Below are 72,089 nucleotides of genomic sequence, written 5' to 3' on the forward strand. Positions count from 1 at the left end.
TTTAGACCACATGCTTTGCCAAATCGAAATCAAAGTGCAGAGTAACCCCACTGACTTCAGTGAAATAACTTGTGATTCTGTCCCATATATTTGTTTCAGTACGTGTTTCATTGGCTATAATAAGCAGAAACTATTTATGACACAAATTTCCTGGACTTCAACAGGCACAATTAGCACTCTGAAGGGCAGAAGAAAATGCATAGGAAAAGCTTAAAAGTAAAGAAATGGAGATGGAGAAATCATTAACATCTCATTTCCTCTATACATGTGCTCGCACACACACATACACACAAATGACTCTCCTTCGGGAATGTACACATCCTGAAAATCTAAATTACACGCTGAGAATAGGTTTGTGTTGCAATGTACTGCAAGAAATTTTCAAGTTTGTAGTTGGCAAGAAATTAGCATTTACTATATAGAGAGACAACATGATGGAGTATATTTTGCTCTTTATGCTAAACTTCCATTGATTGCCATGGGAATATTCTATGTGTGGAAAGGCGGTAGGAGCTGTGCCTTTAACAGTAAACAACAGTGATAGTCAGAGATGTTTCTGTCTGCACTGAAATGAAGTGCTAATAAAAAAAATCTGTGTTCTTATTGTTTAAAACCCACAGTCGATAGATTTTTATTTTCCCTACTGACTTGAAGAGTAAACTTCTATAAACAAAATGTGACGTGCCTATCTTATTAAATGTAATTTAAATGAGCGCTTGGTAAAAAACCCAAGGAAGCCTTCAATGGAAAGACTCGAGGATGGGGCTTGGAAAGTCTCAGGTGACACTACTTTTTCTATGTAATTTCAGGTGTGCTCCTTGAGTTTTCTTGCAGAAATTTTGGGGAGCCAGGTTCACGTGAGGTGCTTGGGACAGTGAGGGGACAAGTTGTGAGGGGGGCTCAGCACGGTGCCCACTGAGCTCTGTGGGTGTGGGTCCCCACGCTTTGGTGACCCATACCCAAACCAGGTTTGACCTTCAAAAACGTGAGAGTGGTGCCTCCTCCCTCCCCTGAACTCCCCTGCATGCCAACCAGTGTCTCTTTTCCTTCCAACCAGCTGGGAATTTTAATGGCCATGAGGGGGACTGATGCTTAGGCTTCATGGGGGATGCAGTCCATGGTGTGTCCTCCACCCAGCTGAGTGGACTTTCCTTGGCAGCCAGGTTTATCCCTGTGGTTACTGGCAGATTTGGGTAGAATTATAAGCCCACACAGAGCACAAGACCACAGCCTGCAGCAGCAAACCCCAAGGAGAGGTGCCAGTGTGACTTGGTGGCCCTTGGGATTGCACTCCACGGTCCAGGCTGGCCTGAGCACCCACAAAAGTGCAGCTGCAGCTACCTCTGTAAATACCTCCCAATAAAAACAAAAATCCAGAGTGAATAACTGCAGGCTGTGTGCTTTGTACCTATTACTGCTTGCTGCACTGAGAAAAAATCCCCGGGAAGTCTTCCCTGTTTTATTCAGGTGAGCAGGTTTCTATTGGAGTTAATGGCATGGCTGTCGTGTACACCGAGCTGGATCTGCACAGGGTTTTGCCCCAAGTAATTTTACAGGCAAGTGCATCCCATGATGGGTTGATCAGATGTCCTGCACAACTGTACAGCTTTGTCCCATGACTCCTGTGTGAAGCCTGGCTGTTCCTAACTAATTCTTCAAGTGCTGTGTGCTCAGGAGGAATTAGCTGGTTTTAAAAATAGATTACTTCCCGTCACATCCCAGTATTTTTACTGAGTGTTTTTCGCACTAATTTTCTGTGTCTCACTGATACTGACATTTCTGAAGTTTTTTTTTCTCATAAACAGCATACTATTAGGGGGAAAAAAACAACCCTGGAAAAAAATCTGTAAGGATAGTGCCAAGGAGCTGTGAAGTACTGGAAGAATTAATGTTTTCTGGTATTGATGCAGGTTCAATATGGATCTAATTTTTCTGAAGTTTGTGTGAATCTGGAACACTTGGTGAAAGAAATCATTGTAATGGTTATTAAAAATCTTCCAGGTTGGTACTGCAAGGAGCAGTTCAGCATCTCTTATCAGGGACAAGTCCGGGGCAGAACAGCATTGCCCAGTGAAGACTGACTCTATACAGAGGATACAGAGCCAGCCCAAATTCTAAACTTCTGCCATAACCTCACCTTAATGAACCCACTCACAGCAGTATTGGGGTGTGAACCATACACTGAAAGATAAAGGATATATTTTTGCCTGTTAGTGTCAGATTGTAATGGGATATTTGGAATGACTATGACAGCCCCATCCTCTCTCCCCTACAAAGAACACTCGGGCAAGGGTTATTCCTCTGGCCTCTCCTTAGAGAAGGAGGAGACTTTCAGCTTCATGATTAAATCTATCTAAACTGCTTAAAAAAAGAGTCTGCACTTTCATGCTAGATCAATTTGTGTTAGGTTTTTGCCAAGCAATTTTTTTTTTCAGGCATGTTTTTTTGCTTTATTCTGTACATGAATAGCATCCAGGTAAAATATTTTTAATTCATTTCAGGCTGGATTATTGGAAAAAAAGAGATTTTTTTCTCCCCTTGTTGTTACTTGATTTAATTAGTGCTCTGTTTTCAAAGTGGCAAGCCAAGCTTTGCCAAGTCTGGATCTCTGACTCATGCTTAACAGGGTTTTATAGCCCCACCTGCATCTAGAGGAAGAAAGCCCCAAAGCTTTATTTTTAACTCCATGTACATACCTAGTCCATTCCATTAAAGCACACGAATGTCAGCACCCTCTGCCTGCCCAGTGCTGGTCTGGGGGGAGGAGTTGGAGCCCACCAAAAGCCACATTCTAAGGGATCTGTGGGACAGCCCTGCTGCAGGCAGGGATGGGGCAGGCAGGGACCATCACTGATGTGCTGTGCTTGCTGTGGACACTGTGTAAGTGAGCCTGAGGGGGAGAGAGCTTCTATTTTTGTCTGATTAGTTTTGTATTTTCTCCTTCTCTTACAGGAACTTGCCCCCCTCCAGAAGCAGAGGACCATGTAGGAGGAGCTGGGGCTTCCTGCAGTGGTGACCCAAAATCTCATTTACTTACCCAATATCCATGTGAGAGCTGTGACTGAGAAAAGGTGCACCTGCAATTCTCATTTTTCCCCCTCCTCTTTTCCCTTTCCCAACCCAAATGCTCATTTTCACTCCTGAACCATGTCCAGATGCTGATTGAGGCTGTTGAGGTGTGGATGAAGTCCTTTTCCCACCTCACTGCCCCTGAGGCAGGTCTCCCTCCTTCACCAGGAATCTGGGTGACTAAACCTTTAATCCCGTTGGAAAAATGTTGTGTTTAACATTGCTGAGGCTTTTTGCAGGATGGGGCCTATTTTGATGATTTTCTTCAGTTTGAAAAGGTTTGTGGTGAAAAAAGCTGTTTAAAAATGTGGAACCTGTCCATGTTTTGACTGTTAAATTTTTCATTTTGCTTTGAAATGATCTTTACTTTCTTCTTTGGGTTAAAACCAGTAAAAATGTTTAAGGGAAAAAAAAAAATGAAGAAAAGGTTTCAAAATGACCAAAATTAGTGATTTGTTTAACTCTTTTTTTCCCCCAGTGGTCAGCTCAGAAATAATTTTTTTTAACAATCCCTTCTTTCTTCATCCTGAACAGGGACAAAAGAAAAACCACTGTGAGGTCAAAGCCTGTGACAAGGTGGCAGAGCCCCAGTTTCCCAGGCTGTGCCCAGAGCCACCCTCCTGTGAAGGTGTTGGGGTCTGCTCCTCCAGAGGACCCCAGACCCCTGTGCAGGAGGGCAGGGGATGGGGAAGGATGCTCCAGGAGGTGGCTGATTCCTTCCTCTTGCCTCTCTCAGGGCCAGGATACCCTGGCACAAGGTTTTCTGCTCCCCCTCTGCTCTGCCTCATCCCTTTGGCCTGCAAGGGCCCCAATCCTGCTCTTCCCAACGCCGCTGGCAACCTCCCCACTGGCTTTGGCAGGAACAGGCCTTTTGCTGTTGATTTTTTTCCCCTGTCAATCAGTTAGTTTGACATCTAAATGTCAAATGACACCACATGGCATTTTTTTTTCTTATTTCTTTTCTCTTTTTTTTTTTTTTTTTTTTTTTTTTTTTTTTTTTTTTGTGCTTGTAATTTAATTGCAAGTGCAAAATGGTGGGATCAGTGCGAAGGGTTTTGAGAGAATGTATCATTAGCAAATTCAATTAGCTGGCACTTGTGCCTGCTGGCATGGAGGGCTCTGAGAGTGCCAGGGAGGCTGGTGCTGCACAGAGGGGGCCAGGGCAGCTCTCCCAGCCTTCCTGGCTCACCTTTTCTCCCTATCCCCCAGGGGCAGGAGAGCCTCCTCTCCTAAACAGCTCAGGAGAAGAGGCTGTACAGTCAAATCCTCCCTCTGCAATGATAATAACACAAGAGCCTGTCCTGCTTCCAGGAATTGTCTTACTGCACCAGCATTTCTTCAATTGTAGCATCTTTCCTGGAAATAGTGTTACATGACATGCCCTCACTGCCTGTCTCAGTGTGAATGAGAATACAGCAAAGCTCATGTTTTCCATTGTTGAGATACGAGCATAAATCTTTCACTAATGCACTGCTGTCTTTTATTATAACAGTCACTGCAGCAGAGAAAGGTATGTCAAATCTCTCCTTGTTGGTACAGTCAGTTGTTGGCATTGCCCTGACACGTTGTTTCTTTCCTTAAAATGGCTTTGTAAAGGGACTGAAATGAGTTGCTCATCCTCTGGCAGCACCTTTGCGTGTTTTGACAAATCTGAGCCTTCAATGTTGTAGGTATGAGGGTTCAAAACAGTGGGGAAACAGAGCTGGAATTATAGGATTTGACAAAAGTCAGGGCCAAGTCAGAAGTGATTGCTCTGGATCTCCTTATCAGGGCTGATACCTGCCTGAGGTGAGGGATGAGGGCAGGATGAGGAAGGGACAAGCCTTTGGTTGTGGGATGGCTGGGACCATCCATCCCATGCCTTCAGGATGCTTGTCCATCCTCTGTGTCGCTATAGGACACGTGAAAGAGCAACACGAGCCACTGCTATTTGCAAGGTAAAGCAGAAGGTTTATTTTCTGACTCCAACTTTTATACTTTCCCAAAGGTGACATTGGATTGGAGAATGAATGGGCCACCTCTCCAAAGACATTGGACAAACCACTACTACATCAAGTTTCTCCACCCCCATGAAGGAATGCAAAACAATATGTTGTTTACAGAAATTGTGTGGGAAAGTTTTCTAACAGAATGTAAACTCAGAAGGCTTTAGAAAACTTAAGAATCAGGGTGACACCTCTGCATCACCTGCTGATGTGGAGAACCACGTCCTGCCTGGCAGCCAGCAGCAGGAACCCTCACTGCAGCCTGAGGATGCTGGTTTGCAGGAGCTGAGGGAAGAACAGCTAGCTCAAAATCAGCACGTTTTTTCCCTTTTCTCTGCAAAGGGAGATCTGGGCTGACCTGTGAGGGTCTGAGGTCCCCCCCAAAAGGCTGCAAAGCATTTGGCATCGATGTGAGGAAGCAGAAAGTGTTTGGCAAAGCTCCTTGGCATTTTTTAGGTTTTTTTTCCTCGACGCAGCACAAGATATTTTACAGCTTTTGTGAGTCTGTAGAGAGGCTGGTTTCTGGCATGGGGCATGCTGGAGGCTGCAGGCTGTGCTGGAGCCTCAAGAGTGCAGCTGGTCTTTAAATCCAGCTTTATAGGAAGGAGATTTTCTGGTCCCACTGGAAGGAGGTACGGTCTTGTGACAGTGGAAATAGAGCAGGTTTAGTCTGGTCAAATGGGGAGTATTTCCAAGGAAACATAAGTTTTTTTACAGTGTCCCAAAGCTGAAGCAAGTCCAAAGTTTTCAGTCCAATTGTCTTGCTTTCCCAGGCTAATTTTATAAGGAGGCCCTAAAATGTGAATGAGGAGTGATCTTGTTCGGCCTGAAAAATAAAATTAGCGCCAGTATGAAGAGGGCTGAATCCCAGACAACCTCAAATGTCTTTTTTACTTTTTTTTTTTTTTTTGATGGAAGGATGCAAAGGCTCAACTTAAAATGTAACTGTAGTGCTTTTGGAATAACTGCTTCAGATTTGCCTATGGTTGCAAACTGGTTTTTAGTGCAGTGAAGGAGAATAGTGATGCTCTTTCTCTTGTAGGACTTTCTATTCTATCCCAGGACAATTTTCCTCAAATCTGCTATTTGTCTCAGGTAGGAAACTTCATCCCTCCCAAGTCAGCCTGCCTTTCCTTTTCTTTCCATTTTGTGCTTGGCACTGTTAGAGTTCTCAGGAAAATTTCAACAAAAATCTGTATCCCCCTAGCCAGGAACAAGCCTGGATTGTACCACCTCCCTCCTCATGACTGCTGGTCATGTTTCTTCTCTTCCTTGCCAGCAACTTTGGAGTTCATCTTGAGTCTCTGCTCTTCTTGTTTGTGCCTTAAATGCATTTTGATCCCCTCTCTCTCTTTCCCACTGCAGCCCCACACGCCAGCTCACCCTCTGGCTGAGCCATTCCAGATATGTCACCCCTGGGATTCCAGAGGGGCTGTTAAAGAGCAGCGATGACAAACCCTGGCTAACCTGGGTTGTGATGCCTCGTGGCAGTGGTTGCCAGCAGCAGCTGCTGTAGGTAAACCAAAACCTTGATATTTATACCATTTAGGTTGCCTCACTCCCCCAAGTGCAGCTCCACAGAGTTGCTCTCCTAGGTGTGACTGTTTAGGGTGCAGTCCTCCCTGTAAGTTAGACATTCTCCCATAAAACAAATTTCAGCAACTTCATTCAACTTCTATATATAAAGTTTCTCTCAAACCTTTTTCAAACTAAGTCCTATCTCCTCCCTAGGAAGCATCTGCTCCCCATTGCCAAATTCTTCCACGTTCCTGTCCCTTTGGTCGTGTTTTCTTTAAATCCTTTAAAAAATGTGCATTTTGGCTGTGCGGTCATGCCAAGGAGTGTGAGAGTTTGCACATTTCAAGCAGGGATTGGCCCATCTCGAATTGGTGCATCCAGAGAACCTGTCACAAGTTCCTTGAAGCACTTCTGCCTTCTGTTGCGCTGGCACGGAGCTGACGGGCGCTCATTTTGCATGTCTCGGCTCCGCGCTTGGCTGGGGAGGATATTTGCAAGGCTGGATATTTCTGGTTCTACTCCACGGAAACCTTAAATGGAGTATTTGCTGTGCCCTGCCTCATGAAAAGGAGCCTCATAAAAAAAAAAAACCAACTTTGAAGGCTCCTGTTCAAAACCCTGATGTCAGACCCGCCTGGGTGGTGGTTTGTCTCTCTCCTGGTTGCTAAAGGAGTTTCTGAATTTTTTGGCTGTCGCCACACTCCTTTAGCTCCCCTGCAGCTCTGCTGGCTTTGACTTACCAATGGCTTTCATAAGGCTTTTAATGCCATTTCCACTTGTACTGCTCCAGCCACTTTCTCCACATGGGTTCAAAGATCTGGAAGTGGCTCACAAGGTGGTTTGGGCTATTTTCCACTGTGGAGGGCTGTACTGGTGCTGTTCCCTATGCTTTGAACCACCCCACAGGGCTGACAGCTGAAAGTGTTTATGGTCTGAAACCCCAGAGCAGGTCCTTTTCCATGAAACTATGTCTTTGGAACCTTAAGAGCTGCGTTTCTGCTCGTCCCCTTGGGACTTTTTCATCAGGCAGTGGCAGAAGGAGCCTGTGCTGAGCGATTAGCAAAACCAGCAGCTGTAGATCCCCATCATGCAGCAGGAGCCACATCCCTTGAGGTTACCAAATAGCAGTGACAGCATAGGGATGCAGGTCCATCTCCCTGTCTCTTCTGTCAGTGGTGACTTAATAACCTGGCACCTGGAATCCTCTCATTTACATGAGTAAGAGGGAAGAATGATTGATTTAAAGCCTCCTTTCTCCAAGTAGATGCCAATTTTGTCTTGCCAGATAATATTACTGGTGCCTTCTGACCTTAAGAGAGAGTAATCTAAGTTAAATATCAGGCATTTGGATCTTGGCAAAGTTCAGATTGCCAAAATGAAGAAATACAAATAGCTGGGAAGGCGACGCTGCGCCTTCCCTGGATGGCTGAACAAGTGCCATTAGCGCTTGAGTGTATTCCCAACTAGATATAAAAGGAATCGGGAGTGTTAAGGAAAAACAGAGTAAAGTGAATGCCTCTTACAGCTGTCGCAATGGGAAAGTTGCAACATTTGCTTGTAGGAAAAGATGCAGAAGCACACAGAGTACCTGTTAGCGCGAGCGGAGCCAGACTTGGGCAGGCTTTCAAGTGTTACAGACACAATCCTGAAGGCTATATGCAGAGCAGCATGACTTTTCCATGATGCTGGTTAAGAATACGTGCCATTGCAAAAGGATTTTTTTTTTTTTTTTAAGGCTGCCTAAGTTTTCTTGGGCCTTTATAGAGCAGATGTAGCTTAGGAGTGTTGAGTGCGAGGGGGACTGAACCGAGGGAACGGCATCCTTGGCTGTGCTATAAACACGGCTTGTCCCTTGGCTCCCCTCGCTGCAGATCAGGTTTCTAGCTGAGAAATAAAGTTCTCTGAGGGAAAAAAATCCATCCTTGGTCCCTTTGTTCTGCTTTCCCATGGCAGACTGTGCAGTCTTGTAGTGTTCCCTCTTTTGTCTGTGAAGTTATGAGCTCTCTGGCTCAGACGTAGCTACTCCTATAAACAGGGGTTGTGACAGAGCCATTATGGGCAAAACCAGAGCGAGTTATTCCACCAGGAATTCTGGAGTTTGGGGAAAAATATTTGTTCAGATAGATTTTAGAAAATTAAAGACCTTATGCAGGAGGATTGTCAAAGAGAACTTTTTCTGGGATAAAAAGGAAGGTTTTTCTTCTAGTTATTATTTAATATTTTCATGAAATTAAACAGAGTCTCCATTAAACCTGAGTTTCCAGGACTTTCCAGGCTGCCAGGCAAGGGCCTGGGTCATTCCTCTTTCTGTGGGGTGGCAAAGCCCTGTGGGACTCCCCAGGGAAATGAGCATTTCCCAACACGCATGGTGCTGCAAGGTCTGCTTGAGCAAATGATCTCTCTGTCATGAACAACCCTTTCACTGGAAAATTTATCCTCAGCCTCAGCTGGGATGATTATACAGCTTCTAAGGGTATTAACAAATAGTGTTGGCTCTGGTTTTGTCTTAAGAAGGTTTCTATCACAATTAATCTTTGCCTACTCTTCATCCTTTCTTGTTTCTTGGAACATAGAGACCTTGCTATAAATATCTGTGAGTTTAAATATGGATTTCTATGTGCACATATAGACCCAAGTGCACAAATGGACATTTTATCATATCATACCATGCTGCATCATATCATTTAATACAATATTGTGTGTCTGCAGTGAGAAGACACATTTTTCTGTCCTGGTTAGTCAAAGTGAAGCATCAAAGGTTAATTTCTTTCTGTCTGAAATTTGCACGCAGCAAGTTAGACATGACTTTACTGTGCCACGATAAACTTTGCATAGTATACCTTGTATAAAGGTAAAATACATTTTCCATGACTTAAACCTTTGTGGATCGGTGCTAGGCTAAGGGCAATTAGATTTAACATCCCTGGAAACTCCAAAGGCATTTTAAAGGACTCGCTCTTTTGTTCCAACTCTAGCACTCAAAAAGACTGAGACATTTTTGGAATAGGTTTTGATGGACTTATATGAAAATTTATATGACTAAGAATTGGATTTGTTCCTCTGGAATATTATGGATTATTTTTATGTGGGAATTACATAAGTGTGCAGAGCTGCATGCAGTTGGCTTAATGTAGCTAAAAATATATATTCTGATTTCCATTTGGAAAGGTAGCTGGATTTTTCCAGCTTCCCCACTCAGTGATGACTTTATGGTGTGTACGGGTTATAGATTACAGGAAAAATTGAAATGCATAGTAAAATCAAGGGGTTTAAAATGGATTAACATTTGATTATATCTTTGAGAAGATGAATACTGATGTGTGTCCTTCTCCACTCTTGATTTTGAACTGTGGTGAAATCCCTTACAAATAAAACATATCAGAGAGACCACCTGGATGTAAACAAGGACAGGAGTGGGCAGCACATGAGAAAGCAGAAATCTTTGAGGCCTGGGGCAAAGGCTCATCCTGCTTTCATCCCATGGCTCATTTGCCTCTGGTGTGGCAGAAATCACAAGGATTACCCTGACAAGAGAAAACTTCACAGAGCAATTGGACATCACAAGTGAGGAGCAACTGCTCTCAGTTACATTACTCAAAGATACTCCATTTCTCCCTGCCTCTCTCTTTCTCTCTCTCCATATAGGAGAATTTATTTGACACAGTAGTATCCAAAAAACGCTTCTTGAAGAAAGAATTTTTTCCATCTGTATTTTTGATGAAAAGCCTCATGAAGTGGAGGCTGAACTCTCCTGTTCTAACAGAGAACACATTAGAAAACCTGATCCTTTTATTTTAAACTATTGGCTGCCCCACTAACACCAAAATTTGGTACATTTGGTACAATTCCACTTCCTAAAATCTTTTGGGGTATTGTAACCTGGTGTTGCTTCACCTTCCACATGAAGCAACACCAGGTTACAATATCCCAAAAGATTTTAGGAAGTGGAATTGTGGTCCTGTGGGCAGCACTGCTGTTCTATTAGAAGGGTTTGTGTGATGTCTGTATCAAGTGATACAGTACAGTGACTCTCTAAAGGGAAAAATGATGTAAATATACTGCAAGAGAAATGAACAAAGGGTGTTCTTCTAAATTATCTGCACATCTGTGACTCACCTAGAACAAATACAGTATAAAATTGCAGAGCTGACAGGATGCTTCCATCAGGTTTTTAAATGTTGTGTGAGATGGAACATGTTTTATGGCATAAAACCCAAACTCTGCTTTTATTTTGCTTCTTCTGTATGTTTTCTAAAATGGACATGTCACTTTGGCTGTATAATCATATCATATTTAGATTTGATTTAAATCCTGTCTTTTCTCAGCTGTGCTCGCTAATGGAATCATTCATGCTTTTTATACAGTTGATCTAATAATATTTTCCTCAGTGCTCTCTGGCATTATTTTTTACTTTGTTGGAAGCATGGCAAAGCTGGCAATATAAATTGAGTCTGCATTTTAATGACATTGGTGGTGATTTTTTCATGCATTTGGATAAGGTGGGGTTTTTTTTCCTCTCTTTGTACCATGGTCATTTCAATATACTGTGGTGTGGCCATGTGAATGACTGATTGATCTGCAGGATTCTTTAATAAGGAAGAGGAATTTTCCAGTATTACTTTGCTGCTTAAACTGCTCTGTTCATGCAGGCCATCAATAGAATGCCCATGAGATATCTTCTCTCTTTATTTTCTAAGCAATGTACTCCAATGACCTACGAACTTCTCTGTTTTATGTCTCTGGTCCCTCTTCAATACAAATAAAATGGTGTCTCCTACTGGAAAACACTAGGAGATGACTTTCAGCATTTTCTCATAGGAAGGTTTCTCAAATTTCAAATGAGGATTGGTGAACAAACACTTCTCATTTAGTGACAATATATTTTTTTCTGGATACACTTAGAAAGAGAACAAATTATGGACTGCAGCAATGACTGTCTCCACTACATTTTATACTTGCACAACCCCCATGATGACTTTAGTGATGGTGGGGGAAGAGGCACAAGTGTGGCCCTTCAGAGTGGGTTTTCTTCTTATTTTGCAGAGGGTCCAAGATGTCATGTGCTACCTCAGGAGAGTGAAGCCCTTTACAGAGGCAGCAGATGCAGTTCAGCATTGCTCATTCTGTTGTGCTTCAACTCTGACCACGGAAGCGCCAGCTCCTGGGACAGAAAGTGCTCTGTTTACACTCAGACCTTGGCATTTTTCCTAAGGGTACCAATTATAATGGTGTTTTTTGTGATATGGGCACACATCCATTATGAATTGGCTTGCACCCACCAACTCATTTTCTACAGGCCATGGAACATCCATCAGATGGCAACTATTCCCATTCGTGTGCAATGTTAAGGAAATCTAGATCATTACCAGCAGAATAATGAATTCCCTAGAATTGTTCCATTGTGCAATTATATGAAGTATGCTAAGAAAAAGGGCAGTTTCTCAATAAAGTACTCCTTTTTATTTTCCTAAACCACAGGAATGATAGATTATTAATCATGATTAATGCTCAGTTACAGTGAATTATAGTGGAGCAGTGCCTGGAAATCCCAGTCTGCTTGGTAAACTCATTTTCTTGCATAATAGGAAACTTACCTTGCATTTAAGAGAACGCAAACAGATGAATGCAATGGAACTAACCATTTCATACAATTAAAAGAAAAATGTACTAGGTACATACATTCTTAGTCTGACAGTCTTGAACTTTTTTGATACTGTACAAGCATAGTAGAAGAATACAATTGCAAACATCTTAATTGTTCCTGTATTTTGCTTTCTTCCTGAGAACCAGAGTCTTCTAGAGCTCAGCTGTGTCACTCATCCTGAATCCCTAAGCAGCACTGGATTTAAGGCAGAGCTGTACATTTTCTGGACATTTGGAAGATGTTGGTTGTTCTAGCTGATGATTGCTCAAGAGAATACAAATGCTCAAAGTGCTTTAGGAAGCAGAGGAAAGTCGAATGAGGTAAAGTAATATATTTCATCCCTATATTTGGGGTTGTATATGGGATAATTTTTGCCAGCCCCACATCTAAGGGACTCATTGTACATGGAGAGTAAGGCACCAGGATGACATTATGGAAGGGCTCATGGTCAGTCAGAGAACTTAATATTCTTTGAGATAACTGAATATTAAACTTTTGGAAGCCATCAGAGGCTTTTCCAATATTTAGCAAACATCAATTCCCCTAAAGTTTACATCCTAATCTGTATTGTATTCTGAGAACAGAGTGAAAAGAGGTGAAAAGACATTTTTGTCTCAAGGATGAGACTGCTGGGTCATTTCCAAGAGGAGATCCTTAGAGAGGATCCCATGGTCCTTTCCTGTGGAAGGTAGCAAAGCAGCTCTCCGTTATTCTGCCTGTCTCTCTCTTCCCCCAAGCAATCTGTCAGTGCATTTCTGGTGCCGGGGAGAGGCGTCGTGTCGGAGCGCTGTTCCCGTTTGCAAAACGGGAACTTCTATTTGTTGTTCTCAGGAGCTGGTTTCACGCACTGACATCTCCCCAGGAGCACAGCTGAGTCCAACATGTTCCCAGCAGCCATCCACCCAAACGCCTCCCACTCGAGCACCCAGACCTTCCTTCCCAGTAAATAAAAAATACAGAGACAGCCTCGAATTGTTCCAAATGCTTTGGTTTCACTGGGATGTCTACCCATGTTCAGATCTAATAAATGGGTATTTTTCTGCACTAGGAAGTCAGTTTAGTGTGGGAATAGGATGGCTTTTCAAAGAGTTTCTGGAATAGTTAATGGAAAAGTCTGACTTTCTCTGTTGTCAATGTGTTTAAATGTTCCTACGTGTCGTGAAAGTACAATGTTGCAATTAACAACTTTGTGACAGAAAACAAAGTTATCATAGGCTGCTGATTCTACTGTGTTGTATGAAATAACATGTTTTTCAAGGTTTCACTGCTCAAGAAATGTCTCAAAAATCTACTTCCTAAAGCAGGAAACTGAGCAGTGGGCCCTTGTACACTTCAGGCAAGGAGCTATTGCTGCATTATTTAAAACACCACCCACAGCAGCTCTCAATACATCCCAGTGCGATTCCATTCATATTGCTGGGACATCCTGTCCAATCATGGCTATAGTAATTCTGTCTTTGACCTTACCTGTGCCCTGTATTAGACATGACCTCAGTATGCCAACCTATGGATTACAACACACATAAAAAAAAAATATTCTGAATAATGATTCCTAGGAAAAGAGTTGGAAAAAATTCCACATTTGTGCCAAAATCCCCCAGTCCAGTTCCACAGCTGAATGAGTTCACTTGCCATGAGTTATACTGGTGTGGTCATTGTGTTTTTCCTTGCAGACTCAGAATTGGTACAAGACATCCTGGCTTGAAAGGCAAAGTCTCCATCTCTGATTCCCTCACTGACAATGTTTTGGGGTATGCACCCTCTGGTTTCCCCTCTTGGGCTCTGTCCAGCCATTACACATGAAATCTCCCATTCTGGAGGTTGGCATCAAAAGCAAGGACTGCCAATGTACATTTTTATTGGTGCTTCTCTAGGAAATGGTATGTGGAACAAGCATCCCTCTTTTCTGACTCCTAAATGCCTCGGGTCAGAGTTTTTATTCATAAACACTCACATGCCACTTTGTAAAAAGGATTTAAAGGATACCAAGGTGGTATAGAGTATAGAATGATCCAAGCCTCTGTGGCCTGGTATGTAGCAGTGAGAGTTTAGCTTAGCTTTGGAAGATTTAAGATCAAAATTCTGTGGAAGAATGCAAATCGAAGCACTAAAACTCAGCACTGCCCATCCTGGAGTGGGTGACCCAAACCAGTACCTCCTGGAAGACAGTGGGTTGTGCTGTGGGGTTTGGGAATGATGTGGTGATGAAGGACTAATGATTTAGCTCCTTTAGGTGACTACAGCTCACGATGTGACAGTGTAAGATAAGCAAATCTCTTCCATTCCCCACCAACATCCTGGAAGGAGCAGAGAAATGAGGTGTTCTGGGCTGCTCGCTGCATTGCTGAGGTTTGTTGTCTTCTGGTCACTAGGCTTTGTAAGATGCTTGGAAAAAGGTTATTAGTGGTTCTACTTTTGCTTTCTGATTTTTTGAAAGCATGAGTGTTCCAGAAGGGGGATAAGGAAACTACATACACATGGCTGTTTTCTCCCATTAAATGTTTGTGCACCAGGATTACGCTGATTAATAAACAAGTGGCTTCAGTGATTTTAGAAATACTTAATATTCCAGTATCTTGCCAAGGATCCTTGTTTGGGATTCCACAGGCTCTTCTGCACTGAGATCACTGAGGGTTTTGGGAGAAATTTTAGTGCTTATATAAAGAAAACACTGACTTTGTGTTAGTCTATAAATACCTAATATGAGCAAGCAATTCTGTACTTTCCTCTGTGCTTAATACCTGTGTTCTGCACCCTCAGGCAGATGAATTTACATGCTTTTCTTGTCATATGTGTAATGTGCAACATGTATTTCCTTTTTATTAATCAGACCTGCCATCAGAAAGGAGATAAAAGGAGTTTAAGCCCAACCAGGATGGATACTGTCATATTGTTATCTTTTGTGCACAGGTGGAGATGCCTGTTTGCACGAGAATCAGAGGCAATATTCTGTTTCTTGCAGAAGTCTTACAAATGAAAATCAAGCAAAGGAATTACTGGATATCTATGGGGTAATTTTCCTCTGGAAGTGTGTAGTCAATTCCCATTTAGGCTAATTACATTAAGAAGCCCTTTCCTATAACTAATGAACAATAGGCATAACCTCTTATTACATAACCATGGGCCAGCACATTAATACACTGTCAAATTGAAATACCCTGTGAAAATGCTTCCTCCACAAAAATCACTGGAGATTTTCAGTGACATTTGCTGTAATTACCAGTAGCATGGTTTCTAATTAATTAATTTTTTTTTCTACCTATACTGGGCATATAAGAGTGTTTTAAGAGATTGAATAAATAAATTTTTAATTATAAAATGATTATATATCATACATTATTTATAATAACCAACAATGTGTAATACATGTTTAGGTATGAATCCATTAGGAAGATGAACTAATATATATATCAGTGCTAAAATAATGTCCTAATTTGTTCTGTGTTTATGAATGGCAAAATCAGTGTTTAAAGCAATTAAAGGTTTATAAAAGCTTGGATTGACAGTGGGTAAAGCAGCAAGCACACTTGGCACTTAGGAATTCTGTTGTCATCTATGGCAGAGAAGACCCCTTTTTGTCCTTTATTGGTTTCAGCAGTTTGTGATATCATGCCACCAGAACAGTACAGATAGAGAGACCTCCAAGGAGGGAGCAACAAGATGCACATAGTCCTCATTGACAAAACCTCTGGCTATGATTAATATTTCAAAGAAAAAAAATCTCCTTTGTAATGTGTCAGGTAGTTTTGAGGAATTTTGTCAGTCATTTCCCTATTAGCGGTAGCAGACTTCTGAAATCTCCATGGCGAGTTCCAGGCACTCCCCGGTCTCGTGGCAGGACTCCAAGAGGCTGCAATCAATGTCACAGTCACAGTTGCAGTCGTTGTTGCTGTGGTCTTCGTCAGAGGTCTGGTAATATCTATTGGATGGACAACAGGTATCTGTCAGCCAATGTTCACAGGTATCAGGCAGCATTATAAGAAAGTCCCAAAATTGGCAGAACAAGCAGGCCAGGATAAGTGTTGCGCATTCATCTAAGAGAAAGGAAAAGCAGGGAGACGTAAGAACAAGGCCAGTGTGGCTACACAGAAGTGAGAGGGTGGGCTAAAAATACATTGATGATAACTACTTCCATAGAGACAAGTGAAAAGTTTATTTTCTATTTTAATTGCTCTGGAAAAACAACAGCTGTATGAAAAGAATTTGAATGGAAATATTATGTGGTAGTGAAATGCAGAAGAAGAAGCCCTTTAAACCAAATTTTATCTTCTCATGCCTGGACAGCAAAGAGGCAGAAGAGACACAAGAAGCTGGGAGGGGACACAGCCAGGACAGCTGATCCCAGCTAGATAGAAGGATAGTCCAGACCATATGGCATCAACATAAATTAGGCAGAAAACAAGCAGGGGTTTCTGCTCAGATAACTGATTTGGCATCATTTGGTGAGTGCTGAGCAATTGCAATGTGTATCCCTTGTTTTGTATATTCTTATTCTTATTCTTATTCTTATTCTTATTCTTATTCTTATTCTTATCCTTATTCTTATTCTTTATTATTATTATTATTATTATTATTATTATTATTATTATCATTATTATTTTGTTCCTCCCATGTAAAACAACTACAATTTTCCTATTACACTGCATTTATCTCATCCCATGAGATTTCTTCCCTTTTCCCTTCTGGTACCCCCATTCTGCAGTGGGGCAGTGGGTGACGGGTTCTGTGGGGTTGAGTAAACCACAACATCAGCACAGGTGACACTGGAGTTTATTTTCATTTTCACAAGAGTTTGCACTAAAAATATTTAAAAACTACCAAGGACAGGGAGGGAGAGCAGGTCTGGAGAAGAGCTTTCAGGAAGGGCAATGTGCCTCAGCTCAGGGTCCTGCCAACTCCCCACCAAGCAGGGCTCTTACCTTTTCATTCACCAGTGTCAGTTGTTCAAAGGAGACAAAAGTTTGGAAAATAGATTATGTAGGATGTGTATCTGGAGCCAGTGAATATTCCTGAAAACTTGCTCACCATGACTAAAACTCTGTGTTATGTTTGTGCCCTCCCAAAATCAACTAATTAACTCCTCACCCCTCAGCCTCCAGCATCTGGGGAGACTGCTTGGGTGTAGCAGGTGTGAGATTCCAACTGTGTGAATCCAGTTGGAGCACAGACCCAGACCTTTCCTTTCCCTTTTTTTTCTTTTTTCCCTTCTTGTTTTTGGAAAGGAAAAATGCCTTCAACAATATGAGTGTCTTTTCATTGGTTCCTTCAGGAAAGCATATGGTTATAACCACATTTCTTGCCCTAGGATGACTAACTGTGAACTCATTCAACTGCATTGGTTCTGTTGTGGCATTTTCTAGCTCACGTAACATGAAGTTAACTGCCAGGAAGTTTCCAGAATTATGCTTTTTTTTTTTAGAAAGCTTTCTTGATGAAAAAAACAAAATTAAAAAAAATCATTCCAGCTTCTTTATTAAAAAGGCAGTTAAAGCAGGTAGAACGAACAAACAGCATGTGACTGAACTTCTTTCTAAATGGCATATTATCACCAATGTTATCAATTTTAATACTTATTTAAATATGTCAAGATCTATTTAGGTTCAGACAAGCACAACTAACTTCTAAGTCAGTTCTGTTGAATAAGAATGACTAGATTTTGGTGATACTCAGTAAGTTCATGCTTATATTTTTTCCTAGCTAAATGAACTGAAATAATTATAAAATTGAAATAGTTAATAAGGTGACACCACTGTACTTAATTGTATGAAATTTACACTGTAGAAAATGTAATCATTTTATCCAGTAATTCTTGGTGTAATTAAGACTATTCTTTTTAGATCTCTGATGTTTATGAAATTTCTTTCCTATACATAGATGTGAGAGACAGAATTCAAAGTTATGTCTTAATTAAGGATTTGGCAATTTTTTTCCTCCCTCTCCAAAGATCCATTTTTTTAATAACAGGTTTTTTTTCCCTGAATGTGTTAGCCATAATGGTGATTATGTAATCTGGAGAGAATAGATATGATTCTTAGGGCTTCATCCAGGAAAGAGAGCACACAAAAAGCACAAGATTTTAATAATAAAGTAATGTTTCAGCACAGACTCTGTGATGTGCAGTAAAGATGCTTTTAAATTCCCATCAGAGCACACACCATGAACTGTGATAATGGATGTAACACATTTCAAAAAATCTGCATGTGTGAGGCTTTTTGGTCCTGTTTTAAGTGGGGTAATGTATATAAATAATAGATATTAGCAATTAGACATCGATTCCTATGCATTCATTTATATATTTGAAAATAAATTAGCCACAAACTGCATAAAAGAAGATGCAATCTCTTGTTTTCCCCTCTGTTTTCCCTGCTGTTTGCCAAACGGCATTACTGCGTTCATCTCAGTGAGAACAATGACCTCAGCTCTCGTTCTCTACATTACTAGATTAATTAGCACAAAAGAAGAATTTATAATCATTTTTCTAGCATGCCACATCTCTAAGTTTTCCTGCTCTTGTTTGGTGGCATCTGCTCACACAGATGATGCTCTGAACAACCCTGGTCCAAAGCTTGCTGAGGCCTTTCTGGTCATCCTTGGTGAGACCTATGAGTGTTGTGTTTGCTCTTGTCTGAGCCCTGGGGACAAAATAATCACCAGTTTCCTCATCTACTGTTCTGCCTTCAGATGTTCTCCAAGCACCAGCAAACAGGATTTGGCCTCGTGCATGTGGAATAAGCAGTAAGTTGTCAGAGTGGAGTGAGCTGAGTATGCAATGACAACCACAAATCTGTCTTCCTTTGGTTTTCTTGGCCTCTATCCAGCCCTTAACATTATTAATTAAGCACAGATTGGTTTGGGGTTTTTTTTGTTGTTGTTGTTTATTTCCTTCACGTTTAGCTTTTTTTAAGGAGAATGAAATTTGTTATTTGCATCACATGGCACACACCTGTGTGCCAGTAGTGGTTGAGATAGACCTCAAATTCAAAAATATGGAGTGTGTGAACAAGAGGACAAGTCCCCTAAATAAAAGAAATACTTCAGATCATTATCTGAAATTAAGCATATTCCAATAGATGTATCACAGACATCCCTTTTGTAAGGATCTGTGACACAATAGAGATGTTAATGATTCTTGGAGAACAGGGCACTTTATTGTGTTGATCTGTATTTAGAAATGCTTAATTTAGGAATTGTTAAATGATATGCACGACAGATCCCAGCTCCATTGGATATAACACACTAATCCATTATTGCAAAAGGCACTCAAAAGAAACTTCTGAAATACTTCACAGAGCCTTTTTTTAACATGCACTGGAATAACCAGGAATAGATGTATCTGGTACTGACACTGGTGCCTCTGTGCAAACTCTCATTACTAAAGTACAAATGCTCTGTGGCACAATAAGCTCTAAGCTCCTCTTCTATGACTTTAGTATCACTGACAATTTAAGATCATCTTCTAGAAATTCTCATCTACCACACAAATGTCTGCAGGGCAACTTAACATTGCTTTTGGCGATGTTCTTGAACCTCCTGTTCAACATTTAATTTCGAGTTGGTTATACATAGTTCTTTTGCAGTGGGCATTATTTAGAAATCAGCTCAAATGTGATCTGTTTTATAAAACATACCATCACTGTCTCTCTGATGTACTGATGCATCATCTTCAATGTAAGTGAATTCTCTGCATTTCTCCAGGGAAGCAATGGATGATCTGCTTGCATCTGACAATTTCTTCTCATTCTTGGTACCCTTTGATGAAGCGTCTGTGATGCTGAATTCTGCGACAGAACTCATAACAATACCTTTCATAGGCTTTTCATCTGTGTGTTTTTCATTTGTAAGCTGGTTATCTGGTGGGATTAGGAAAAGAAAGACTGTGATACCAAGGCAGAGATCTAAGAGAATAACATATGCAGAATTTTCAAACCTCCAGTTGTTTACTTCCAAGGCCTAACCCTTCTCACCTAATGATTTCAGTCTCTTTACAGAGGTTTATTCATAGTAAAGGTATTTGTGAACTTGCCTTCTAAGGTTTGCCCTTAAACCCAGAGGACTTAGAGGCTAAGTAATAATTCACTTCCAGTGTGTGGGATCAGGTTTGGAAATAAAACAGAACTATTGCCTCAGGTTGACATCTATTTAGTGTTTGATATCCTAACTTCAATTTGTGACATAAAAGAAGGCAAAACAATTATCTTGCTATTTTTCAGCTGCAAGTTCATTTCCCTAAATTAACAGCCAACAATGTGCACGTAGGTGGTACCTGGATGCAGATGTGCCAGCTCACTGTGGCTCATAATGTTGTAGAAAGACAGCCAGATGGTCTCTGTTTAGCATCCAGATTCCTTATTTCATAACTTCATCCCCACTTGCGTTGTTGGCCTGGAAGTTAACCAGGAGATGGGATACTTCACATGCTGTCAGCGTGCCAGAGAGGCAGCTCAAAAACCAGAGGGAGAGCTTAATTTTAAGCCCCAACTAGGGGAAAGGTTAAGAAGAGTTCTGAGTTCAATTTATTCTTGAAGAACTTCTCAGACACAGATAAACATGGGTTGATATATAGTTTCACCCACTCTCTGAAGTGATCAAGTGGCCAAGAGACACAGTCATTCTCTTCGTGGCAGGGATGATAAAACCTCATCAGTTCTTATCTACAGCTGATTAACTCCTGTGCCTCACATCAAGCACAGCCTCACTTTTTATCTCACTTAAATCTTGTGATATGCTTGCTCTTGAGCTATATACAGAAAATCAATCTTTACAAACACCTCAGTTTTGCAAATGCTACTTTCTGAGAGGAGCAGTAAGTGCTCTGAAGTGGTTCATCTGCACTTGCCTGAAGGAGTCTGAGGAGAGGGCCTGAGTATCTCTTGGTTTTTAGGTACCTTTGGCTTCTGACACAGGTTAAAGAAAAGCCAAGGAAAGGCAGAGAATGAAACCTTGGTGAGACTGCAGCTGCTCCATCAGTATCCTTGCAGCAAGAGGAGAAAAAGTGGATGGGATGGATGGATGGATGGATGGATGGATGGATGGATGGATGAATGGATGGATGGATGGATTGCAAGGTAAGTGAAAAACCAGGGCCACCATAAGGCTTGAGGAGGGGGGAAGCAAGGATTTGAGAGATAAGTAGCACCTAGTTTGAGTCCAGTGAAGGCCACTGAGGTGGTAAGGGGTCTGGAAGACCTTCTGCATGAGCAGAGGCTGTGGGAGCTGGCTTTGGTTGGCCTGGAGGAGAAGGCAAAGAACAGTGCTGGATGCTTGGCTCCCCTCCAGAGCCAGGATAATGGAGAAGCCAGACCCCAACTCCTCCCAGCACTGCACAGATGGAAAACAAGGAGATGACATGGTCAGAAGCTGCAGAAAAGGCAGCTGGAACTGCCCAGGGAATTAATTCCTCATCATGGGAATCTGCAAAGCACCAGAACAGACCACAGCAAGGCTGTGGCTGTGTGAAGAGCTCAGCTGGGCATGGACCCCAGCAACCTGCTCTTACTGTGGGTTTCTGGCAGAGGCCAAATGAGGTGATTCTAGAGTCCCTTCCAAGCTAATTTTTCTATTATTTCTATAACTCCATTTACTTAGCAAATGAATAAGCAATTAATTTAAATTTCTAGCCGTGTTTCTAGCCATTTTAGACAGTTTTACCTGGAGAGATACACAGAAGCAGAAAAGGTGGGTAGAGGTTAGTAGAGTGAGATCTTGGGATAAGATAAGCACAAAAACTAGGCTATCATTTTAATTTTAAATCACTGCTTTAAAATAGTGTGTTGGCAGAGGTATTGTCTTGATTTTGAAGTCATAATGACAACAAAGTCTACTGTGATGGAAATGTGAATTTCCCTGTCCTGGAGAGTTGGCCTTGGGCAGGGAGCGAACGATGGGATGGAGGCAGTAAGAGAGCAGTGGCACAGAGAGGAGGTTCAGAAACTTAAACTGTCAGGTTTTTTGAGTATTGTGATGAAGGAAAGCCACAGGCATGATGGGAAGACTGGGAGAGGCAGTGGCTCCACTGGGTGTGACCCAGCAGTGCAAAGCACAGCAGTTCTCCCCTGAGCTTGTACCCTTGGTCATAAGAAATCAGCATCTGAGGCTGGGCATGTCTGGTTTTGTCCATCTGTGATGATTTGTTGATGGTTTTCCCCTCAAAGTAAGCAAATTCAGCTTTCTCCCCCCCCCCCCCCCGACTCTTTGGCCAGCCTCTTCAGTCCTGAATGTGACTGTTTTCCAGTGTTTGTAAATCAGTGACATTCCACAGGTTTGCCTGCACTTTCATTCAATAACAAACCATCTTCAGGAAAAGTTCTGCTGATTAAAGCAGCAGAGCTAAGGAGGAAGTGATGTCCTGCTTATGCATTGGATTTATTGGATAACAATTGTTTTTTGAGTCCAAAAGACACAAGCCCTACCTGTTAGCCAGGTGCCAATATCACAAATGGGTCTTGCTTGTTCACACTGAGAGCTACACCCAGGCTGAACCTTTAGATACACACGGATCAGATCAAAAGGCTTAGGCAAGAATAACTATTATTTTCCACCTTCATGATCTGCCCAGAAATCTAAACTAGTTATGTTTTAACTCATGATATATTTGTTGAGTTCCCCAATTCTGCAACAATACAATGGCCCACAGAATGCATTTAAACATTCAAGAAGTGAGACTGAAAAAGAAGTCTGACAGAAGTAATCAGTAAATGCCAGACTGACATTTACTGTATCCACCGACTTCTACTATTCATACTTGGAGTCAATTTTTATTCTTGAAGTGCTGTTGAAGAGAAATCAAAACCAGAAATAGAAAGGCATAGACATAACCTGAATTTTTCAATACAGCACCATCAAACAAAAGGGTAACAAAAGCTGTCACTCAGGGACTCTTCTGTTTGTTAAAGCATACTACATCTTGGAAAATACAGTACATTTTAGTGTCAGACTCTTAGTTTGAAAAGCTCCCTTTCAGTAATGTTATACTTGTCTTGTACAGCTAGATCAAGCCTTCATGCAATCACTGTAACAAGCAACTTGCTATGACAAGCGAGATCCTTGCTTCCAGAAAACACTGCAGGAGAGGCTAAAGCAGTGTACAATTATAGGTCTCCATTTCATTTTTATGCAATTACCTTCAGTTCAGCTGTGGGTCCATCTACATTATGTCTTTTATCAATTTAATGTTTGCACAAAGTGTCTGAAGAAATAAAGATTGTGCTAGACCAGCAGAAAAAAAAAGGTGGTTAGCACTTTTTTTTTCCTATTATAGTTTGCTGCTGGATGGAACAGTAGTAGTTTGAGAGTTTGGAACAAATAGATGTAACCAAATAGGCTTTAAAAATATATTGCATACCACTCATAGTATTTATGATTATTGTTAATCGAGAATATAAAAAACCCTAAATTACAGTTAGAGATGGGAAGAGGGTCAAACTTTGCAACTTTCTTTTAAGAGCCAGTGTTCAGCTTCAAATGTCCACGTCTGTGTTTTTAATGTATAGAAATCAGCCACTGAAGTGAACTTAAAGGGAAAAATAAGTGTATCATGATGGAGAAATGTCAGATTATTCAGTGTTAGACTGTTAGGCAGAGGCTGCTAAAGGTACACCCCCACAATGTGCCATTTTTAAGTAATATGAAGTAGCAACTTTCTTCCTCACATGGGGAAGCTGAGACTTGCCTTGGCTGTTGCAGTAGAAGACTGGGATTGTTCAACCATGTTTGTATCAAAGATAGTCTCAACACTCACATGGAATTTCTTTTTTCTTTTTCTTTTTCTTTTTGGAGTTGGGCGATTCAGATGGCTGACTACAAGTGTCTAAATTCATGAAAGCACAAAGTAAATCACTTACTTTTCACTGATGCCAGCTCCAGATCCCTCTGGTTAATAGGGAGGAGCAGTGATACCAAGACTGGCATTTGCAGTATGTCCCCTGACCTCTATTTCTCTTCATTGGCTTTAGGCACAAACCAGCATCTCGCAGTCCTGGAGAAGAGGAGTCTGCAGTTTCCCTGCATGCTTCTGAAATTAGATTTAATATAGAGATATACAAGGGCTCTAAGTCTATTTTTGATAAGGGACAGAGGGTTTAAGATGTGCTCTGTTCTGCTGGACAGGGATTGCAGCAATGCAGGTAATCCAAAGCAGCTCTTGGAGCAGCTGTTTAGGAGGAGAGTCCACTGAAGGAGAAGGAGAATTGATCTCTGACCCTCCTAGGGCTCATCCACATCCTACAAGGAAAGGACAAGGGAGCCTGTGGCTCTGCTCAATGCTGGCATTTGTTCCAAATCCATCCTGGCAGTGGTTCTTTGTCTCACACCCCTGTAGCGAGGTGTCCCAAGGGTTAATGCTAAACTGTGTGGAAAACTGTGGCAGTTTAGGACCTGTAACTTTTTAATTTTCCCCTGGGGCATGGTGGTGTAGCATTCATCCCGTGCCCTGCTGTTGCTGCCTGTCTGTTTAATGTGTCACATGCTCATCACTGAAAGAGCTGTGTGCCACATCCGTTCAGTCCCCAGATGACACAGGCAGAGCTACATCAGACCTGATGCATGAAAACTTGCACGTATGAAGGCTTGATCTGACCTCACTTGGTTCTTATTGTACAACGAAACCCAAACCTCAGGGTTTGACAGCAGTTCTTCAAAAAGGCAAAAGCCAAAGGAAAACAAAACACTTTTTCTTGATCATTTAAGGGATATATTAATCTGCCAGGGAGGGAGTATCTCTGCATGCATGGGCCCAGCAGCTTACCTGGATGGTCCTCACTGCTCGGCGTCACCCCAGGGAGGGCCAGTAGAGGCAGGGAGCTGGTGCGACGGTCTTGGTGGAGAGAAGAAAACAAAATTGAAGAGGGATAAGCGTCAAATAAATGTGGTTTGGCACAGTTATTACCCTCAGCCACTTAGTAATAGGCATTGACTTCAGGAGTAGTTGGTCTGAGGTCAAACAGAAGCAAATATGCTTCCTTGCAGAGGGAGGTTACATGGCATGGTGTGCTGTTTGTGTTACTCTCTGTCTCTTTTCAGGAAAGGAAGCATAAAAAAAACCTGCTACAACAGAAAGTTTCACCCAAAAAGGGGTGAAGTGGATCACTAGCAAACACAGCAATTCAGGTAGGTACAGAAAATTTGAGAGCTGGGAGGTCTGACATGAAATGTGGGGCATCATCCATGCCCAAACACCTCAGAAACCTTAGATGATGATCCCAAATCATGAGCAAAGGAGGAGAGAGGAAATTTAAGCCCAAACTCCAGCCTTCATGGCCCGTCAGTCTTGGTGGACAAGATGCTCAAGATCCCTGTGGTGGCAAGCCCAGGTCCCCACATGGAGCAATGCTGAGCTCCTCCACCTTGGACACACCTGCCAGGCTGTTCACTCCATGTCTAAGGCTCAGAGGCTGAACTCTCCTTTCCTTCTCTCCCCAAGTGTCAGGGGGGCAAAGTAGGAAGGGGTGTGGGACTATCCGAGCCATGAGTGCAGCAGATGGAGCAAACTCCATGGGAACTGCTGTTGCCCACATGGGAGAGGCTGGAGGGAGCTGCTCCAGACCAGTATATCACAGGGGCTTTCAGAGATTTGTGCCCATTACATTCTGCTGAGCTCAGGCAGAAGGATGCAGGGGATTTGGAGACAGTTTATTTTTGTCATGAGGAAACAGGAAATAGTACACAAGGCTATAAATATATCCCAGGCTTCAGATGACATCATGAACTCGTGCAAGTGCTTCACTACTGATTTACGATGATGGACTGGTAATTCACAGGAGCTTTGGGTTTACTTTATTATGCTGTTGCAGTAACAAAGCTAAGGGTGCAATCCCGGGAGGGGGTATTTTATCAATAGTGAATTTTTGACCTCATTGCATGCATTTTAACTTCATGAATTAGTGACCCAGCTAACTGTAAAGCCTTCTATAGGCTTATTGTAAATCTATCACAGGACTGGCAAAAACTTTTGGCCCAGGTCCTAAGCTCTGACAGGCATGTGTTGATGGACTGCATAGCAAGCACTTCCACTAATATTTCTCACTAATTATGCCATATATTAAGAAAAAAATGAATGAAGCCAATGTTTATATGCCGCTTTAACTGCTTTTCATATAAGAAAGCAACACAATCCCTAATAAATTTTCACCTTCAACATTTCTATTCATTATAATTTTTACCATGATGAATGAAGTTAGAACTGGAGAGGGAGGGGGTTCATCTTGAAATCTGTTCAGTGAATGACTGAATTTACTTCCCCAACTTGTGTTGAGGAAGGAGGGAACAGATGGACACAGGAAGAAGAGGGAGGCGAGTGCGGAACGAAGGAGATGGGTGAGGAACAGATGGAGTCAGGAGAAAGTGAAGAGGAGAGTCAGCAAGGATGGTAGAAAAGTTTTCCACTTGACCTTGAGTTGAAATGAAGATCTGCATGCAGCATGGGGCAGCTAGATTTTTGGGATGCATCCTTTTTTCTCTCCATGGCACTTATGCTATAAGGTCTTGTGGGCCATCCCAGCGGCCCAGTACACCCCAGGGGACCTGCAGAGCCAGGAGCTGAATTGTCCCTTGGGGTCACCTGCTGCAGAAGGGCACCTGCACTGTGTTCAGGTCATGTAATGGTAATGGCAGGGGAGAGCTGCATGCCAACACAAGAACAAAAATGTGTTGGGACGTTGTAATTCTCCCAGGCATCCTAGCCAAGCCAGAAATTGGAGTGTATAATTTTGAAGAAGTGTACTACACCCAGTTTGTTAGGATCCAATGGCCAAAATACTCAGAGTAATTTATGATTTTACCTGCTTACAGCAAGACATTTGAGATGGCCTGATTTTCAGAATATGCTGAGCATCTGTGTTTTGATGTGTATTGAATTATATATCCCAAATCACTAGTAAGTCCCGGAAAATCTTGATTGTATTCTTAATTCTGTTAAATTGCCTGCATACACTCCACTGGTTCTGGCTTTGCTAGCTAAAGAATGGAAGAGGTGAAAGCTAAATATTGGCCATGTGTGTCATTCCCTTTGAAGAAAATGGGAGCCATGTGCACTCACCTAACAGCAATGTTTGGCCCCAACTATGATTTCACAGCTGGGCCCTAACTTCAGGAATGCCAAAGCACTAAATGACTCAATTGGAGTAATCTGATCAATGCTGTATTTTCACTGTGGATTTAAATTGCACACACAGCAAGAGCAGAGTTGGTTTTCTTCTCTCTCAAAATCACTTTTCTCTGCAGATTTGATAGCATAAATATGAAGTATTGCTCTCATCACACAAATAAGTGAAATGGCAGAAAACGTATGTCAAATAAAACGTACAACATTACGTCCTTTTTACTTTTTGGAGGCTGTTTAAGAAAATGGCTTCATTAATTTTGACTGAATAAAAGGTTCCTTTAAGGGATTTCAATGGGTGACATGAAAAATGTTAATACGAATGATCAAGACAATGGAGGTTAAAACTGTTTTGAAAATATGTTTCATTTATAGATCTCGGCTGTTGGAAGAGTTACAGAATAAATATACGGTAGTGCTGACATCCAGTGCTGTTTCATCTTAGCAAAGAGTTTTTAATAAAGAAAATTCTTTTCAAGGAATGCTTTCTGCAGCCAGTCTTCGAAAAGAGGTTTTCCCCCCTCCCAGTTTAATAAAATTAAAGTAATTTATGTCATATTGATATGTCGATATGTTTTTCAATAAACTTTTTCACAGAGATTTTTTTTTAAATTCTCTTCACTTTAAAAATTATAATTATATGTCTTCCTCCCACTTTGAAAATGGCACAAGGTGCTCATTTGCAGAGCTCTACTGTTCAAATCTTCACTGAGAATAGAAATGTCATGACTCAGTTAACAATGCTTTATTATTCACATTGATCTTTTTTTATAGTGTTCTTTATCTCAAAAACATTGTAAATCAGATATCTTCCTCCCACTCTTTTGTTCATTTGCAAATTTTTATTATTCTAGTTTAAAAAAGCAATGGAGTGTCAAGAGTCAGTGTATATTGTTTATGTTCTTTTTTTGCTTTAAAATTACTTTTAACTATAAAAAGTAAGAGGTATAGCAGGAAAAAAAAAAGAGCTGGATTTAAAGATGCTTAAAAAAGAATTGAAGGGATCAGTGTGAATTTTATGCTGTTCTTTTACACCTTAAGAGTTTTAACAACTTTGCAAGAAGGGGGACTGAGCAATTTTTAAGAAGGTTTTTATGTGTTTAGTCCAATGTCCCTGTTGCATCAGACATCATCATCTGTGTTAAAGGCTGGACATAATTCATGCCCTAAATTACCACAACAGCAAAATTCAGAGTGTGTTCACTGGCTGGTTTGCAGGGCCTGCCCAGAGCCCTTCCTGTCCATCACTCCCTGTCACAGCCTGATGAGCGCCAAGGAAAATCACTGAATTGTCACAGAACCTCCCAACTTTGGTATCAAGTGTTAACTGCAGCAGAAACACAACATCAGCTGGTCCACAGGCAAGGCAATCCCTGAAACTCATGGGGTTGGATGTGGGATACAGGTGTGCACCCTTCGGGAGAGCTTCTCCAGAGTTTTTCAGGATATGTTTGTGGATCAGCTCTCCCAAATTCCCCTTCAGCCACTGTTTTCTTTCCCTGTCATGCTTTTCTTTAGGTCCATATTTCTGTCCTGGCAGCTGTGACTTTTTGAGTGGCTTCCATGAGATAAATCTCTTACAGGAGTTGGGGATAGTCCAGGCAGCAGCAGGATCTCGTGGTGTTTCACATGCTTCTCGCTGTTAGGTAATTTTTTAATCATCTTTCCCCTGTTTTGAATTTTATGATCAGAGCATCCTGGCACCCTGTTGTTATTCCAGCAGGTCTTGAAAGAGATCATCCTCTCTGGGAGTCTCTGAGATGGAGTGGCTATACCTGAACTTGTATTTAAGCCCCAGACTGGATTGTTTTGTCTTATTGAATTATAGAGTGGTTTGGGCTGGAAGAGATAGAAAGAGCATCTAGCTCCAACTACCTACCATGAGCAGGGGCACTTTCCATTAGACCAGGTTGCTCCAAGCCCTGTGGAAAGTGGCCTTGAACACTCCAGGGATGGTGAGGACCTTGTAGGTGGCCCTATTATATGAAATACCCCTAAAAGTGTTGTAAATGAAGCGAATGTCTGCTTTCCAAATTCTTTTTTTTTCTTTATTTTTGTTTAAAACTGCACTCTGCTGACATTTACTAAAAGGGATAATTTAAAAACTCAGAAGAAGGAAGTCACAAACTGAACCTGAACTGAAAGCACAGAGCCCTGTCCTTCCCCCTCCAAGTGGAGAGCTTAGCAATGTTTGTTTTTATTAATGTCACCATATGTCTGTGCCAGTCCCTGTCCTCTTCCCCAGGCTGGGATTTGGGATACAGAGCCCCTGAGGCCACCCTCTGATGGGGCTGCCTGCACACCCCTCAATGGGTCCTGAGGCAGATCCATCCCAGTGCTCATGGACACCTTCTTGTTGTTTTGCAGGGCAAACTCAAACCTTTCAAATTCTCTTTATCCCTCATTGCAGAGAGTGAAACTGGAAAGTTTGATGTATTGTCTCATTTCAGTTGACCTTGCTGTTTTCAAAGCAGAGAAAAAACAAACCTTACAATTGTTATTGTTATTGTTGTTGTTGTTGTTGTTGTTGTTGCCTCGATGTCACTGCTGCATTAATTCACTTTCCTTCCTCTCAGGGTTAATGACTCACCCCACAGTGAGGTTAAGGTTGTCTGTCAATATGACCAAATTTCAGAAACAAAACAATAACCTGAGCTGAGTAGCCAGAAGTGGATGGGAATTTATTTTAAATAATCACTGGCACAGTAACTAAAGGTAGGTCTAACCCATGGACATCCTTTTGTAATTTCTGACTCTTTAGCTGGGGAAATTTGTAGGTAATATAAACCAGAAGATGCTGAGTTTATTACAAAAGAATTCTTTTCCATGTAAAACTCTGTGTCATTAAATTTGGAAAGCACTTAAAATTCTCAGTTTTATTTTTGGTAATCACTATGTATTGAAAAGTGAAAATATCAGAGGGATCTCTAGGCAGAATTTGTGAACTTTCCAATGAAAAGAGAGCACAGTATCTTCCTTTCATGTCCCAAGGTCTGTGACAACTCTGCTGCTTTCTGAATGACATAGAACTTGTTTGCCAAGAATTTATTCCCAAAGCGGGCATTACCCACAGTTATGGTCACAAAGATATCCTTGCACAGCATTAATGCCAGAGCTGCTCTGAGACTGTCAGCATTCTCATTTGGTGGGGGGAAACACCAACAAATCCACATATATTAACACCATCAAACCCATATATATTCTTAAAAGAAATCCAAACATTTTAAATGCTGTGAAATAGAGCTGCAAGTCACAGAAGATGCAGCATTTCTCACAGATAGTCCTGAGAACTCTACTGGTGGTAAATTGACACATAATAATATATGACTACAATTCTCCATGTCTTCTAATAAGGTATAAAAGTTTTAATTTGATTTGAACTCAATGATGAGTGGCAATCTGTGACAGTCTTATGTCTTCTATGAGACTTTTCCAGCAAACACTTCCATTTGTTTCTCTCTTGCCTGCCTGCCATGCTGGAACACAACTGGGAGCTGGACTTGCACACTGTAATAAACATTATTAATCTTATTGCCATCTGAGCACCTCCCCAGGTGTTGCAGAACAGGCTGTGCTGGACCATGCTGGAAAACAACTTATTTATCTTTGCAAGGGCTTGATCCTGTACCACCAGATGTCAAAGAAAACAATTCCAGGGAGCTCAGATTAGGCTCCAAACCAGCCTCCACTATGGTGGCCTTCTCTGGGTTTCTTCACTCTTTTCCTCAGAAAAAGGCACAGACAAAGCAATTAGCAATATCTGAAGCAGAAGATGTATCATGCTGTGCATCTCTTCACAAATCCTTTTTTTCCCCTGTACCAAAGGTGCAGAACATCTATTCTGGGGGCAGACAGATGACATCCACTGTTACTTATATATGTAATAAGTACTCTTAGATTGGTGTAATCTTGCCGGCTCTGGCAAAGGCAAACATGGTAAGTGTTCTGCTCACAGCATTAAACACACTTCTCTCACTGTGCAGTGGAAGAATGTGTTTAAACTCGCAGTCTATCACTATTCCTGGATAGTGTAGGAGAGTCAGGAACACTCAAGATGTCTTTTCCTGTGTATATTAACTTGTTCTGAAGAAAATAGTGTTCTTAGAAAACACGAATCTTATGGCAGAAGAAAGTTTCCTTCGTGATTGTGCTACAAAGGTTTCCGAACAGCTGCTTGTTCCTTTGGGTGCATGAAATATGAGGTTCAGCCTGCTCAGAAGTGCAAACACGTAATTTCTTCTCACCGTGGCACCTTCACTGCAGTCATTTCCACCTGGCTTTGTGATGCTGGCAAGTGCAGCAGTAGCACAAGGTCTGCATTGTGTGAGCTCTTGGAGGAGAGCTGGAGAGCTCCACAGCCCCAGGGAAATGCCAGTCTCCCCAAAGCTGTCTGTTTGTCCTGCTTCACCAGGAGCTGCATTCACAAGGAGTTTTGTTAGTCTGATATGGGCAGTGAACATCAGAGTTCCAGGAGATGCTGAATGGTAGCACAGCTCCCACCTGTCTGTGCACCATGCACAAGGAGTGAAGGGTTGTTGGGCAACCTTCAGCAGGCTGGGCTTGCCAAGGCTATAATGAGTGGCATCCCTTGTCCATCCACCTCGAGCCTGCCCAGGCACAGGGACAGGTGAGAGCCCAATGCTGTTCCCAGCACTCCCTGAGATCAAAATCATCACTGAAGTTTTGCACAAGTCTCAGGTGTCCAACCCCTTCCAAACGAGGAGGCCACAGCCCAGGCCCTGAGTGGAAGAAGTGGGTGTCAAAGAAATGGAAGAGGTGTCACTATTTTAACATAGATTAGGCAAAATCGAACCCCCATTAATCCTTCAGAGCAGGGCCACTGGTTTGTTCTTTTTCAATCTGTTCTGTATTCAAGGCAAGCACAGTTTTTCCTGTCGCTATACTGCTATTGTTAACAACTATAAATGTATTAAAAACACAGGGGCATTTTAGTATGTGTATTGTGCATAAGAAATATTGTTACATGACAAGCTCCAATTGGCAAGTGAAAAGAGGTTTTATTGAAGGAAATAGCAGTAGCAAACAGTGAACTATGCAGAATAATGGTAATTGTTCCTTTAACATTGGCAGCAAGTGTTCACTTAATATGACTGCTCCTCTGTCTCTGCCTCATCCAGACCCAGAGGACCTGTTAGACAAGCAGGCAGCCACCTCTCTCTGGGATCAAGCTGTCAATGCAAACTTGCTTCCTTTCTATTTCTCCGAGCTAAGCTATACCCCCAGAGCTCCCGAAGCTTTTCCTGAGTGAAAGCTTTAAAAAAGCTCCATTCTAAATTACATCACACGAGCTGTTCTCGTCAGACTGACAGAACAAAAGCGGGAGTGGGGGGGAGATGCCAAAAGTACCATCTGAATGACTTGAGTTGCACAGGATGATTTCCCTCCTCATGCTTTATCAGAGCAGGTGAACATCTTGACCTTGCCTACCAAAGCCTCATCAGTGTCCTCTAAGTAGCAGAGAGTGTGTTTCCAGTACAAATAGAATCTTAGGATGGTTTGGGTCAGAGGGGACCTTAAGGGTCATACTATTCCAAGCCCCCTGCCATGGGCAGGGATGCCTCCACCAGATGAGGTTTTTCAGAGCTCCATCCAGCCTGGTCTTGAGCATTTCCAGGGATGGGGCATCCACAACTTCTCTGGGTAACCAGTGCCAGAGTCTTGCTACCTTCACAGCAGAACATCTCTTCCTAATATTGAGTTTTAAGCTGTTCCCCCTTACCTATTACTTCATGCCTTTGTCAAAAGCCCCCTCCCAGCACTCTTGTAGGCCCTCATGAAGTACTGAATCCATCAGGTGTAGGCTTTTTGATTTCAACAATGGGGTCTTGGGTGCCCATTCCTAATGGGGTGACAGTGCTTTCTAAAATTTTTGGATGATGTGGTTTCTAACACAGCCAGCTCATTGCTGTTGGAGGAGCCCAGCCTGTGGGTGCTGCCCAGCCTGGTGTACTCATCCTTTAATCAGCAACACCCCAATTAATGGTCATGGTGATGAGCACTGCTGAGGGTGAGGGCCATTGCCAAAATCTAAAAGGTCTCTTGGGTTGGCTCCATCTGGGATGCTCCAAATGACATTTTCAGAAGTAATTGGAGCAGATAAGCATTACCCACTTCTGGAGTGGCTGGGTAGAAAGCAGATAAATTGGCATATCTTCCCATTCTAAAGGCTTTCAGATGGTGTTAATTGGTATGAGAAGCCTCAGTTAGGAAAACATCCTCAGCTGGGAGGGAACAGGGCCACAGGCCTTGCTTCCCCTTTAGTAGATAAATGGAGAAGAGAGGGCAAACAACATCATGGTAATGTGCAAAATTAGTACCCCTGGAAAGGAGGCAGCTCAAGGGTTGCAAATCACCAAAGCAATCAGGTGAGATCCTGCAAATGGGAATAAGCAGCATTTTTGTGGCTCCTAAGATGACCCTTTTGGGGTTCTTGCTCAATTTTCATAAGAGAATGGTGGTGAGGTTATGACCTTGTTCTCATGCTCAAAAGCTCTTAGGCTTAGCCCTCTGCACAGCATTTTTGTGTTTGTCCTGCTGTTTTGAGTAAACTTCAAAATGTTTCTTTAGCATCATTAACATAAAAAATAATCTCAATTTAAAGATGGGATAAAAGCTGAAACAGATGAAAAAATATTAAAGAAAAAATGTTGCTTCCATCCCCCAATGGAATTAGACTTATGGAGCTATTTTTTTTTCCTGGAAGGTGCTATTTCAGTAGCTGAAATGATGTGATGCCCTGCTCTAAGAGCTGAGAAAGTGAGGGGTTTACCTGAGTGTCTAAAGGGCTGTCCAGTTTGAGAAAATAATGGGAAAAGAAAGTTTCACTAAGCAGGAGAAACACATCAGCTGGTGATGTACCTTTGTTATCCCACATGGGTGTTTTGTGAACAGATCAAAGCTGTATTGTTATAAGAGGAAAGAGAAAACTCAAGCTATGTCCCCTAATTGACTTCACGAGTATGTTAAAAATAAACCCTAATTATTAGGAGTTAAGAGATATCCCTTCCCTTTAGTTAATGTCCTGTGGCCTCTCACTGAGATGATCTTGGATATGTTTTCCAACCAAAGTGATCCTATAATTCTGTGTTTTCCCCAGGGAATACAGCAATTTTCATGCAGATGACACAACTTGTCTCACCCAAAATGGCAGACTGCTTGGGAATCCTGATTCACTGATGCAGCATTGAACCCTGAGTTTCTGAGTGAGTAAAGTTTGTCTTTTGCTTTTATTTGGTAGCCCATGTCTGAGTTTTCTTTATACATCTCACCAGTGAAATGAATCTGTCTCAATCCATGAGGGACCATCCTAATGCCCATTAAAGTTGATGGAAAAGTTTGGCTGCAGGGCAAACTATAGCAAGTGTTGTATCTGATACCTACACCAAAATGAAAGCCTTAATTATGTAAAACCTTCATTAAAAGATCATAACTGTGGTAACCACTGGTAATGAACTGTATGCTTTTCACATCTCTGCTGCTACCAGTGGTACAGATAAAGATGCTGGACTTTTGAAGGTCATGGAATAGGTTATTAAATATTACCCTAGTCTTGTTTTCTGAATCATGGGTTTAGGATATTTTGAAAGTTCAAGTTCAGCTCACCCATCTTTATTTCTCTGTTTCAGCATAGCAATGCTTCCTATCTTTTTAGGTATTTTAGGCTTTTGCATCGCCTTTTACCACCATGACCTCTGAAAATCTCAAAATCTTTAACTGGCAAAGTTGAAAACTTGGTGATGTCTGTAGCACTGTGTATTTCTCCTCTGGAGGGGAAGATGTCATTCTCATCTAAATGACTGAATGCTTGGGTGGCACTGGGGTCCCCATGGGTGTGGAATTTTGTGCTACACAGAGATCACTAAAATAATGTTTTGCAGTTTTTTTGGTAAATCTTGATCTGAATACAAATTGTATCTCAAGTTGTGCTTCTAATAGTGCTAACCAGTAGCTTACTTTGCTATAAAATGAGGACAATTATATCTGGAATTAACCTTCAGATAACAGACAGGGTGCCGTATTCCCAGACTCAATTCCAGCATAGCTGGCCTTCCAGCTGGACAGCAGTGAAGCTTCTTGTGGCTTGGGGACAAGTGTGCTTGTAGGCAAAGGCTTGTGAGACAAGCAAGACATGGAGTCCCTGGGGAGCTGTGTGTCTGAGAAGGGATTAATTTGCTTTTGCCACGGTGCAGACCACACTGCCCTCTGCTCCCACTCTGATTCACAGCCTGGCTGGCACACTGCTGCCTTCAGCCTTTGGGGGTGGAGAGGGAATTACTTATTCCCATCTGGACTGAGGTCCAGAAAATGTACTTGGAAATCTGTAGATATCATTTCTCCCTTTTATTCTCCAAGAATGTGTAAGACAAGCTTTATGTTGTCTTTGAGCTTGCTAAAAAGGGAACAGAAATTCATGCCTTTTTCCATGTGTTTGTTTTGAGTCACGACTCTTCTGGGAAGGGTGATTTGTTTGTCTTTCCATGACAAATGACAATGGTTTAAGTTGCATCTCTGCCAGCCTCTTTCTAAGTGGTTTCAAATAGTTTACTTACAGGGATTATTTCATCTGCCACAGAACATGAGGCAGCTCTGAGGTAGTGTCTAACTTCACTGAATAAAACCATGGAAAGTTAGCTTAAGGCAGGAAATTTAAGGTTCAGTAGACAGTAGGATCACAGGAGCATGAAGTGATGGTTTGTAAGTGCTTTGCACTTGGAGGAAAAAGAAATTATTTGACTTTTCTTCTCCTGATGGCACCAGGAAGACCAGGAAAGTTTTGTAACATTGGATGTGCTGACTGCTTAAATTCTGACTGTCCCTCAATAAGAGCTCATACTATTTAACCCCCTACAAAGTGGGAACATACAGTATCTAAGCATGTATGATTTGGTGCTGAAGTAATTGCTGTAAGCTAAGATAGGCTTCATAAATGTCATTGTCAATGTCTTGTGGTTGCCTTGTGAGCTTCTGAAAGAGTCTGAAATCTCCATGCAGCAAACTTCTCCAGCTCTCACATCTTATGGTCACTTGTTATCTACAGCAGGAGGGTCGGACTTCAGAGACTGCAGCTTCTTTCCAGCCTGCAGGTTTCCTCCCCCTTCAAGTCTGTTTTTTGCTCTTGCCAGTACCCTGCCTTCTGTTTAAAAGCATTAGTAATACCAAATAAAGCTGAAGACGCTTGCTATAACAACTAAGTTGTTTCCTTTTTAATCAGAGCACATGCTTATGCCAGGTTTGGCATGAAGAATCTGTGGAAGTGTTTGGTTCAGGGCACAGTAAGCTGATCATTTGTTAGAAGTAGTGCATTACATATAATTTTGCTTTTAGTGGTACAATTTACTGGGAGGTTGGTACAAGCATTGGTAATATAATTTTTGCTTGGTTGGAGGTGGTTAAAACATAAAGACTAGGAAATAGTTCTATTGCCATGTGTGTTGAATTGTGGTTTGGTCGCAGCAGTTGTCTGCAGCTAAGTGGCCATCAAAACCTTTCTTGGGGTGGCAATAAATTATAAAAAAATCTTCTGAAAATATCAGTTTTCAAAGAGTAAAAGATGCAGCAATTATTGTAACACAGGTTTGCAGTCTGTTTCTGATTATCTTTTTGGCTGGAGAGTTGGGCTTTCTAATTGTAAGGTTAAAGAATCCTTTTTATCTATCTCTTGCCTCCTAATCCTATGCTAGACAGTATTGATTTCTGTGCCTTTTGTCTTCTGGGGAAGGAGACAATCTCTGGCTCATGCGAACATCTTGTTAGAGTCTGCTGAGGATTAGGGGGTGTGACAGTTTTCTTGCTGAGCCTTTTTATTGGGGATTTTTATGCCTGCTTTTCTGGGAGGTCTTTGAAATGTCTTTTATGTAGCAATCATTTCACTCTTTCTTTGTTGTCTCAAATGTTGAGGCTGTATTCTTCTCATCTGTTCCTGTTTATATTCCATACTAGCTGGTCATAACAGTTTAGCTTGAAACTACCATCACACCGTGTGCCTCTGAATCATAGGAGTGTTGATAACAGCTCTAGGATGACTGCAAATCTGAGGGTTTTTTAGGGCATCTGAAAATTTAGCATGGTAGTTTAGTATGAAATACTGATAAAGAGGTTCCAGATTAAAAGCAGTCTGGGAATTGCATTTTTCAAGCATCCTCAGCCAGGTACAGGCCCTTAAAATTGCTCCTGCTCTAATGAGAGAGGTGCCCCTTAGGGTGGTGTTCATCACTCCAGCTCTACCTGATAGTTAGGATTGTTGTTTAGTCCTGCCTAAACTCCTACAGAAATCAGTGGAAGACAAATCCATCCTTCTGCAAGTCATATCACCTTGACTGAAGAGATTAAGCCCAGGAAAAAATTGCTTTTTTTGAAAGTCTGGTTTTGTCCCTACTCTCATCCCTTCCGCCTGCAGTTGGCTACAGATAACTATTTAGACCAGAAACCAAACTTCTCTGTAGTCAGATGATTGAGTAATCCTGGCCAAAGAAATTAGAGAAACTTAGCTTTTCATAAGGTTCTTCATCTCAGTTTCAGGAAGTAATGGGTTCAGTCAATGTACGTCAATACAGGTAAAGCAGTAGATTATGTTTCCTAAAATTTTCATTAAATCAATGCTTCTATATCTTGAGTAGCAATCTTAAAACATATGGAATTCTCATATCTTTTAAAATGAGATGGTATTTAAGTTCAGGTACCAGCTGGGCAGATCCCATATTTAAGGTTGGGCAAGGAGCCAGGGTTATGTAACCTTGCTGATAATGAAGATATGAGAGACAGGTTTCTGAGACATTCATAAGGGAAAACTGGTTGCATCACCTTCCCCTTAGATAAGATTGCGGTAAAAATTTTGGCATTGTGACTTCATTACCAAAACTGAGTGTCTGATGTGCACAAGATGCTGTCTCCAAATATTAATCTAGCTAAACTCTTTATTTCACTTAACTGTGTATCATACCTCTGTGGAGGAAGAAGCTACCTGCATACATGCTTACATTTTGCTGCAATAAATACTTTCCTGAAAGCTGGTTTCCTTTTTTTTTCTCTCCCTACTAAAAATTTGCCCCATAGAACAGCACTTCCACCTCCCTTTGTGTACTGCCTCTCTAGCCTAATTTTTAGTGTCGAAAGCCATATTTAATACAGTTCAATTTCACACATAACCACAAACCCCATTCTTCCAGATATGGCCTCAGTTTATTTTATATCACACATCTTTTTGTTAAGGTGTTTTATACATAGCATAATATGCAATGATACGGCACTGATGTTTATCAAAATTGTTTTACACTGTACTTATTTCTATTCCTGTCTTTTGGATCAAGTATAATACAGCTGCAGATTAATGCCACCTTTTAAAAAAGGCTTAATGTGTTTATTTTCTTACCACATTCACTTCATCCACTAACTTGTTATATGGATTATATTTAATGGGAATCTTGTGGCACTATCAAAGGGCATTTATTTTCTATTGAAATAACAATTAAGATAACACTCAACTAATATAGTAATCAAATAAACCTGACAAATAACAAAAACTTTTTTAAAGCTGCAGAGGCATGCTAACAAATCTATTTGATCAATATATGGGATGTGAAAAAAGAGGAGACAAGATTGACTGATGAATAAAATGGAACTGACACAAATAGGCTGACAGCCAGTCGCAAGTCTCTTTAGGGCAAATGCAATTAACTTAGAATAATAGACTCAAATTTGATGGTTAGAAATGCATTTTTATTAACAATCACAGCCTGAATCATTATGCACTCTTATGAATAAAATTGTAGTTGTACTGAAAGTCTGTGTATACATGTACGTACAAAAAAGCCTTGTTGAAGGAGAGCTTTATTTTTGTGACAGAATGGTTGTGTGGGATTTAAAACATAAAGCATACACAAGTATAAATCTAAATATTCAAACCAGTGATATAAAAATTACATATTTAGTGTGCTAGTATTAATGATAAAGGCAATAAGCATCGGTCCCAGGACTGCTTGTTCTTTTGGGATGTGAAATTGCAATCAGGGATTTACAGATTTCATTCTGAGGCAGAGAAGTCATTACTAGAAACATAAGCTCATTCTCTTTACTTTAATAGCTATTTTAAATCATTCATTTAGAAAATACATTAACTATTTATTGTATAGGCAGTACGTTTCCATTGGCATTTCATTTTCATGCTTTTTTATAATCCTTTTTAGCAAATTATTTTATTAAAGGAAGATTAGAATTAGCAAAAGGATCCTACCAATTTTTGAAAATGCTACTCTTGAAGAAGAATATTTCCCATTATTAACAGGTATGAAGCATTAAAACTTTAAAGGAAGGGAAGAGATTCAATTGTTAATGTGTCCTTTTTCTTTTGACCTTCATTGCAGTGGCTGATTGCTATTTGTAAATTGCTTTCAAATTATTAATCTCATTTAATTTCTGAATAAATACATAATCTTCTTTTTTTTTTTTCTTATCCTCCCAGAAATCCTCAGGCTTTAGATATAAATAGAGCTGCACAAAAGTTGTGTTGCAGACATCTCTTGTTTGTGGAAAAAGAGAAAAAACACCACTTGATGCAGACAAGGTACCAGGACTACTACAGGGTACTAGTAAAATATGACATGAATATGAAACCACAATACTTGCAATGCTTGGTGCTTAAATATCTTCAGATAAAGGTAGAATAGTAGGGATTAAAACTGCACTGGGAGTTATTTAAATCCCATGTTCTCCAGGTTTATGTTTGTGGTGGGCTTCTGGCTGGGCAGGGACAGGAGAGCAGCAAAACAGAATGGCCTGGTAGCCTACAGCATGAAAAACCTCACTCTGGTTCTCAGCCAGCTCCTGGGGCTGCTGAGATGAATCCAAGCAACATCCACGCTTGGTTTTCTCCACCTTGAAGGTGATTTTAAGCCTTCCCAATTCTCCAAAGTGAGAAGTGCACAGACATACTGGGGAGGCAGAACACCTCCTGTCTGGCAGGGGAGAGGCTCGTGGAGACCACTGAGAACAGGGATGGTGTCTGGCTGGGGAAGGGATTTTTCTGGTAAACACCTGGTGTCTGGGGAATTTGCCGTTTTGGTTTCCTGCCTCTAATTAGCCTTAAAGTCATTACTGTGAGGAAAAAAACTTCTTGGGAACTCCAACAGTTGCTGGAGATGTTCCAGCCATTTAATTCTCTCATAATCTATTCTAGATAGTTGCAGCAGCTCACCACAACGCTTTCTGAGCTGGCTTCTTGAATAGCTGGCATTGCTTGTTCTTAGAGATAAGATGGATGGATCACATGTTGTTCTAGCACCACCAAACCTGGTGTGTGCCTAAAATGGCAAAAATCCAGTTGGTTCTGGCATAGTTGTTTCTTACTTTTACCCAGAAATCATGAAAATATATTCCAAGACTTGGCTTGCTGAAGATGTCTCTCAGATCTGCATTTAGTGTAAAAAGAAGCCTGAGTAGTTCAACTTGTTTTATCTATTTAATGTCTCTTTTGTAGATATGTTGCTGGAGACTAATGGGAAAAAAAGCTACCTTTTTGAATGTGTTGCTAGGAAAAGAATGTTCTTTGACGACAGTTACTTCACATTTTAAATGAGAAACAGCTCTTACTAAACTTTGCTAAATTATTTTAGGTAAACAGACTAAAGAAGAAAGACCAGCTGATCTCCTGATTTAGATGGGCAGCTCCTTTAGAGTCAGTGCACAGCTGCTATGTGGAATTGGGGCTGTGGGCTCAGTGCTATCAACTTGTTGGTTTTAGGCTACTGAAATACTGACTAACTTCACAGAGTGTTTCCTGATGTATGGGTGATATAAAAGAACAGAGGCTCAGGCCCTGCATGATGATAATTCTCCACTGATGCAATCATCCAACCAGAACAGGAATGACTCATTCCATCCATAAATATCTTGAGGCCTTTGTGTGATCATTTAAACTCGTTCACACCAACCTCATCTCATTTGCTTGAATGGCCCTTCTCCTGAGTTAGGATGATACATGTAAGAGAAAATCCAGGCCCTTAAAAATAAAATCATAATTAGTTTCTCTTAATAGCTGCTCTATTAAAAAAAGTCAGGTCTTCAAAAAGTATATTAGCAAAAGACAATGTATCTAAGTACATTGGAGTTTTTTTTCCTAACTCAGCAGCCATAGGCTTGTTGCTGGTGTTTCATACTTGCAATAGGTTTGTATTGGCATTTGTGTTTCCCATTTTTTATATTGCTTTCTCAGAAATTAATTTGTTTAAACAAGAGTAGAACTACCAAAATATGGCTACCAGGTCTTAAACACTTATCCTGAAAAAGATATTTCTCCCCAGCACCTGCCACTTTTGCTCCACTGTGTCTTAAACCTGCTCTAGTTCTGAACTCTGATTTCACTGTTTCATGCTCCCAAAATATTAAAAGATTACATTCCCCATCGGTTTACACTTTCCTCAGTTTTTACCTTCTACAAATAAGGCTTGGCCAAAATGTTCTTGATGAAATAAAAATACTTTTGCTTTGCTTTCTGTTCACCTCATCCTCGAGCAGGTGCCAAGCAATCTGCGGCAGCTTTTCTGCTACCTGAGAAATATTCAGATATAGAAACACCAGGCCAGCCTCTGTTGTCACAGCATGGAAAGCCAAAAATAGATGACATGAGAACATATTTCTTCCAATGGAAATTTTTGCAGCTACGTGAGTTCTTCAGATAAGCAGGTTTTAGTGTTGGAAGAGAATAGTGCTGGAATGAAGAATCTAGAATGTACATTTATAATATAAAAATAGTCTATAATATAGGCTTAATTAGATAGGGATGGGCATATTTGAATATTCCTTCTTCCTGTGGTGAAGAATTGTGGCAACAGCTGGTCTTCCATGTCAGGTATATGTTTCCTCCTATTAATATGGTTGGAAAGCTACAAAATAAGCAAGTTTCTTTGAAAAGCCATATTTGTAACATATTTAGCTTGCCCTTCCCTGGTTTGCAGTGTGATTCAGGACTGCCCTGAAGGATGGGTTGCACAGACATCATCTTGTGTTAGGGCCACTGGCATGGGGGAATGATGGACTATTTTAAAGCTGAGGAGTGATGCCAAAAATAATTACAGGTCATGCAGATGCAAAGGAGCTCAGTTCAGCTAGACCCAGTCTTCAGGACATGAAAATCCCTGTGTGCTAAACACTTAGGTGTTTTCCCTCTTATTTCTCCTTAAACATCATTAAGTGACAGTGCCTGAAACACTTCCTAGGGCAGAGCATTGCCTAATCATCCTTGCTTGGAAAATATTTCCCTAACATTCAAGCTGTGTTTCATTCTTTTCCCCAAATGAGCACAAGGGCAGGTGTCCCACTGTGAAAGTGGAAAGTAATATCATGGATAAGTAATTCCAAGTGGAGTAAAGAAGTCAGCACATCAGATTCTTCAAAGCTTGATATTTCTGGAATAATTTGTTTCCTCCTGGTCTTGGTGGTGCTGCTTACTTATGCTTTTCTTCACAGTAAAGGGTCACATTTTGTTCTCTCATGTGGTTTTCTTTAAAATCAAATTACTCTTAAAGACACCCAAGGCAATTGCCATTTCAGTTAGGATCTAAATATGTTTGATGGATATCTTATTTATAATAGGCAGTGTCAGTGGTGCTAGGACAAGGGGTTGATTCTTCTTTAGCTTTTATGACAGTGCTAATAAAGTTCTCTGGTTTCCAGATAACATGTAACAGCCCTGTTACTGCAGTACAAAATTATGGTTAAGACTCAGCTGGTGGTTATTGTCCTGTAAATGTTCAGCATATTTCAGAGGTGCATTAGCACAAAGTTGCTGGAGTGATGGTGATTTCTGCCATGGCCAGAAATTTGTCACACTAAATGCTCAGTGCAGATACAGGTGAAACCTTTCTGTCCCTGAAAACTTGAGGTCTACATAGACAACTGAACTATGGTGATTTTACACATGATAAGCTGCAAGGTGGACACTGATTTATTTTTTTCTGAAGAACACAAAAGCAGCTCAGGAAAAGTCAGGTACAAAACTGTGTTCATTTGAGTGCTAAATGGATAATGAAAAGTCTATTTTTTCTCCAGTTTTAAGTAGTGTCAGCTATAGCCTTTATCCTCTCTATTGCTTAAAAATCCTTGCTTCATTTTCTGCTGTCATCAGGGAAAGAGCTACGTTGATTTCACCTTCTCGGTGGCTTTCCAGCTGTGTATGGTGTATATTTTTAATTCCTTTAGGTTCAGTTTGAATTGTTCATAGAACACTTATGTAATTTCAGTGAAGGTTCTAATATTCTCCCAAGAGAAGGTGAATTTGTGAGGGTTGTCATCATGCTTCTTTTCAAACAACCTCTCCCAAAATTTTAAGGAAGGAAAACCACAAAATTGCACTAAAATGGCAAAAAACACTTATATAAAATGTTGCTTTCTTGTGAAAATAAGCAAAAAAACCTGTAACTACCTTGGAACTCAGAGCAGTCTATGGAGCTCTGTGATTTTTGGGAACAGGCTGGCCCAGTACAATTATCCTCTCTGTCTGGAGCTCACAGAACCCCTGTCAGGAATTTTTCTCTCAGAGGGATTTATTCTTTGCTGCATTAGTGAAGGCAGTCAAACCCCAACACATCAGCAGAGAGCCCTGTCTCTAAATCTAGGTGCTGCTCCTTGAAAGCCAAAGGGAGTTTTGCCATCCACTTTGGTGAAAGTAAGAACAAGCCCTTTATTTGCAACTTAAAGCAAGTAGGTTAGAATTATGAAGAATGATTATTTAAAATAGCAATGATGTAATATCAGTGTCAATTCCATTATTTTAACAGATGTAAATTTGCTCTGCTCTTGAACTCTGGTGAATTTTAATGGCAATATTAAAGAGATACTATTAAGACTACTTAAAAGAACTATTTGTAAAAAGTGTCTCCAGTTGGGGGGGGGGGGAAAGTTTAAATTGCTTTTTTATTCAGTCTGCACAATTATTTATTGAAGGGTTTTGTATATTACAAATTAATATGCATTAGAAGCTGAAAAGATCACACAATAATTCCAGTAGTCATTGAATATGGGAGAGCTTGCACTGTTTAGACAAAGCAAATAGAGTCTTTATCCAGCTGGAGTTTAGGCAGTCTTCACCATAGTGAAAATAAGGATTTTATAATATACATTATGGGCAATGTAGATGAAGAAAGCAGTTTAAAATCAGCTGCTTAAATAACTGTAATGTAAATTTACACACGTTCCAAGGCAAGAGGCATGCCAACAACTTCAGTGTTGTACCTGGCTAATGGTGACTGCTGCCTCTTCCCTGGCAGTCCAAGGGAATCCAGGATTTGGAGGTACATCAGGACTCGGATCTAATTTTTAAAAAAACCTGTATTCCAGTGGAACACTGATGGGAGAAGGAGGTCAGAGTGAGCAGTCCTGGAGCCAGACCTCTTAAAATTTATGTACAAAGCTGCGAGCATCTGCCTCAAAAAAATGTTTATTTTCTGGAGTGAAAGTTTAGTTTTAAAACCAATTCTAGGGCTTCAGTTCAAAGCTGATAAAATAAAATGCCGTATTTTGAACAGGCTGATACTGCACAAACAAGGTTATCACAGGCCAGAAAAGCAGATGTTGCCACTTTTTTTTTTTTCTTTTTTTTTTTTTAAGAGTGATAAAACAACAGAAAATGAGACTGAGAATCAGTGGAAGCCAGATTCTAACAATTCAGCACTGGCATTTTTATTAAGGGTTCATTTCTCTCACTAAAGTCAATGTCAGTCCTTTGTGATATTTTACCTCATCTACAGCTATTAATTTTGGGTGCTAAAATTATTTCTGTTTATTTCTTGGCTATATGCAGAGTTCATTAAGAGGTGCTGGGCACTGGAAACTGCAGTCAAGGGTCTCAGCTACCCATAAAGCTGGATATTTAGAATATCTAAGTATTACATATACCTAAAGCAATCACATTTCTAAGTAATTGCTTCACCTCCACTCCTATTAATCACCTTCATGAAGCAAATAGGCTGCTTTAGTGTTTAAGTGCTGAAAAGGATTTGAGAACCTCAAGTGAAAAGTAAAAATTTGTCAGGTTTTTTTACCTCATAAGGGAAAACAAGGTGCCTGAGCAAAGCTGGACTTTGTGAATCATTTGACCTCACAACTATTTCTTCTGAGTAAAGTCTGGGAATGCATTCTTGGAAGAATTCAGTTTTGATCATAGAAAAAATGTCTCTTTCCATTAGTTTTTATTTCCTTTTCTTGCTGCACACAAACTTGAATGTTACAGAGGGCAAATCCATCAAACTTTCTCTAATTTTCCTTTGGGAGGTGAATCAGGTTTCATCTTCAAGTGACAGTCTTTCAGTTGTGGAAAAAATAAATGTCTTTAATTCTATAAAGCCACTTAACTAAGAACTCTAGGCTGACCTGCTGAGGCAGGAGAGAAGGTGGAGGGTGAATTTGACTGCAGCATCTGGGGTAAACTCCCATACAGACAGATTTAGGCATCATTGCATATAAACACAATCTCCAAGGGTGGAAAGAGATTTTTTCTGTCAATGGAGACACGCCATAACTAACTTTTTTTTCCCCAATTTCTCTGCATATAACAAGGTTTTCTATATTATACAACAAACCATATTGATCAGCTGCTCAAAGTGCATCTCCTTGGCCACCAGGTCCCCCTGGCTGTGGCACGACTGACCCAGAGCAGAGGGGTCAGTGCAGCCTGTTTGCATCACAGTTGACCCAAGCAGCCCTAGCTCAGCACAAAGTTTTAAAGCACAGCCAAATGCAGCCAGGCAAAGCTTGGAAGAGTTTCTCAAACCCTGTGCTGCCAGTTTCCTTGTAACTTATTGGTTTGGTCTACACGGCGCCCTTGGGATTAATAAATACATAATCCCATCTCCCATTACCATGCAGTGTTTGAAACATTCCCCATTAACAAAACACTGCACAAAGCAGGTAAAAATACCAATGCATCTCATTAGTGAGGGGAGAATGGAAAATATGTATTATGTTAATGCCAAGTTTTGGGCTTCTGGGAGAAGTTTAGGGGGTTGGGGTGGGGAATATATTTCTCCAGGTGGTCTCAAGTGGAAGGATAGAATTTCTTGACTACACCAACAATTAGAAACAGCACAACACTGTAGCCAAGATGTGGCCTCTAATCAAAACCAAGGCATCCTTCATCTTGTATCAGAAGCAGATTCAGCAACAGGCCTAAGCACAAGCCTAACTTCAGGCATATGAGTAACTCTGGTGTCTCTGCTCTTGAAATCTCAGCCTAAAGAATCATATCTGATGTTTTCATTTTGTCAGCATGTGCATGGGTTGTTTTGGGTTGCACAGCAACCTGCAGTGTCCTGGGCTCTGATTTTCCTCAGCAGTAACAGAGAACTTGAGTGTGACAGGAATGAAGGAGGGGCTAAAGTATGGGGGGGATTGAAGCCTTGGGAAAAATAATACAGAAAAACTGTGTGTGATGAATCCATGCACTGCAGAGCCACGGCCTGAAAACCAAACAGACCAAACTGCTCAAATCTTTGAGTGGCAAGATCTTTTTCTCCCATTTTATAGGAGTGCTGGGGACTGAAATCAGCACTGCAAAATACTGGGAGAGGAACACTGACATTATTAATTTCAGTGAGCAGCTTCTGTTCTCTAAGTCCCTAAGTATCTAAGTTCACGGCTGACTCTGTTAAAACACCTAAGCCTGGGTGTAGGAAAGCAAATGTTTAATTTTTTTTAATTTGTTTTGGGTCTGGAAGGGACCTTGGTAGTTGCTGCACTCTGCCTGAAAGATGAGGTTCAGATGGACCAAAATCCTTTTATCCCTGTAAGGTTGAGCCCATGCCAGGGGGGTGGGAACAAGATGATCTTGTGGTTCTATGTAGATCAACAGCTCTTACCTGATTTTTTTACTATTTAGGTTGAAACAATCAAACCCATAATGCAATGGGTGGGTTTTTTAGGGAAGCAGCTCTACTTGGTGTAGATTTAAAGATATAATACACCTCCTCTTGGTTAAATGCAAGCAGGTAGTAAATCCTAGCAGGTTTCCTACCATGGTTTAGGATACCTTAGGCAAAACCTGGAGTACCAGTTTTTACCTGGGATCTTTCTAACTCACTCTTAATGGGGTGTTTCTGGAAAGTTCTTCATGGGGAAAAAATGAAAGATGGCCAAAGAAATTAGAAGCTTGGAATAGGAGGCGTGTTGGTTTTCTGCTCTCATAAATTGCCTGGAAAACACACGTGGCTGTTGAAGGGCCGTGCTGTGGGGATAATTCCCCTGGCAGGGCAGCACCACATGTTCCTGTTTGTCCATGTGCTCCATGCAGCTGGGCAGTGGATCACATAACGCTGCCAATGCCAGCTGCCCATCCCTGGGGACCCCCAGAACTGTAAATAGAGTGGGCAGAAAAACCTCCCGGAGGCGCAGCACTACCTGTGGGAGCAGGAATGCTTGAGCCAGATGCCCAAGCCTTGCCGTCAAGGCCACTTGACAGGTGGCCATGCCTGGCCCAGGGATCTTATCTTGTCCCAGGCTCGTGGTCTCATGCCTGGAGCCTGGGTGTCTTCCAGAGTGGTTAAGAGGTCACTGAGGGTGGTTTGGGGGCTGAGGAAGTGCTGTGCCCTGCAGAACTAAGGGCAGGCTCTTCATAAGGTGCTCAGAGTAACTGGAGCTCTCAAATGCTCTTGCTGGCGTTGCACTGAAAAATCATTCTGTGAGCACAAGGGGCACGTGGTGTGTGCACAGCTAAGATTCAACTGTTATTTGATTAACACTAGTTATTAATTTAATTAATTTACGTTTTTAATTAATTGAGAAAAGTCTGGACTACATAATCAATCTCTTGTACAATCTATGCCCAGCTTTTCCAATACCTACACTCTTACGTGGTGCTGTGGTCACCCTCCCCACATGAGATGTCCCATCCCACGTGGTGTCCTGAAGCTCCTGCCATGTTTCCACCTTGTCCATCCTCCTCCCTGTCCTGAGGTAGCCCCAATGCCTGCCCAAGGAGATCCAATTAGAAATGGGGGCATTACAGAGCCAGCCAGCAGGGATGTCTGGCTGTCAGAGCTGTGACCTTGAGAGACCGACCCTGTAAGGTTGAGCAGCAGGAAAATATGAAGAAGAAACTTTTGTCAGGCAGGATGAGAGTCAAGGGAAGATTAGGTTAGATGTGGCCCAAAAGGCACTGCCTAGACATGTGCACCCCTTGTTTTTCCAGAGCTGATGAAGATGCATATTTGTAGTCCAACCATCCATTGCTTGCTGTTCTGACAAGTTCCTGTTTTATGAAAATGTACAGAGATAAAAAACTCCAACTTGGGAAAATTATGGCATTGTACATATAAATCTGTTTTATTCTGTGTGAAATTTAACTGTAATGATCTTAATGATTTATGTAAAGTGAAATATTGGGTTTTTCTTTTTATTTCTCTTTCAGCCCTGGTCTCACACAGGCATATTAATGATTATTTGTCAAAGTCACACTGTTTGCTTACAAGGTACGAAGCCTTTTTAGACACTATAATGACAGCTTTTGATTCACTTGATAATATTTAGAATAAGCCATAAAAGCCAATCTCTGAACGAACAGACCGCTTTTATTGGCTTTTAGTGCTATTACTGCTATCATAAGTGGTAAATTGGCCTAATGCAAGTAATACTGCTGTGTCATACTGTAAAAACCACTGCTGAGTTTTTATATTTTATTTATTTTTCATGAAAAAATTCAAGGCATGAGAACTGTACTATCCTTCTACAAATATTGGTGATTCCCTCCAAGCCACTGTTGGGGAAGCTTCCACTGCTGTTTGGAATTTCTTTGCTCAGTGGTTACCATTTTGATGGAATAGGGCTGATTGTAAAGCTGGGGACCAAGAGCGTGAAGTGAATATCTTCTCAAAGCTCATAGGCTACTTATTTATTTAAATCATAAATAAACTAGGAAAAGAAAAAAAAATGTCTTAGCTGGAAGCTGTATTGGATATAGTTCAAATACTTTATGCTAAATTTTATATGCCTTGCTTTATAATAGCAATAGTATTTTTTTTTTAAATAGTAAGCACTTAAAATACCTGCTGACAATAAATTTGGTCACCACGTCATCTAGCCAGAATGACTACCAGGTGCCATAATTGCCTTTTCCTATGATTCTCTTGGCTTTCTTCCCCTAATCTCATCATCTCTTGTATTGTTTTACTCACTCCTGGAATATAAGCATGGACTTCAGAGCTTCAAAATTAGCCTACAACTTCAGTTTCTTTTAATAAGGAAATCTGTTTGTTTAGTATTTATAGATGAGGGGAATTGTTGAGAAAGTGAAACTGAAGAGATTTGAATTGACCTTTGAGTTTTCATTATTTTATCTTCCCTCTTCTTCCTCTTTGCTCATGAACTTTCATAGTAGATATTTTTCAGTCGTTCTTGTTTGAGGGGGAAAAGTGTAATGGGTTTTAAATTTACTTAAAACTTGAATATTCTGAGGACAAATAAACCTTCATCATGGTATACTCTGTGATTATTAAAAAACTAGTCTAGTGACAGAGAAGTCTGAGTAATAATCAACAATTTAACTTGGATGCATGCTTGAAATAATTATTCATATTCAATATGCTGTAGGAACAGGAAGAATCATATTCCAATTTAACTTCTGGCATCCAAGCATTTGTAGATACATGAAAGCATTTTGGCACAAGTTTTAGTTGCCATGGGCATGTAACTAAACACAATTTTTGGTGCTAAAAGGGTTTAACTTCTATTTAAGACAACTATATTTACAAAGATCACAAAGCAGAAAGTTCTCTAAATCTGATGTCTGAGTTTTCTTCAGTTGGAAGATACTGATTTGACCTGTATCTTACTCTGAAAAACTCAAGTGGTCTTATTTGCCCAAAATCTACACTTCCTTTGAATTGCAGGTGCAGTGACATAAGCAAAGAGTGTTCCTAGTTGTATTCCTGCTGCAGTAGCATCTCCTTTCATTTGAAGCTGTTTGTAGACATATTTCAGCAAGAAGAACATAATCTGTCAGCAATCAGTTCTCCCGTGTCTCAACAATATCATGGCAATGTTTGTTTTCTGTAGAGCACAGCAGTGAGTGGTGCATCTACTTCTCTATATCTGGAGCCCATTGATGTATTCAGGGAGAAGTTTTTTTTCCTGGGCATATTTCTGTGCTGTGTGTATTCATTTATATGTGAGAGAAGACAACATTATCATGTTTAACTGCTGCAATCATAAGCACATTAAGTAGACAGATAATAAACAATCCATCTGAATTTATGATTAAGTTAATTGTGTCTGCGTTTTTCTAATGTGTTTATTCAGATTAAAGACTGAAATTGGAATGAGGCTACATAATCAAGAGACCCTAAGAGACTGTTTGACTCCTATAAAATAAAAATTAATTTAGTTTAGGGGAATAACAAAGATCTCTGCAACACTGAAATATCACTTAGGGGGTTAAGAGGCCTTGTGCAATTCTCTTCAAAGAGGTGAATCTCAGGAGTAGTAGGAGTTATTAAGGAACTCAGCTGACACTGAGGGCTTCAGCACCTCATTTTTGCACGTGTCCTTCTGTCCAGCAGGCAGCAGAGCCCCAGGTTCAGCTTTCTGCACAGTGCATGCAGAGCACCAGCTGACTGGGACTCAAAAGGTGAGGGGATAGGTGAGGAAACAAGGAATTAAAGTTGGATGGGGTGTTGAATCTCAAAGATTTTCCACTTTTTACTGATAACTGAATGCTGTCCCTGACAGGAGTTAGAGGCCATCCCTTCACTCGGGTGTCCTGCCCTCTCTCTCTCTGGAGCAATGAGATTTAAGTGATCAGTCCTGACAGAGACACTTGGGAATCTTCAAACCATGGTATTGCACAGTGTCTGATATCTGGGGATGAGGGTCTTCTTCTGGAAGGAGTGAGTCTGAGTACTCTCCTATGTTCATGTCCCCTGAGCCCAGATCTGAAGTCCCAGATTTAATCACCAAGCTGTTCTGAGGAGGGGTTTGTGTCCAGGATTTTATTATTGGTCATTTAGAACAGTCACTTTTAATATCTCTTTCCATTTGGACTTAGTTCTAAATACTCATTTAAAAAATAGATGGAAAATAATTCTGTTGAATCTCAGCTAACAAGAAATGTTTAAACTAATTTCACTTCTGATCTTTTTTCCTGTAATATCTTTCAAAAGCAACAGACCACCAGCCTGCCCAGTATTTAGCCCATACACACAGCACTTTGTCTTGAGTACTTAAAAGCAGTTGTATTTTAGAGAATGATTGGAAATCTTCAGTCATATGAGGGGAGGTCTATTTTTTTTCATAACCTAATTGTATTTAATCTGAATATTTCATTGAACTGCTCCAATTATAAGGATTTTCCTACACCTCTGTATGATTGTGTCTGTCAGTTTGACTCCACATACTAGTGTGTAATATCCCAGGCCTATAAAACATTTCCTGAAAACTGACTGTAAATATTCCATGATTATTCTGCCTTCTAACTCAAAGTAAATCAGGCCTGCATAGTTTTTGTTCTGATGGGCTTACACTGCCTCAGATCTAGCAGACCAGTTTGGCATTTGACCCTTCCCTCTATGAACTGAGGTGATAAAAAGAGCCATGGCTTTGTTCCTCCTGTTGCAGTGATGCCCTGAGATGATTAGTGCTATCCTTAAGCATATTGGGACAAATCAGATTTTTTACAAGCCAGTGCAGATCTGTTTCTTTAATAGAATTATTCATCTCTTTAACACTGACCCTTAGGCTAAGATTTTCCATGCATCAGTTTGTCATCTTAAATAGGAAGTGCTATGGAGGCCTTTGGACATGTGGGCTCTGCTTTAATGTTTATGTTCCGAGATACTCAACAGCTGAAGAGTATCTATAGTGTTATTTCATGTTTTGTTCTACTGACACAATGATGGGCAAAATTCTGAATATTTTGCCCAAGTACAGCGAAGAATAGAGTTGGTCTGGAAAACTTCCAGTAGTGAATGGAACAATGCATTCAGGTCTTCCCCAGCACTGGCAGTTGAATGAAATAAACTTTTCCTTTGTAGAACAAATTTACTTCAAGCAATCAAACCTAAATAAACATTCACATATATTCTTATAATAGATATCCAGGATATCCACACATAGGAGCATGACTTTAAACCTTTAAAACTTTAACACTATCACCCAGAGAAGTACCCTTGTCTTTAGTGTACATCCAAAGTCTTACATCTTCAGGGATCTTCCAGCCCAAAGGTCAAGGACCCCTCAGTTTATAACACTGTAATTAGGAGTGGTGAGCTGGGACCATTGCAGATTTCATATACTCCCTCTCCATTGGAAGAGTCTTTAAATCTGCTATTTTACAACTTAAAGGAAGGGTTGTCTTCATTAATTCATTTGGTCATAGTCCTGAAGCTGACAAGGCATCTTCCAGGAATTTGAGCCCCCTGGGATCCTTGTCATCAGTTTTTAAATGTGCTCTTTTTTTTGTGTGTGTGGTGTTCTTATTTGGAACCCGTCTACTTGGATTAGAACATTCATCTGAGAAGCATTTGGCATTTTCTGTTACGTGAAACTGAGAAGTCTTTCTTTGCTATCATTCTTCTATAAAGCTTTTCAATGCAATGACTTAATTCAGGCTGAAAGAAGAGAGTGAAAAAAGCTTCTGGACCCAAGTCAGCAAAATTCAGGAAACAAGTGTCCAATGTTGTATGTAAAATTGCATTCACTTACTTGTGAAATTTTAGGAAGAAATTCTAAAAATGTAATTTAACTCTATAAATGAAGGGATGCAAGTCAGATCAAAACACTCTGCTGAGAATAGTCTCAGCAAAAGTAAAAGCCTTGTACTTTTTATTCCAGTCCTCCCAAACCAGGGATAAAGCTGGAAGGTTGCAAAAACTGGGAAATTCCCTGAGTGTCTCCAGGACAATTCTCCCTCTGCAATACCAGTCTCGTGGCATTGTGTCCTTCCCAATTTATTAATGCTTGTAAAAGTCTCTTCAAGCCCCTGCATACATGGGAAAGAAGTGTTCTTGGAAAAAAGCACTTTTGAGTGCTGCCATATAGAAAGGTTTTCCTCTTATCCCAGGGCCAGGCTGTGGGAAGTTTTGGTGAAGGCAGGAATAGTCTGCTCCCGTGTTGGGATGTACCACAAAGAAATGTGGCCCAGTCTCACCCAATGGGACTAATACTGGAATAAAGTATTATTTGAATAATGCCACTACAGCCAGGTCTATGATATAAGTAAATCTCTCTTTTCATATGAAATGTAGTCCTTTTAAGGGGTGAAATATAATCCTGAACAGAGGCTCTATTTACCACTTAAGCCCTATTTTATGGTTTAAGTGCTGACCTTGCACTGACCCTCAGTACTGGGCTGAATTTCACCCTACAGCAAAAATCTGCTGGCTGGAGCAGTGGATTAAAGAAATTGGGGCTAGACTTTTTACTATTTGCAAGACAATGAAAACAGGCTTATTTTAGACAAAAATGTTTCTGATTTATGAGAATTTTAGTGCAAAAAGGGGCTATTTTGGAGAAAGTCTCGAGATTAGACTTTCAGTTATATTTTTGGCAAGAGAGCAAGGAAGCCATTTCATTAACTTTTCACTGGAAGTTATATATGGAGGACATTTGTGTACACAGCTGGGCAGCATAAAACAGGAGGGCTTTGTGTAAAAATATCCTGAAATGAAATTTCATTTCTGTGTGACTTGGATCTGCGTTCCTGGGCTGCCGTGGCCAGTTTGGGATGAAACCATGGGAGGGCAGTGTGAGGCCCTCAAAGATTATTATTTTTTCCCTTGCTTTTGCAATGGATGCAGAAATAGTGAACAGACCAATGCGGTCCCTGTGCAAAATCAGTGTCACCTTTTATAGCTTTATGTCCGTCAGATAAGCTCCTGCCTGCTCCCACATTTCCATATGGCTGTAATCACCCAGTGATACCAAGAGATTTGTTTGTGAGGAGCTCCAAAAGCCACATGCTGGGGCTGGTGTGAATTTAGCTCTGCTTTGACCTCCCTCCTTCCCCACCAGATGGCTGCTAATCTGGCACTAAATCTGCCATGGTGGAAGGAGCCACTGGCCCATCTGGCTGTGTCAGGCAAGGTGGGACCATCCCAGTGAGCTCCTGGGAGTGCTGCTCATCCTTGGGTACCGCCTTTCTAAAGGTGTGTCTTGTGTAGCTTCCCGATTTTACGGGACCCTCTAATGACCATGTTGGGTTAGGAGCCCAGAGGTGGTTCTTGTTTGAGGTGTGATGATCTGCTTGCTGCTCATCGAATCACAGAACCCTAGAATGGCTTGGAATGGAAGGGATCTCTAAGGTCATCCAGTTTCATCCCCTGCTCTGGGCAGGACACATTTCACTATCCCAGGTTGCTCCAAGCTCCATCCAACCTGGCCTAGGACACTTCCAGGGAAGGGGCAGCCACAGCTCCTCTGGGCACCCTGTGCCAGGGCCTCACCACCCTCACGGGGAAGAATTTCTTCCTAACATCTAATTTAAATACCTCCTTTTTATTTTGTTTTATTTTTTCAATTTTGAAACACCTCCCACTTTTCCTGTCACTCTCTCTCCATGGAATCTTGTGAGTGCATGAAGTAGGTGGGGATGCAAGGCCTTGCAGAGGACATTTCTCAAATATTATCTTCAAGTTACATTGGCTGTTCTTTATTTATACATGTCATATAATGACACTGTCATTTATGTTAATTTGTGCATGTCAGGGCAAAATGTGCATAAGTGTGAATAGCACATGCACTGAGGATTCCTGCTCCAGTTTTCCATGGAAGACAACTTTTGAAGTACTTCTTTGCTAATGAGCCCATATTTCACTCTGCCCTGATGTTTTGTAAGCACTGATATGGGGATCTCTGAATCTCCATCAAAAACCAACTCCAGCAACTCCCCTTTTCTTCCCATGGGAGGAAGAAAGCACCAATAACTGTCTCCCCTCCTCCACAAAATAGGAGTCATTGTCTGGTTTTGCTGCTGTATCCCAGGTTTTCCTTGGGTTGGTTCACATCAGTGTTCAGGTCAGACAAGCAAAGCTGCCTTTTCTCCAAGCTCATTCATACATTGAATTCTGGTTGATTTGCATGTGATGGTCTGATGCATACCCTCCAGATGCAGGGTTTGTGTGTTCTTTAGAAATAAATAGTCCTGAAGAATATTCCATATTACCAGAAAGCATTTCTGGTGTATACAGTCCTTGCCCTGAAACATCTTGGAATAGGACTGTAAACATTTCACCATCCTTGCTCTCACTTTCAGCTCTGGGAGTCTTTCATGTTATCCACGTCTAGACTTCAGTGCTAAGTGCCTCAAGAGATAGAGATGTTTTGGAACTTTTTAAAGTCTAAGCTAATCTAGAAAACACATTTAACACTCTTCTTCCCTGCTTACATTTTGATTACTATTTCATTATGGTCCTACATTCTGCAGGTGCTGTAGAGGACCCCTGACCAAAAAAAGGGTTGTAGTGCAAGGAAAAAAAGAAAAGGAAAGGATAAATTTGTCATTATCCTTTAAAAAAATTACAGACCAAGGCCATGATTATGTCTGTCCCAGACTGTGCTGACTTGTGCAACATTTTTGTCCCTGTGTCATCTTTAACTGCCATCAGTTTCCTGGTGCATCCGTGGCAAGGGTGTGAGGGCACATCAGTGAGTAAAAATGACTTATTTAGAGGCAGAGCCACAAGCTGAACTGTTTATACTCTTCCTGCTGATAAGATACAATTCTAGATGCCCAGCCTACTCTTTTACTGTAATACTTTTGACAAGGCAGGTTTGGTTTCTGTTTTGCTTTGAGAAAGTTCTCTCTCAGAATGAGGCTTTGATTTCTGCTCTTAGAGGGTTCACGACAGAAGTAAATTATCTTCTTCCAAGAAAAAGTAGAAGATAAATAACTGGCAGCCAGATCAAAATCCCCCTGCCCTGATTAAACAGTTTCTAGTGCTGAAGGACAACAAAAATTTATAGATACCTTATTTTGCTGTTGACCCACTGTACAACCAGTCCATGAGCTTTTACTTTGCAAAGCATTAGGAAAAACTGAAGTCTAGGAAAGACACTAAAACCACAGCCTAGTTGTTTATTTCTGATACTATGTGGTTCATGATTGTTTCTTTTAGAGGGAACAAATAATCAATACAAAACCATGAATAAAAATAACTTTTTCTTTAACACTGGATGCTAAAAGAACATATAGTCTTCTTACTGTGCCTGATGGAAACAGTACAAGTCTGTTCTCCACAATTCTTTGTTTATTGGAATGCCTGAAATCTATACATGAGGTATTTTTAAAACATTTAAACATAGAAGATAAGCTTCTGCTCCAGACAATTTGTTTCACCATATTCTAAAATCCCAGTGCATACCACAGAAGTGCTTAAAGCAAAGAAACAACAACAAATTTTTTAAAAACAAACTTCAATTTAAGATAAAATAATTTCCATATTCTTATTTCAAGGAAAATTTGCTTTCCTCATGAGACACATTCAGTTATTGACTCAGCTGCTGTAGGAGATCTTCAAGGCCCAATTCTGATCGGTGGCACTTTGGAAAGGAGAAGTGCCAATAGTCAACATTTGGCTCTTTCTGAGAGATTGTAGCTCCTCCAAGCACAGAACAATCTGAACATTGCTAATGATCCTGAAACTCTGCATGAAGAACTGGAGGAATAAAACCTTGTGAGGTAGCCTAGCTAAGTGACATGAGCTCAGGTAGCGTGCAGCTGTGAGGGATGTACCTGGCTCCTAGAGGAGGTCTGGACCAGAGGATGAATTTGGGACTCAGGGCCCTGCCATCAGTCTTACCCTGCTCAGAGATGTGGTAAAATCCCTTGGACTTTTATATCCCTTTGTAGAGTCGCAGATCTCTTACGTTTTACTCTCTAGTGATGCAATAAATACTCAATTCAGTTACATGTTTGCTGTTTGCCCACGCAGCTTTATCCCTCTCTGGGACACTCAGACTAGAAAGTTTCTGCCTGCTGTGTTGTTGTTGAAGTTAAGTGACCCCTCGCAAGCAGAGGACTTTGGGTGTCCAGTCAAGGACTGGAGGTTGGGCAGTGAGCCCTGCTGCTCAGTGGGTTCTGCTCCAGTGGCAGCTTTTCATTCTGTGCAAATGCTGCAAAAACATGGAAGGCTCCAATGCAGGGACATTAATTCAAGCCTGCTTTGCTGCAAACTCCTTTGCAACTAAAAGGTCTAACATACAGCTTAATGACATGAGCTTAAAATAGCGATGCACATCTTACAGATGACGTAGCAGTGGCTATAAATGTGCCTTTTGCCCAATACTCCCATAGTTGGCATTTTCAAAATATGAGGTAACTTGTTGAGTCTTCCCAAAATAATTTTTTTTAGGATTAGAATACAACTGTTCTCATTAAAAAGCATAATTTGCAGCCAGCCATGGACATTTAATTTCTATCTTGTGCATCTTGAAAGCTTACTCTTGGAAATTTTATTTAATTCAAAGCCTACTTGTCTGTAATAAATGCAATAAAGGGATTCTGCTATGACCAACAAATTTGCATAAAGATGTAATAAGCTATGTTCTAACTTGGCAAATCAAATTTTTTCAGCAAGAAATGTATCCAAAGAAGACTCCTTCTTTATGGGTACAAACAATAAGGAAATATTTCAATTTTTTTTTTAAATAGCTTAAAAAAATAGAATATAGTATTTTAAATACTGGTGTTTGTTGCAAATTATCTACTTAATGCCATTTCTTTTTCAACCTTTTAAACCTGAACTGTCCCCATACTTATCTTTTATGACTTGCCAACATTTGAAGTTCTATGTTTCTGTACATCCAAAGCGCTGACAACTGATGTTTCTTTATTCTAAGATAAGACACTGCCAAATCTGAAGATTCAGGCTTGATTTTTACTCATGTTTCAGAAAATAATTATTAATAATTATTAATAGTATTAATCAAATTCAGTTACTAAAAACTTTTCATCAGAATAAGATGATCAGCCATACTTATAGGTAAGGTCAAATAAAACTTTCCCAGGAATGCAAGGACATTAGAAAAATGCAGGTTACTCTGAAATTTGATAATTTAGGCCTTTCTGTACCAAAAGAAATTGTACGTGCATATTGCACAGAAGTCAAGCTATGGAATTTTTATGGTAGAAATTTCAGGCCACATTCAAGCCTATAGGCTATTTTCTGCTTTTTTTTTAAGAAAAACAGAAATGTCTGAACACAAAACAGTAACTAATAACTCAAAGTAACTTACCTTTTTTCAGCCAAGAAATATTCTGCTTTTCATGTTCAAAACTTTCAGCTGCTTTGATTTTTACCTTGTCTGTCTTGTCCTCTGACATCTGTGGGAGAGAAAAGAATTTGGGGATGTCAAGTTCTCTTAAAGAAAGTTTGACAGAGAAAGATGTTCTCTGTTTAGGTTCCTGCCATAATAAATTGTGCATACTTACACAGACACTTTTTTTCCCTGCAGATTATTGATACTACATAATATCTGAGCCGTTGAATTTATGTTCTGTACCTAAATGCTTTATCAATATTACATGGTTGCTGTTTGCAGAGGGAGATGCTTTTGTAATGTAACTATAAATTACATTATGAAATAAATTATAAGCTCAAAGCATGGTGGTAATAGATAAACATATAACACATAGAATAGGTACGGTCAGGCTGAGGAGGAAGCATCCAGGCTGCCTGTTTATTGTGGCTCAAAGTTGCTGTAAAGCCTGCTGTCAGAGAGCTATAATTATACAAATAGTAATAAATATTTATAAAGGCAACTTGAACAAAGTGTACCCCCCACACCCAAAAAATAAATTGGTGCAAGCTGCAGTAAAGATTTTTTTTTACTGTAACACCAAGGATGCCGAAAAAGTCCCGGTACCTGAGGGCATTACACAGCCCCTGCGCTGTGGCTTGTGCTAGGAATAAGATCAGGCAGCCTGGGCTTCTGCTGCCTGCATTCAGTGGCAATGGAAGGCAGTGATGTCGAGCATTTCTGTTTTTACCTGTGTCTCCCACCTGGGCACAGAGCAGCAGGGTTCAGGCGCCGAGGAGAGGAGCTGTTGGCCGGGTCCCTCGCTGGCTGTTGGTGTCCAGCATTCCCACGCGCGGCGAAGCGAAAGGATGAGCAGTGCACTCTGTGCCTGCCTGCTGTGTGGTGCCAGATTTGTCTTGCTGCCAGCATCAGCCAACTTACTGCTGAGGCTTTGGGGTTTTTTTCTCCCCCCACCCCCCCCTTTGTTGTTTGCATGCACTTCTAGAGCTGGGGAGGGAAGGAGGAGGGTAATGAGTATCCCAGCACTAGTGGAGTGATTTAAAAGAAAAAAAAAAAAAAAAATCAGGAGCTTTTCAAGTAGAAAAAAATTGGTTTGGTAATGTTATTACTGCAGTTCATAACCCAGTGAATCTGTGAGAGGAGGAAGAAAATAGAAAAAGAACCGGGAAATTAATAGCAACAAATCAGATAAATGTGTCATGGTTTTGGCTAAATATAAGTTAAGATACAGAAGGATATAGAAATTAGACACTAAATATCTATTTACAGCTGTCACTTTGGCAAAGGAATGGTCTGAGCCCGTGGGGAGCTGAGTGTTGTGACCCTCCCCAGCTCAGCCCTTCCCTCCAGTGCCATGGGGCTGAGTGGGCTTGGCAGCAGCACAAGGGGGCAGGGGACCACCCGGGTGGGCTATGGCACACCTTGAAGGCATACAAAGTTCAGTTTCTTAGTTGGTTTTAAAAATTCTCTTGCTATAGTCACCATCAATATTGATCTACTGGTAGTAGGAGTAGGATGAAGCCTAAAGAGAAAACGATTTTAGGGTTCTCAGGCATTTTGTCTTTTCATATAGGACAAAAAAATGCCACTCTGCTTCCCAGAACTGAATTATTGAAAGGTTTTGTTGTGGAGTATGTGCAGAATTACTCATTTATCATACTTTTTAAGTGATATTTACAAAATTTCAAGCAACATTTGTCACCAGATACTATAATCCAGGATTCCAGTGCTTAAGTGTGGCCAATAAATAATAACATATTCCCTTTGTTATGACAATTATCTTCCTCTATTCTCCCATCACATGTCATTCTTGCTAGAAAAAAAAATGTTTTCTTGCTTTTTTTTTTTAAATCTCCTGTGCCAACCTGACTGAGATTCTTCTGCCATCTTTAGCTAATTGTGAACTGCATGCTAAGTGCCTACTTACATCTCCGAATTGCAATGATTAGTCTTGCATGGTTTGAAAACCTATTTTAAGCAGGGTACTTCAGAAAGGATTGCAACCACAGTGGGGGGAAACTCTAGGGGTAGTATTTTAAGATCTTTGTTCATTCTCCTTGGATGCAGCTTTGAGAATTATGTATTTTCAATTGCAGTTCCTTGTTCTCCCAGAAACACTGATTTTTCCATTCTATTGCATCTACAAAGCTTTAAATTTACCAGTGGTGCTGGTTCTTCAGCTGGATTTGCCAGGCTGTGGAGCTCCTGGTGGGCCCTAATAAAATAATCTCAGAGCAGTCTGAACCTCTCTGATTGTAGCTTGGATCTGGTGCTACTCTGCATTTCAGAAGCCACTGTTTAAAATGAAGATATGGGTGGTTTCCAAACCAAACTAGAGTGAAAGTTCTCTAGTTCATCTGGCACATCCTCACTGTTTTTCTAGGGGTTTTGACAAAATCCCAATGCCTTTCCCAAAGAAAGTAAAACAGATGAGGAGAAAGCCCTTCTAAAACCACAGACCTGAAAACTGCTGTGCCTTGAGATAACAGCCCCTGAAGTCTTGTCCTTCGGGGATTTTGTCACTTAAACTCTCTTTGGAGCCAGGCTTGAGCCTGGATTGAGCCTCCAGGAATGTGAGCAGCCAGTGGTGCTTGAAGAGAGCCCATTGCTGAATGTGTCCCCCAAACCTTGACAAATACCCATTTGTCAACACCGAGCAAACACAGACCTGACTTTCCATCAGGTTTTATACCTTTGTATTTGAGCATTAACAAAGGGAATGCAGATTAGTGCTCTGAGATGTTCTCTCCACCTGCTGTCCTGAGATGCCCTGCAGGACCCCCAAGTGTTGGCAGCTTGCAAACCTGCAGAAGTTACTGAGCATTAAATAACCCACCAGTGAGTTCAGAAAACATTAAATAACTTTCTTACTCTTTGTATTTTCCATTACTGATATTCAATTAATGGTCCTTATGTTTTCAGTCCAGGAATATTAAATGTAACCTTTCATGATCTTGATCAGCTCCAGTTTTCTACTGAGACATGTTCCTGTGTGCTATTTTTTGCTTCATTTAATTAAGTTATTTTGGATAAATGCATCAATATTTCTGTTTCCTAATCAATCTTAAAGTAGTTAGAGGAAAGACAACCTTGCCATACATCCTCAGTAATGCCAGGCTTTGCAAAGGAAGAAAAAAACATTATGAGAGAAGGTTATTAAAATATTGAGTAAACTTGTTTCTGTTAAAGCTGTAATTGAATTTTTAAAGCCCTGGCCCATTTTAAACACTGAACTTTAGTTTATGGTTTGATAATTCATTTCACTTTCATTTTTATAGGTTTTATTTTATAGCTACTAAATATCTATGGGCCGTCCCATGTTCATTTTCCTTCCTGGTTGTGAAATAGGGTATTTAAATGGAGGATTAAAAATAAAAATCATAATGCCAAAATAGATGTGGTATCAATCAGTTCCCAGATAAATGTACTGTATCAAGTGCTTGTTGAGATTCAAGAATATATTTTTCTGGTCTGCTCAACTGGGTCTGCAGTCAAGTCTTTGCAGAGTTGAAGAATAGGAAACTTTAGTTGGTTGTAATAACCATCAAAGCAGAGGAAAAATTTCATTGCTGGTTCTAGCAAGCATCAAAACTGTTAAAATTTCCTTAATATTAAGGTCAGGCATCCAGTACTGGATCCTGTCCTGAGTACAAGGGAGGATGTGTAGCCATAGTAAAGAGAGTTTTTGGTTACATCTATGAGTACGGCATTTAAAATATTTAATTTCACTACCTAAAATTACTTTTTACTGGAGGATATGAACTGTGTGCCTAAAAGTTGAAGTTTCCAGTGTGAATTTTACACAGATCAGCATTAAATTAAGCAGTTACTTCTTTCTTGCACAATCCAGGTAAAATACAGCCACTTGTCCACTGGCAAGTGGCGCTCTGTAGCTTTGGAATACCCCACACTGCAGTAAATGTGGTTTATTAAAAAAAAAAAAAAGGTATGATAAAACTATGTCTTTGCTCCATTTGCACCCTGGGGTGATCATTTCCAATAATAAATTGAGTATAATGTGATGTGCCCTGTCAAAGTTAAGGAATCTCTTCTTGATCACGCATCTGTAGGTAGAATATTAAGTTGTGGGAACACGATCTACAGCCAAATTATCCTGGTGATTTCATGTAAAATGCATGGTTTTTTAGCCGAACCATCATGTCCTGTGAATGCTTCAAATGCAAAACAGGCTGTTTAGAGAGACTACCTCAAACTGGCACTGACAAATGATCTATATGCTGCAGAGACCCAGAGCAGTACAAAGATAAGATTTTACTCCTCATCACTCTGCCTTGTAGAGACTCCAGATAATTTTTCAGTAATTCTGTGTCCTGCAAGAGGAGACACAGGGCTTTATTTCACTTTTCCACTCGGTGCCACTGTAGGTCAGCGAAAGTCTGGGAATGTGTTTAGGCTGGAAGATGGAATAAAACCTTGAAAAGAGTTGCAAAGGCAGGTTAGTATAGGGGTGACTCATGGTATGGAGAAAGCCCAAAGAAGTGAAATTAAAAATGGTCCATATTTCCACTGAGCAGTAAAGAAAAGAGAGAGACTGTACATCTTTTGTTGTCCAGGAGGGCAGGGAGGTTACTTGGTGTCGGTGTGAAAAAGTGACATTTGGGACACTGCTAGTTAAAGAGGATGAAGCTCCAGTGTGAAATAAATTTGAGGATGAGTGTGGAGGTGGGATGGGGAAGGCAGAGAGACCCTGGCAGTAGCCCTGGAGCCATGAAAGCCCTGTCCCAGCTGGGAGAGGGTCTCTGAAGGCAGCAGTGGCCTGGGCCATTTTCTCTCCTACCAGTCAAAATTCAAGCCCAGAGTTTAAAAAGGGTTTGTACTAACACAGAAGCTATGTGTGCCTCTGCACATCCTGGCCTATAGCAGGAAATCCTCCCTTGCTCTGTTGTGTTTTGCCCATCATTGGCCATGTTCTCTGTGACCTCTGTGTGTACTCTCTTTACAGATCCTTCTGCTTTGCCCTGTCATATGGGTGGGAAGTATCTTAAACCCAAGAGGTTTTCTAAACGTGGGTGTATAGTGTGTTACAGGGTGATTTGACATTTTAGAGGCTCGGTTTGGTGCATTTGGAAAGGCAGGTGAAACAGGCCCCTCGTGTCCCTTGACCTGGAGGGATCCATCCCTGCTACAGGAGACTTCTGGAAAAATAACTGGAAGCTTCTTGGGCATCACAGCAAAAATTGGGACAGACTTGTTATGATAAGATGGAAAATAAGCTGAATAATTGCTGCTGCATCTCAGAATGTACTGGTGTACGTGAGACTGGAATGTGACCATCTCATGGAGGTGTAGCCTTTGGCAGATGGGTGAAACCAACAGAAGCTACAGGACTTTTATGGGAGTGTACAGGTCAAAAATGAAGGTAATTCATTGAAACAATTTTTTACTGCTTCTAGGAGCTAGATATCTTGGATTATTGCAATGCTGCTAGCTGAATATTTTTACAATCACCTCCTTGTTTAGCTCAATGCAGGATTGTCTTGCCAATGCTCAGACAAGCTGTCCTTGAAGTCCCATGAAGATATTCAGGCACATGCCCTTTCCAGGTAGTCCAGTGCTTTTCAATCCTGGTAAGAAATACATGAATTTCTCATGATGTCTATTCTAACTCTTCCTTCACTGTAGATTTAACTCATAACTCTTACCCTTTCTGAAATGCTCATGCAAAGCTGAGTTTCCTGTTCCTTTGCAACAATCCCTGCAGCAGATGAAGGAACATTATCACACGTTCCCTCAGTTTTTATCAATACTTATATTTAAATCACATTCTTCAGCCTGTGGTCGTGACTTTTGCTGGTGTCACCTTTCTGGTGATGAGCTGTTGTCCAGAAGTGGTCATGTTCCTCCTAAGGCCTTGCCCACATGGGATAGAGCAGTGAGGTTACTGGCATGTTTTACAAGCTTTCTTCCAGTTTGCACATCCCAGAGTGATGTTTGTCTTTTTCACGACAGCCTGAAATTGTTGTCTTCTATTTTGTTTATAATCCATGCTGTTCCCCAGATTCTGTTCTGCAGCACAGCAATGTTGCCAGTTGTTTTCCTTTTTATTGTTTTCTCCTACCTAAGCATAGGATTGTGCAGTGGTGCTTCCAGAATTTCACCCTAATCTTCTTCACACTGTTTTCCTGGTTTTTGAAAGGTCATTTTGAACTCTCATCCTGTCCTCTAACACACTTGTTAGCCCACCTTGTTGTGGTCTCACTATCATCTGGTGGACATTTGCAGAATTTCTGTGGAAATCCCTTGCTTCTGCAATATAGGTGCTTGGAGTAGGTCAGAAATGAAGCTCTGTGCATCCCAAACTACACATGTGCCCCCACAGTTCATTCCCTTTCAGGAATCCATAAATATCTTTAATTTCTGACACTTCATGGTCTGCTAAACTGCAGAGGCATCTTCTTGATCATCAGAATAACCCATGTGGGGACACAGAGAAAAATCCTCCTTGTCTTCAGCAAGTGTATACTGGGAGCACTGACAGACAGATCTGTCTTTAACATTATTTGTGAGCCAGGTAGGCACAAGAGTGATGTGTTACACCTTCCATCAAATGTAAAAAGCTGGTGGCAAGTATTTTCTAATGAAGAGGAACCTGAGCACTTACGGACTCCTTTGTTGACTGGCAAAGCTTGACAGCAGCTCCCTAAACAGCACTATCCCAGAAAAGATGTCAATGAAATCACTGTGCTTTTTAAACAGAGAGAAAACTGACTTGAGTGTTTTCCCCTCATGCTTTTAAATAAGCTGCTTCCCAACAGTGGTTGAAATGTGGTCGCTTCTCGGAGGTGCTGAGTGGAGCTGAGAAGGAGGGGTTTTGTCTAAATTACTCTTACAAGAAAAAGACAAAATTAGATCTCTACATTACTTCAGGAGGGTGTCAAAGGAATTTGTAGCTGCCTTGGAGTCAGCACTATTATTTCCTAGCTAACCACTACTGAAATGAGATTTTTGCATTTTTGCTAAGTTCGTTTGGCTTGTTTAAATCCTGATTAGGCCAGATACAAGGCAGCAGTAACAACAAATTAGCAACTTGGTGAACTCTCAGGTATGTTCTTCCGGGGGTATAAGAAACCTCATGTCAAGCTCCTTCATGATCATGTTTCCTTCCAGCTGGAGAGAAACAGGTCTGGCAGGAGAGATATTAAGAGATTGTCCTAAAGGAGAAAATAGGTTGTTGGTCAAGGGGGTTACCTGGAATCTTTCTTGCTAATGCTTCTATGAGATTCTTTGTATGGTCTGTGATTTGGACTGATGAAAAGTTGGCCTGGAAGTGTTAAAGGCTGGTTGGATGGGGTTCTGAGCAACCTGGTCTCAGGGAAGTTGTCCCTGGCCATGGAAGAGGGGTTGAAACCAGATGATCTTTCAGATTCCTTCTGATCCAAACCATCCTATGATTTTATGGAATGGTGAAAATTGTGAAGTCTCAAAATTTTGTTTAAGAGGAAATGTGTTTCTCCCCTGAGCACATGCAACTGCAACTGAAGAAAACGTGAGCTCCAGGAGTTCAGAACCCTGAAAATAAGGCCTGATGTCTAATGAAATTGAACTTCAAAAAGAAAAGTAGTTTTCTGTCTCTTTTGGAGCCAAAACAAAGAAGTATTTATTCTATTTGATCAACTATTCACAAATTATGTCTTTGTATCTTTAAAATAGCTACAAACCAAATTTAAAACTAGAAACTCTCATCTTTGATGTTATCTGCAGATAAGATAGAGCTTTGAAGCACTAACAGAGGCTAATTGGAACAGAATACCAATACAACCGAAAATTAATGGAAAACACAAGAACTGTTTGGAGCACTGTCATTCTAAATAGGGAGCATTTCTTCTCAAACCCTACAGAATTTCAGGAATAAAGTGCAATCCTCTGGATTGTACTTAAAAGGGGAGATTTTTCTGATTCTATGTACCATAATACTTCAAACACAATCATTACATTAGTTATTTGTTGTATATTATTTGTGTATTGTATTTTTAAGTATCAAAATCTTTCCAATATGTAGCAGGCTGAAATGAAGTGGAGGAAGGTGTACCACAGGTGAAATAATATCCCATTAATGTTTGCATTTGAAACAGTCTCTTTTTTTCCCCTGTTTTGTTTTGAGGATGGCATTACTTTCCATCCTGAACTTGAAAAAAATGTGTTAAAGTTTTTGGAGGTTCGGTTTGCTCCTGGTGAGAGACACCATGAAGGGCAGATCAGAATGGGAGTGTGTTTTATTTTGGGGAACAACTTGCCTGGGTATGAGTTCAGACAGCCCTTGGATTGGATTTAGTGCTGCTTTGCCCTATGGACAGCCTCAGACCCTAAACGGGGATGAGGGAGTGGAAGTGAGCTGTGTATGTTTTATCCTCACTCCAGCAGTGTGAGTAGGCAATGTGCTCTCTAGACTTGTCCAAGAAACCCCCTTGGTAGTATAAGGAAATGATTCCTGTTGCTTAGCCAAATACTCTGATATTAAGCAATGCCAGAGCTGAAGTTGCTCAGGCAACCTTATTTCTACTGCCTCATTCATTAACATGTGAGGTGATCATATGATTGAAGCTGCTAATTCTTATTTCATGCTGTATCTTGGGTTCAGACAAGGACTTGTGCAAGACAACTTCTCCTGCCATGAAAAGTCTGAGGGCAGGGTCTCAGAGTTTTTCAAATACTTCACCTGCTTTGCTGGAAATGTGAGGGGCAAGCAGGAGGTCTGTGGTTATTCTGAAGAAAATAAGTCAGGTGTGAATAAAATCTCTGAGGAGAAATGTGCTTCTGTGAGGTCCTGGCATGGAGACCCTCTGCCTTCTTGGGGACAGCACTTCACCCTCTGCTCTCTTAGCCAAGGGTAGCACAGGTAGCCCAGCCTCTGTATCCACATTTCTCTTAGCTGTGGTTCTCATATTAGGCAGCATCTTTCTGTCCAGACAAGTATCCATGGACTTCAGGGACCAGGCAGCTCTTTATCTCTTGTAAAGCACTCCCTACCCTTGCCAAAATTGCAATTGAAAATACTGTTGATGTCCCTGCCTCCAGTGTTTCAAGCCACTCACCATGGCTGTTCTATTTTCACAACTGGTTTACTACAGGAGTCATTAGCCCTTAACTAAACCAACAGTGACTCTATTTTCAAATATTACCTGGGTGGTAAAACACTGGATTTATACATTTTTGCAAAGGTCTCCTTCTGCTATGCAGTTTGGATGACAAGCACTCTAATACTTATCTAGCTATGCTTAGTCCTCTTCTTGAAAGCAGAAGATGTGTCTCATCTGTAGAAGTGAAAAGTTGTAGAGTATCAGCAGCTTTTGTTTTAATGCCTACTGCTTTTCCTTCTTCAGAACTTGGAATTTTGCAATCCTGTTAAGTGCCTGTATTCTCTGATAAATATTCTGCGCTGTTGCTGTATTTCAGTTGTTAGGTTTCTCAGGGGAAAAAGGCAGTAAAGAAAGAAAATGAATAAATAAACAGTTCAAAGCCTTGAGTGTCCAAAAATATTGCAGTGTCTTGATTTGAATAATCGAAAATTGCGACACTCTATTTGGATACATTTCATCACATTGAAAGCTTTGAATGCAAATCCAAACCCTGCTATTCCCTCTAATCCTTGGAATACTTTCATTGCCAATCTTTTTCTATTTTCTTGGATCAAAAAAAAAAAAAAAAAAGAAAAAAAGCAAGGCTACTTTTTATTTACAAATAAATTAAAGCAAAAAAAATTACCCACCAAATAGAATACAAGGATTGTATTCCCACGTTTGCAATTACTAAAAATCCCTTGATTTTATTCTTTTCTTTAACTGCAGAAGATGAGAGATACCTACATAGGATGCAGATCCATTTCAGATTATGTTCAGCTGCATTTCTGTTAATCTTAGTTGGAAATACTGGAAATCTAAGTCAAAACAGCAACAAGACCCCTTCTCCAATATTCTACTGAGAAGATGGACTTAAAAAGGACTTAATGCCATCATCCCAAATAAGAGCATTTTAGGGGACTTCTATTTCTACTTAAATTCCAAAGAAAAGGCATGGATCAGCTTGGTCTGAGTTCTCTCAACATTTGAGTTTGCCAGGAGGGATTGTTCCAATTACATCTTTGGTCCAGATCTGTTTCTTTCCATGTCTCATCACAAAAAACAAGGAAACTATCACAGAGAGATTTGAAGAATGAGGGGCATAGCTTCATTCCTAGCACCAAGCCAGGCTTTGGTTCTACACACAAGATGCTCTCCATAGTCCCTCTCTGCCTAATCCTTTCTTTCACATCCCTTTTCCTTTAGTTTGAGCTATGGTATAAAACCCTGCTGACCCAAAGCACTCTGAAGAACCAGGGAGCACTTCTGAACATCCCCAGATGTGCCCAAATCCAGGGAAAAGTGCTCAAAAGGCATTGGTTGGAGGGGGCATGGTGGAGCCTGACACATCCCCCAGAGATGGAATGAGTGACGTGAGTGCATTGGGGTGGGGAGCTCCAAAGGCTCTCATTGCCTGGCCCAGCTTGTTTGACAGTACTTAATTTTTAACATGTGGAAATTTCTGAAATATGCGTCTTGAAATATCTGCTTAGCTTGCCTAGAATGCTTTAATAATTGATGGAAATTCAGACTTGAGGTATAGTAATGATTTATATGGGGAGCTGTCTTTACACAATCAGCTCTCAAAGCTTTCTAGAGTATTACTCTTAGTGTCTAATTAACTTCCGAAGAGTGATACTGCTCCTTTCACTACACTGATTGATCAAGGGCTTAACTGCAAGTCATATTTTCCAAGTGATTCCCCTGTGTCTTCTCAGCTCTTATGAGCTCTTGCTGAGGAATAGAACTGTCTTGGACACCAACTGCTTTCAACTTTTCAGATACTCCATCTTTTACGTCAGGCTGTTCCTGTTGCTGTTTAGCCCCTGGAGCCACTGCACAGAAGTTTCTAGTCCTTAGATATGGCTTTGAGTGGTGTGATCTAAACATTTTTCTTCTCCCCCATAGCAGTTCTTCATAGCATATCTTTTGGAGCATGTTCCTTTCACTCTTTCGAGACTTGTGATGATAAAGATTATACTAAAATAGACTAAAAATTCAAGTAACTAATAATGATTTAGAGCTAAGATGTGGTAGTGCAAGTCCCAGCTACCAACTAAGGACCTGGAAAAGACAGAGTCACTTCCTTGTTTAACCATTTGCACACTGAGGGATCTGTGTAAATCACCTATGGAGACCTTAGGATGATCACAATTAATACCATGTATATTTTCTGACTGTTGAGTACTTAATTTGTTTAAATTAAAACTTAAAGGGAATGAAAAGAAAGGCTGACAGGACAGTGAACAGGGAAGGTCTTATGAATTTCGGGGTATGTTCTTCTGTCAGTAAATTTGCTGTCCCAAGTAATACAAACTCTTAGAGATCCATGGATGTGGGAAACACAAAGTGCAGACAGCTCTTCGGCTGACTCGCTTTTTAAGAAAATACCAGGTCGTTTTGCAGAATAATTTTTAGGGTCACCAAAGGATGGTGGAGGAAAAAATGCACATTTTCTCAGTAGTTAATTATCTGTTTAAGGCATTTTTGTCCCACTACTTCCCTGTTCCTTGCTCATGAGCTCAATGAATGTCTCAGTTCTTGGCACAACTTGCTTTGTTACCCACAACCAATGTGTTTTATAACTGTTTTCCTACCCATATCTACATTGACATTTGGTATTGGCAGCTCATGGTTGGCTGATGCAAACCTCGAGGAGGGGCAGTTCTTTCTGGGCCACAGACAGGCTGCCCTGACCCCAGAAATCACACCCCTGAAACCTCTTCTCAAATATATCAAGTTCTGTAATCTGCTGTTTTCTTAACCACTTCCCTCCCCATTTATGGTGATAAGTCTTGTCCACTAAAGGCTGTTCTTCCAGCAGTATTGTGTCTGCCATTTGTTCCCAGGATAATTTTTTAGAAATCTATTTTGTTTCTTTTAAATTATTTTCACAAAATCTGTCCCTTCACCTTGCATCTGAGGGCTGTGCAGTGATGAAACTGGTTTCAGAGACTGTGTGCTCATGCTCATCTATAACTGAGAGCCACCAGCTTGAGAGGATCCACATTCTTGAGATCCAAATATTCCTCTGAAAGGATTAATGGCCCCATCTTTTAAGAAATTAGCTATACCTCCATTTCCTCTTTCCATCCAAACAGCATTTCTGGTACTAACACCAGCCAGAGCAAAAGAGGAGATAAAAGCTCTGGTGGCAGAGTTCCATGTGTGAAGGAAGGTGTCATAAAGTCTTGGAGGGCTCATCCAAAGTTTGTACCAAAATTAATGACTGGCTTTGTCATTCAAATCACTCTGGAACCCCAATGTATTTACTGGGAAATTTCATCAGGCAAAAGCAAGTCTGAGAGCACTACATTGGAACTTCTAGGAGAATTTCATTTCTCTGGAGCTAGAATGAGGATATTTAGGGTATCTTCATAAGTTACAAGCAGTTACAAGCTGATAACTGGATTCAGGCACTTGATGGATTTTTTTCCTCTTTCTTATATGGAATTATGTTGTTCAGTTTTCAGCTCATTCTGTTTAGATGTGAGTGAGTTTGGGAGCTGCTTTGACAAATGCCTTATGCTAGAATTCCCCAAGGAGAGCTTCAAAGGGAAAGATGAACATTGTTGGTCCAGCATTTCTTCCAAACTGAAGCATTAGGACTTGATGCAAATTATATTAGAGATATTAGGATCTTGCTTCAACTGGATTCTGATATACTTTACCAATGGGAGAGAATGTACTTAAAGCATCTAATGAAGATATAAGGCTCTTGTCCAATCAGTTGTCTTATTTAAAACAATTTGAAAATATACAATTTTGACATCTAGATGTTGATAATTCATTCTCCAGTTTGTATTATTACTTCCAGAAAATAAGCATTTTGTCATGATAAAAAAAGTGCTTGGTACAGGTGGAATATAAATATAATTCATTGTAGATGATGATGCTTTGTCCAAACAGGAAAATGTGACCCTGGGATTATCCAGTGCTTTGTGTTGGTCTAGTACTGCTCCTAAAGAAGGATAAACCTAGTGTTAAATTTTCTGCTGATTTTATAAGACTAATATCTTGCGAAAATCTCACTCTTAATCAGTTGCACAATTAGTGAAATGTACTCATAGAATTGTAGGTATAGTTCTTATATGTCATGTCTTAGCAGCTTTGATAGAAGCCCCTTAAATATCCTAAATGAAAAGTTTCCAAAATATGGCATGGCAGCAATGTCAAAAATTTGGTACATCCCTGTTTCTGTTTCTGGTGATGCCTTCAATTCTGAGCAGCTATTGACAGAAAAATTTGTGACCCCTGTGCAAAAAAGGTGGAGTTTGGGTAACAGAAAGTGTTAAATCATGTAAGAAACTGATGTCTCAACAAAAATACCTGTATCTCCTACTAAGATGTCTTGTTTATCATCCTGCCTCCCTCCTTGTGGTACAGGATAGAACTGCCTTGGCTTAAAAACAAAAAGGTGGGTGGAAAACCCTTGCAAATGAAGGCACACA

At 40.7% G+C, this 72,089-nt stretch overlaps 1 protein-coding gene and 1 long non-coding RNA gene across 5 annotated transcripts in view; one reads left to right on the top strand and one right to left on the bottom strand.

The window, feature by feature from the left end:
- LOC110482200 (uncharacterized) overlaps positions 1-3,015 on the top strand; it is an 8,249-nt gene extending 5,234 nt beyond the window's left edge. The window contains exon 3 of the long non-coding RNA XR_002467375.3: positions 2,953-3,015. This is a non-coding gene — a long non-coding RNA (uncharacterized LOC110482200). The remainder of the gene's footprint in view (positions 1-2,952) is intronic.
- Positions 3,016-15,757: 12,742 nt separating this feature from the next.
- MDFIC2 (MyoD family inhibitor domain containing 2) lies at positions 15,758-59,600 on the bottom strand. Of its 4 annotated transcripts, none has more exons than XM_077786170.1 (5): positions 59,305-59,600; positions 58,538-58,625; positions 24,959-25,027; positions 19,845-20,066; positions 15,758-16,250 (listed from the first exon to the last, which is right to left on the bottom strand). In XM_077786170.1, the coding sequence occupies exons 2-5, from the start codon at positions 58,623-58,625 to the stop codon at positions 15,991-15,993; spliced, it is 639 nt and encodes a 212-aa protein (XP_077642296.1). In that variant the 5' UTR covers positions 59,305-59,600; the 3' UTR covers positions 15,758-15,990. The 4 variants fall into 4 exon arrangements, with proteins under 4 accessions (XP_077642296.1, XP_021406435.2, XP_077642297.1 ...); XM_021550760.3 differs by having other exon boundaries at positions 59,292-59,600; XM_077786171.1 differs by lacking the exon at positions 59,305-59,600 and adding an exon at positions 59,168-59,240.
- Between the last annotated feature and the right edge of the window lie 12,489 nt (positions 59,601-72,089).

The sequence above is a fragment of the Lonchura striata genome, chromosome 12 (assembly GCF_046129695.1).
Source record: "Lonchura striata isolate bLonStr1 chromosome 12, bLonStr1.mat, whole genome shotgun sequence".
In the NCBI taxonomy this organism is placed as follows: Eukaryota; Metazoa; Chordata; class Aves; order Passeriformes; family Estrildidae; genus Lonchura; species Lonchura striata.

Excerpts from the sequence above, each read along its gene's own strand:
- MDFIC2 (XM_077786170.1), bottom strand. The coding sequence starts at position 58,625 with ATGTCAGAGGACAAGACAGACAAGGTAAAAATCAAAGCAGCTGAAAGT. Across the intron at positions 25,028-58,537 it reads TATTTCTTGGCTGAAAAAAG|ACCGTCGCACCAGCTCCCTG; the intron begins GTAAGTTACTTT and ends CTCTCCACCAAG. Across the intron at positions 20,067-24,958 it reads GAGCAGTGAGGACCATCCAG|ATAACCAGCTTACAAATGAA; the intron begins GTAAGCTGCTGG and ends TAATCCCACCAG.